Source organism: Sapajus apella, unplaced genomic scaffold, assembly GCF_009761245.1.
Source record: "Sapajus apella isolate SASKATOON/1434 unplaced genomic scaffold, GSC_monkey_1.0 scaffold38, whole genome shotgun sequence".
NCBI classification, from domain to species: domain Eukaryota; kingdom Metazoa; phylum Chordata; class Mammalia; order Primates; family Cebidae; genus Sapajus; species Sapajus apella.
The window spans coordinates 18,330,134-18,402,222 of NW_022436978.1; the positions used below are offsets into that span (position 1 = coordinate 18,330,134).

The following is a 72,089-nucleotide window of genomic DNA, read 5'->3' on the forward strand; positions in this document are numbered from 1 at the left end:
ATTCTATCATAAAGACACACGCACACATATGTTTATTGCAGCACTATTCACAACTGCAAAGACACAGAATCAACTTAAATGCCCATCAATGGTAGACTGGATAAAGAAAACATGGAATACTATGCAGCCATTAAAAAGAATGAGATCATGTCCTTTGCAGGAACATGGTTGGAGCTGGAGGCCATTATCCTTAGCAAACTAACACAAGAACAGAAAACCAAATATCTCATGTTCGTTCTTATAAGTGGGAGCTAAATTATAAGAACACATGGACACATAAAGGTGAACAACACACATTGGGGCCTATCAGAGAGTAGAGTCTAGGAGGAGGAGAGGATGAGGAAAAATAATAAATGGGTACTAGGCTTAGTACCTGGGTGAGGAAATGATCTGTACAACAAACCCCCATGGCTCACACCTCTAATCCCAGCACTTTGGGAGGCTGAGGCGGGCAGATCACCTGAAGTCGGGATTTCGAGACCAGCCTCGCCAACATGGTGAAACCTTGTCTCTACTAAAAATATGAAAATTAGCCGGGTGTAGGAGTGCACACCTGTAGTCCAAGCTACTCAGGAGGCTGAGGCAGGACAATTGCTTGAACCTGGGGAGTGGAGGTTGCAGTGAGCCGAGATTACACCATTGCACTCCAGCCTGGGCAACAGAGTGAGACTCCATCTCAAAACAACAACAACAACAAACCCGTGACACAGGTTTACCTGTATAACAAACCTATGCCCTTGAACTTAAAAGCTAAATTTTTAAAAATATAAATTAAAGCAGCAGGATATTGTTATTTTTACCTATTAGATTGGCAACAAGTAAAAGGGATTACAAAAACCTGGATTTGGCAAGATTTGTAGGAAATGTATATTCACACACTGATCATGAGAATATAAATTGGCATAACTTTTTTGAAGGTCAATTTGGTAAAACATTCATTTCTGTTAAAATACTCTTTAATTCAGACATTCCGCTCTGAGGGGTTTTTTTGTACGGATATACCTACACAGGCACTCCAGGATGTGTGGCTGAAAATATTCATTGTAGTATGGTTTGTAACAGAAATTTAAAAAATAAAATGAAAAAAGTAAAATAGGCTGGGCACGGTGGCTCACCCCTGTAATCCCAGCACTTTTGGAGGCCAAGGCGGGCAGATCATGATGTCAGGAGTTTGAGACCATCCTGGCCAACATAGTGAAACCCTATCTCTACTAAAAATACAAAAATTAGCTGGTCATGGGGTCGCGCAGCTGTAATCCCAGCTACTCAGGAGGCTGAGGTAGGATAATCACTTGAACCCAGGAGGCGGAGGTTGCAGTGAGCCGAGATCGCACCACTGCACTCCAGCCTGGTGACAGACAGAGTGAGACTCTGTCTCAAAAAAACATTAAAAGATAAAAATAAAATTGGATTTCTTGCCGGGCGCGGTGGCTCACGCCTGTAATCCCAGCACTTTGGGAGGCTGAGGCGGGCGGATCATCTGAGGTCAGAAGTTGGAGACCAGCCTGACCAATATGGTGAAACCCTGTCTTTAAAAAATGAAAAATAAAAATAAATAAAATTGGATTTCTTGTTTTACTACTGAGTTTAACATATTCTGGATGTAGGTACTTTATCAGGTATATAATTTGTAGTCTGTGGCTTGTTTTTTCATTCTTTGATCTCTTAAAGTACAAAATTTCCAATTTTGATAAAGTCCCATTTATCAATTTTTTTTCTTTCATGTATTGTGCTTTTGGGGTCATGTCTAGGAACTTTTGGACTCACTCAAGATCATAAATATTTCCTTCTATGTTTTTCCTAAAGTTTCATAGTTTTACCTCTTATAGTTTGGTCTCTGATTCATTTTTTAGTTAAATGTTTTGGTACGTGATACAGTTTTGATCTGTGTTCTTGCCCAAATCTCATGTCAACTTGTAATCCTCGATGTTGGAGGTCGGGGGCTAGCGGGTGGTGACTGAGTCATGTGGCGGGTTTTCCCCTTGGTGCTGATGATAGTAAGTTCTCGTGAGATCTGGTTGTTTAAAAGTGTGTGGCACCTCCCCACAGCACTTGGTTCTGCTGCTGTCATGTAGGACACCTGCTCCCACTTTGCCTTCAGCCATGAGGAAACGTTTCCTGAGGCCTCTTCAGAAGCAGAAGCCATCATGCTTCCGTACAGCCTGCAGACCCATGAGCCAATTAAACCTCTCTTCTTTATAAAGAAGAGAGATTTAGTGTCTTTACAGCAGTGTGACACTGGACTAAGACCGTATGGCACAAAGTCTAGATTTAGTCTTATTTAAATAAGATTATCTAGTTATTCCAGCAACGTTTGTTGAATAAACTGTCCTCCCCTCATTGAATTGCCTTGATACCTTTACTGAAAATCAATTGACCACAAATATAAAGGTTTATTTCTGGATTCCCAATTCTTTCCAATTAATCTACGTCTATCTTTATGCAAGGACTATAGGGTCTTACTGGAGCTTTACAGTAAGGTTTGAAATCAGCAGATGTAAGTCCTTGAATTTTGTTACCCTTTTCCAAAATTGTTTTGCTATTCCATGTAAATTTTAGGACAAAACTTCTCTTTTTACGCCAGATAGGACAATTGAGGCTCAAAGAAGACAGCTATGAGTTGTCCAGTCATACGGTGACAACCAAACTGGAAGACAGTTTCTTAGCCCATGACTCTTTCATGGAACCCACAGGCCTTTTCCAAAAGCTTCAAAGCTGATGTCACTCCTCAGTTTTTAAGTTATATAAAAAGAAAACAAACTGTAAAAAGAAAATATCAAGTGGCCTGAACTTCAAATAATGTAGAGATCACATGGGGGTGGAGGCGGAGTTGGTGACACTATGAAGTTGTCAATACTGTCCATTACTTCTTTTGAAAAATCATCCATCTGAAGGATTGGGATCAACTCGCAGATCCTTCTCAGGCACGAAATCAGCCAACCCAACAAAACACCTGGCTCAATGGTGGTGGACTAGGAACTTGGGCTCTGCGCCATAGACTTCACCCAAGGCATGTAGCTCTGTCACACTTGCACGGACTGAGCGAGGGATTCTCTTACACATTTCACAGCTATGCTGTTACTCTGTAGGACTGTATCCTATCGATCAAGAATGAAAATAATCCCTTCCTCCCTGCTCACCCCTCCTGCTGGCAGTTCTTTCCGGCTAGACCTGATCTACACTGTGCTGTCACCAAAACCTCCCCAGAGCTCACCCTGGCAGGCTTGACAAGGACCTTCCGCCTCCTTCCTCTCTCCTCAGCTCCCATCCCCCCGCATCGCCCTTCTGGGGCCAGGCTTTCCACAAAATTGTTTTGCTTCATTGTGCTGATCTGTGGCCACAGCATTTTCCTCTCTTTTATACCTTTGGTCAATTAAGAGCTGCTATGTTACATTTGATCCCTAAAGACCTTTGCCCAGTCATCTCCCCGCCCAAATATCTTGAAGGGGTCTCTCTGACCTCCCACAGTAGATTAACCTGTTTGGGCTGCACGTGTGTGTGTGTGTGTGTGTGGTGTGTTACCTTTAGATTCCTTCATTAATTTCTTTTGGTACATATGTTCTCAAAATGCTCATCTCACAATCTTAGCATTTTGTTTTTATTTTCCCCTTTCACAGTGCTCTAGGCCAGCCTGACCCTGATACGAACCTTTTCTGGTTTTATAATATTTGCACAAAACCCTTCCCATTCTCCACACTCTTCTCTTTTCATCCGTCCCAAATAATTTCTTTTAAAAGTGTGACATATCATGAAGGATATGGAGAAAGTGGCATTTTCTTATCTCCTGTGTAGCCCAGCAAAAAAAAACACCTCAGAACTCTAAAGTGCTTGTGAAATGTGTCTCTGTGTTTCCTACGTCTTATTTTGATTGAAAAATCCCTGTGCGGAAATCACATTGAACAGGATAACATGTTCAGGGTCGAGCAAATTACAGGTGCTTGAAAGATGTTATACATGTGTATGAGTGGCTTTCCTAGTTTGCTGTAGACACTGAAAACATTTATCCAAGAGATATTTATTTTCTAAGAATAATTATTATTGCCCTTTACCACATGCTTTTTTCCAGTTGAGCTATGTTAACTTTCCAAATACTAAATAGTTTCGTGCTTACTGTTGGTAATATGTAAATATTTCAGGTTTGTTTGGGTTTTCATGTGTTTCCTGAAGGTAAGAGTACTTATTACTCTCAACTGTTGAGCATCTATTCCAGCACAGCCACTGCTGAGGCACATGCTGGTCAGTACGGCAGCCACTACCACTATTCAACTGAACACTTGAAATATGGCTATAGGCCAAATTAAGATGTACGTTAGGTGTAAAATACACATCACATTTCAAAGACATACTTGGAAAAAAGAATGTAATTGATATTTTACATTGACTACATGTTGAAATGCTGATATTCTGAATATCTTGGGTTAAATAAGTTGTTAGAAACAGGCCAGGCATGGTGGCTCAGCCCTGTAATTCCAGCACTTTGAGAGGCTGAGGCAGGTGGATCACTTGAGGTCAGGAGTTTGAGGCCAGCCTGACCGACATGGTGAAACCCTGTCTCTACTGAGAATACAAAAATTAGCCAGGCGGTGGCATGCGCCTGTAATTCCAGCTACTCAGGAGGTTGAGGCAGGAGAATCTCTTGAACCCGGGAGGCGGAGGTTGCAGTGAGCCGAGATCGCACCACTGCACTCCAGCCTGGGCAACAGAGCAAGACTCTGTCTCAAAAAAAAAAAAAAAAAAATGCCAGAAATAAAACAGGTGAGGCCTGTTGTTTCTTTTTTACATCGATTTTACATTTGCTAGTTTATTTATTTTTGGGGGCTGGAGTTTCACTCTTTTGCCCAGGCTGGAGTGCAGTGGCACCATCTTGACTCACCGCAACCTCTGCCCTCTGGATTCAAGTGATTCTCCTGCCTCAGCCTCCTGAGTAGCTGGGATTACAGGTACCCACCACCACGCCCAGCTCATTTTTGTATTTTTAGTAGAGACAGGGTTTCACCATGTTGGCCAGGCTAGTCTCGAACTCCTGACCTCGGGTGATCCGCCCGCCTCAGCCTCCCAAAGTGCTGGGATTACAAGCATGAGCCACTGCGCCCAGCCCATTTGCTAGTTTATCTAAAGGATATAATAAAGGATACAGAAGACAATTCAGATGAAGAGAGGCACAGGGCAAGGCCCTGTGGAAGAGGCGCAGCTTCCATGCCCTCCCTGGGGTGGCGCTCTGCAGGCACCCACATGTGTTCAGCGGTTAGGATGCTCCTTACTTTGTAAAATGTCACTGCAAGGAAAGGTAAACGTTCTCCTTTGCCCTGCATTTGTGGCTTGCATCGTATTGTCAGACAGTGCTGGTCTCAGCACTTCATGTATTCAGAGTGAATGAATGAGTGAAAAAATGCAATTGTCTATACTTTTCTGATCTTTGAGGGCAGCTCACAATAGCCTACCAGGAAGGAATCGAACAAACTTACGGTTTCGTGGAAACTTATTGTAATTCAACTCAATCTCAGTTTGTAATAGAGAATGCTGAGGCCCAGAGACATGTTCAGGCCTAATATACTATCCACAAACTAGACAGGAAGCAGGGGTGATTGCATCCCCAGGTCCCTCCGTCATCATCAGGGGAAAATGTCTCAGTGAGGATTACCAAAAGTATCCAGGGACAAACATCCAGGACACGAGAGGACCATCTACCTTGCCACCTGGGGAACGGTTTCACACATTATGGTTTCAATGAATTCATTCTCTGCCACTGATCAGAGCTATCAAAGACAAACACCCCAGGCTGGGCCTTGGTCTCAACTAGGAGTGGCTAAGCTGGGGTGGGCAGAGAGGTGCAGGGTAGACACTCGGGGACAGTGGGACATTGTGACATCATCAGTGATGGTCTTGGACAGTTTCTCATTCTTGGTCTCCAGTCCTAGCTGTTACTGCAAGTCCATTCCTCTACCATGAGTGTGGAGCAGCTAAAACCAACAGATCCACATGTACCTTGAGGCGACAGACTGGCTCTGGTGAATATTCCTTTTCCTGTTTAGAAGGTGACCCACGGGAATATTGCTTTTGTTGGCTCTTCTGTATGAAAGGAATAATGGTGCCCAATTTCCTACGGACCGTTCTGAGGTGCACCCCTTGTCCTGATTAAGAATCCCTCTTAGAATGGTTCTTACTGTGGAGGAAAGAGGCCAGGCAGTCATTCCTTTGGCCTCACTGGTAACACCGGAGGGTGGGGGGTGGTGAGCCAAAAGGCTCTTCTGCTTCCAGCCTCCACTCTGGCAAGTTCTGTGGGAGTTCTGGAACTGCGGCTGTCACGTTAGACTCCCTGCGGCTACACCGAGCCCACTCTGACTGAGGCCTGCCTAATCCTGTCTGCTTTACCCTTTAAAAAATGGTCATTATTCTGAATTCATAAGCTATAACTCCATGTTTTACTGAAAACAAAATACGTTCCCTCTGTCAGTCGCATTTACCTTTATACATTTATAAATCAGCAAGCTTGAATCCATAGGACATCAGTGTAAATGCTGGGCAAAATTGTGAGCACCCAAGTGAAGTGTGGGAGGGTGGTGGCTGTGGATCTCAGACGAGTGGCTTTGAACTGTGTCTGTGTGTAGCCACCCTGCAGGCTTAATTTTAGCTAGATGAACTACCAGAAATGTTAGCAGTCTGTCTTTTCAGATTACTTCTGCTCTTTCTGCTAAAGACAGATCCTTGAAGTATGAAATTCTTACTTTTACATGTTTCTTTGAGCAGAACTGCAACTATTTTATCAGTGAATATTGTGTCTTAATATGAATTTTTAAGCTTTTGTGGCAACAATTATTTCCAAATATTTGGATGTTTTATCTGGAAATATTACATATTTATGAGTACTATGTTAATTTTTTCATCTTATAGGTATACAATGAGAGGGAGTGTGTGTGTGTGTGTTGGGGGCAGGAGGGGAGGGGGGTAGAGACAGGAGGAGAGCTAGAGAGAGACAAGATAGTCAATTTCAGCTAGATGTTTCCATCTTCTTATTATTGTACTGAGATTATTACTATGGAAAATAGTTGTTAGAACTCCTGTGCTTGAAAAAACTCAAAGCCTTAACTTAAATATTTGAAACAAGATAAAAAAGTATTATGAGCATCTTAGTTAATGTTATTTTGTTAATCAAGTAATTTATGCTTTATTTTCAGGATTCTTTTCCATTTTAAAAATAATCAGGACAATTTTAACAAATATGTTTGTCTCACCCAGTCATGATGATTGAGTGGTAATTCTCCATTTCACATTTGGTACTGTAGCCAGGAAGTACAGTAATAAATACAGTTGCTACTACATCTGACCATACAGTATAACATACACCTGCCAAGGAGGACAAGCATTCCTTTACAATAACAAACAATATAGCCGCTGTCTTAAGACCGACATCAGTTAGGTAGCTCTTTCCTCTTTTCATTATTTATCCCACTCCATGTAGCACATATATGTCAGGCACTCACTTTGACACTGAAAACTCAAAGATGTGTGCAACCAGGTCTCTGACCTTAAGCAGTGCAGTCTGGCAGGGGAGATGGTCATGTAGGCAAATGTTTATCGTATGACATCATAAGCGTAAGAGAAGTATATAGAAGGTGTCAGAGTAATGCAGGGAGAGAAAGTTGCCTAACTGCTGGAATCCAGGGATCAGGGTGGGGACAATCATAGAGAAGATGGTCTTTGAGTTGAGTACTCAGATCTTGGTGGGAAATATGTGTTACTCAAAGACTGTAGCCCGACTATCTGGTTTCAAATCCCAACTCTACTACTTGCTGGCTAAAGAATCTTAGGCATATTATTTAATCTCTCTGTGCTTCAGTTTTGCCCTTTGTAGGATGGGTGTAATAACTGGGCATACTCAGAGGGTAGACGTGAGGATTATATGAGTTAGTATGGGTCGAAGTGAGGATTACATAAATTCGTACGTGTTACGGGCTTTCCATGTATCAGACACATGGAAAGCCTGCAGTCAGTATTAGCTAGGAGGCCAGGGATAGGAGAATCAGAGAAATCAAGGAAACATGCAGGAGCATGGCGGTCTTGGTCTGTGAAAACAGAAATATGAGGTGCATTTGTGTGGAGGGTGGTGGGAAATGGCAATGGGAGTGGATAGATGAGAGAACTTAAATGCCATGCCAAAGAGGCTCATGCTTATGCAGCCCTTGGAGAATTTCAAGGACAAATTCAAATTTGCATTATTGAAAGACACTATGGAGCAGTGGAGAAGGAGTAGAGGCTGGAAGATTTGGTCAGAAGTTACTGATAAGATGAGATGAGATGATAAAGAATTGGCTAAGAAATAGAAGGTAAGGTGCAGATTTAAAAGTCGTTTAGGAGGGAAAATAGATGAGATGTGGATTCAGGGGATGAAGCAGGAAGAGTGGTGGATGATTTGATGGTAAGCCAAGTGGGCTTGCGGATAAGGTTTCAGATTTGTTGAGCTTGATGGACCTGTGGGATGAGCTGAATGAGCGTTCAGGCCTGCCACTTGGGGACTGGAAGTCAAGATTTGGGTTTCCTCGGGATACCGGCAGTAGTTGACATCGTGGGAATGTGAGTGACAACGTGACACAGGTGACACAGAAGGAGGTTCAGGAATGGTTCTGGAAAGCCCCAGAGAGTACAGGCAGCAAAGAAGAGTGGTCACAGCGCAGACGAGATGCAGGAGAAGGTGGGGCAATGGAAATGAACAGGAAATTCAAGGAGGAAGTGTTCAAATGCAGGCGAGAGGTCAATTAGAGTAACTAAGGCCTGTTCCTTGGTAGAGCTTAGGAAAACCCACAAACGATTATTTCAATGAAGTAGAATAGAGTGGAGCAAGACATACAGTGAATCCTCTTCATGAACACCCTAGGTGTTCACACTTTAGGTAAAAATATAGGATGAATTCCTGGAGACCATCCATGGATGCAGTCCAGTTTCAGGCTTGCTGCATGGGGCAGATCTGGCTTGTCCTTGCAGGACTATTTCCCAGAGCCCAGCAAGGAGCCTGGCACATTCACATGCACCCATTAAATACTGGAGGAAAGAATGGATGAATGGTTTGTGGTGGCCAGAAACCTGCCTTGGTACAGCGCTGGGGGAGTACATGGCTAGCTCCAGGAAGTTAGGAGGCTTATAAGAGTTACCAAGGAAGTTGTGTGTGCTTTTTTTTTTTTTTTTTCTTTTTTTTCTTTTTTTTTTTTTTTTTTTGAGACGGAGCCTTGCTCTGTCACCCAGGCTGGAGTGCAATGGCGTAATCTCGACTCATTGCAACCTCCGCCTCCCTGGTTCAAGCCATTCTCCTGCCTCAGCCTCCCAAGTAGCTGGGATTACAGGCTCCCACCACCACGCCTGACTTTTTTTTTTCTTTTTTTGTATTTTTAGTAGAGACAGGGTTTCACTATGATGGCCAGGCTGGTCTGGAACTCCTGACTTCGTGATCCGCGTTAGTTATTGGGTTGATCTGGTCGTTCAATGCCTGTGCTGGGGATGCTGGTGCCAGCGGGTCTACTCAGGTGGCTCTTGTTCTGAAACGTGGGTAAGCGCTTGGTCCAGTTCCAGGTGTGATTTTCGGAGTGGGTTTGCTTTCTTAGCTGTTTTCTTTCTTGTGTGCAGGCGTCTTATCTCTTCAATTGGATACCACATTTCGGAGGGGCAGGGGCCACTCACTCCACGGGAGTCTTTTGTCCTTGCAGCACGAACCTGTCCACCTGAGCCTCAGCTGCCTTAGCGCCCAGGGCACGTCACACCTGGACTGTCCGCCCCGCCTGGCTCGACCCTCAGCGAGGAAACGTTGTGTAGCTGCGTCCCGAGAGTGACCGTGGGGAGGCCGGACTGGGGGGACGACGACACCGAGAGCCGGCAGTGGGCAGGCAGCGCGGCTCCGCTACCCCACGGACACAGGCGCGGGGAGAGCCGGGGCCTGCCGAGGGAGCGGAGCCGCGCGGGGCTGGGCGCACGCGAGGGAGCGGTGCGGGTCTGACGGCGGGGCTGGGGCTCCCACCGCCTGCGCTCCGCGGCGCTGACGGGCGTTCTGGGACCGACGCGGCTCCTCCGCCCGCCCCGTCCCGGCCCCGCCGCCCGCCCTCCCCGCTCTCCCCGCTCGCAGCCCGGCAGCGCCGGCCGCCGCCGTCCGGAAGGAACCGCGGGGGAAGCGGAGGCGGGGTGTCCCCGGCGCCCCCAGCAGGGGCCGCCCGGCGCGGCGGGACGATGGCGGCGCGCGAGCTCCCGCGTCCCCGCCCCCGCCGCGCCGCCCGCCCCCGCCCCCGCCCCCGCGCGGGGACCCCCGCGCCCGGGGAAGCCCTGCCCGCGCCCTCCGCCGCCGCGCCCTCCGCCTCCCGGGCCCGGGGCTGCCTCCTCGGGCCGCGCCGGGCCGCCCCGCACTGCGCATGAGCGGGAGCCCGGCGAGCCCGTGAGAGGAGCCGCCGCCGCCGCCGCCGTCCATTCGCTGCGGAGCCAGAGGAGGAGGGGAGAGGCCTGGAGGACACCAACATGGTGAGGCTCCGCGGCCGCCGCCGCCCGGGACCGCCCGCCGCCGCCGCGCACCCCCCGGCCGCCCCCGGCCCGCGGCGCCCCCGAGCCCCGGCCCGCGGCCTCCGTCCGGCTCCCGGGCGCGGCTCCCTGCCGGCCTCTCCCTTCCTCCCTCGCCCCTTCCCGCCCGGGCGCCGCCGCTACGCGAGAGCCGAGGAGGCGGAGCGGCGCCGGGCCTAGTCGGGAGCCCCGGGGAGTTTGGGGCGCGGGGAGCGGCCCCGGGGCCCCCGGGCGCGGGGGGTTGGCGTTGGGGCGCGGGAGGGGAGGGGTGGGGGAAACGGCCCGGGCCCGGCCCGTCCGCCGGCTCCATTGTGTCTGGCCGGGCCGGGGGTCCGGGGTTCCGGGTGAGCCGCCTCCCCCCGCCCCGAAGCCGGGGCTTCGCTCTGCGCCCGGCCCGGGAGCAGGAAAGACTTTGCCGGCGCGCCTCTGCCTCCGCCGCTCCCGGCCCCGACACCCCGCAAGTCTCCCGGGCAGTTGTGCTTGGGGCGGGGTGCCAGCCCGTCCCTTTCTCCATCACCTCCCCGGGCGTCCCGTGCTCTGAAGAGGAGAAGGAGAGTTTCCCCGACCGGTTGGAGGAGGTTATATTTACCCCTCTCCTGAAACGTGGGAGACCGCCGAGCTGGGGGAGGGGGTGCGGAAGTGCAACCTGTTCTCGGTTCAGAAAATTAGGGAACACAGACTCGCCGGCGACCTTTCCAGCACCTAGTTTATTTGCTTGGGGGTGGGAGGGGTAATTGCTTTATTATAGTAGTTAAGGGCCATTTGTGATTTGAAAAAAAAAAAAAAAAAAAAAAAAAAAAAAACAGTTTGTCAAGTTACTCTCCTTTTTTCTTTGGGGGAAAAAAAGTCCTCCAGGTTTGCAGACCCTTGTGGTCGAGTTGTTTACTTTGGTAATTAAGTACCTGACTCTGTTGGACGCTCTTCCCGTTTCAGAAGCGCCGTTTGCCCTTGTACAGCCGGAGCGTGAGTGGAATTCCATGCAGGTTACTGTATGAATAGTAAAAATGATATTGTCCTTTTGCTCGTGGGGAACATAAAGGCCTCTTTCAGGAGGGTGTGTGTGCGTGCCTGTGTTAAGGGAATGTTCTAGTGTCTTTGTTTTTAGTTGGTGTTATTTTTGCTGAATGACACTTCTACTCCCAGCCTTCAGCTTGGCAGTATTTTGGTGTCATGTATGCATATGTGGTTTACTCTGCCACATACTCAACATTGATGTTCTGTGACAAGTTGTGTAGGAACTGACGGTTTGAATTTGTAAGAAAACTTTCCTGTAAAGTGCAGGTTAATGTATGGATTAGTATTACAGTGCTCAAAGATCCACCAGGCAGTCTAAACAGTTTCTAGTATCTTAAGTATTTAGATGGTCATAGGCATTACTCCTGAAGTTTCCAGACTCTAAGCATTGAGATGAGTATAGTCAGCTCGAAGTAATGACATTAATTTCCTGGGAAACACTCAGCCAGATCATGAAATATGTGCTCTTCAGGATGAGCTCCAGGCCCACATCATCCCCTAGAATCCCGGGTCCCGGAAATGCTCATCACCTGTTCAGGTGTTCAGGATTCAAGTGGTCCCTAGGAGAGTTCAGCTTGTAAGCCTCTATCCTTTTGGTTAATATTAAAATTAGCCCGTTTTGAAACTTAGCCATAAGTCATGTAATTCTACCAGTGGTGACAAGATACTAATTTAAAACACATCCTGTGACTGAACTCCGTTTATGTCATGAGAGTTGTCGTCATATTCTCTGGTTAGTTTAGAAACCCACAATGGGGGCTGAGCATGGTGGCTCGCACTTGAAATCCCAGCACTTTGGGTCACCGAAGCAGGAGGGTTGCTTGAGAGCCCAGGAGTTTGAGACCAGCCAGGGCAATATAGTGAGACCCCCAACTCGAGAAAAAAAAAGCATACCAGTGTTAAGCTAACTAGTGTGGTTGCAGCGACTCCAGAAGCTGAGGTGGGAGATCGCTTGAGCGGGGAGGTTGCGGCGGCTGTGAGCCCTGCCTCTGCTCCACTCCACCCTTGTCTCTCAGAAAAGGAGGCGGCAGCTCAGCATGGGTCCTGATAGAAGTTAGGCAGTAAGAATTGTATAGTTAAGAAGTTGTTTGGTTATAAACTTATCTTACATATAATTGTTGCTTTATACAGTTTTGGGGCTGTGAATTTTTTGGTGTCCGTAGCTGCAGTCCATTTTCATAGCACATGTTATTGTCAGTTCTAGAGCAAACTTAAATGATGGGATATTTGAAATATTTTGTATAAGTGAAAAAGTTGTTCTGTTAACCTCCTCCCTCCACCCCCAGACTAAAAATGACTCCAGAACTAGATAATATTCTGTTACGTTGGAACGTGTGTGTGTGTGTGTGTTTGAAACAGAGCTTTTGCTCTGTCGCCCAGGCTGGAGTGTAATGGCGTGATCTCGGCTCACTGAAACCTCCGCCTCCTGGGTTCAAGCGATTCTCCAGCCTCAGCCTTCTGAGTAGCTGTGATTACAGGCACCCACCAACATATCCAGTTAATTTCTGTATTTTTAGTAGTGACAAGATTTCACCGTGGTGATTTGACTAGGGTGGCCTTGAACATCTGACCTCAGGTGATCCACCTGCCTCAGCCTTCCAAACTGCTAGGATTGCAGATGTGAGCCACTGTGCCTGGTCTGGAAGATATTTTTTAGAAGTGTTCAAAACGTTTGGATTGTTTTATTTATAAGATGACAGGACTGGATTTGATGATTTCTAAAGTTTCATCCAGCATAGACATTTTATGACCCTAACGATTTTCTAGACTCATAATATCATAGAATTTTTAGACCTGAAATAGACTCAGAGATCATCTAATTTACTCCTCCCCATTTTTGCATAAGAATAAATTGGAGATCAAGGAGATTTTTGAGTTCAAGTCTGCAAGCTTGTTGGTTGTAGAAATGAAACTATTTTCTTCTGGTCTACCATGAAACACCAGTATTTGTGGTACATATGAATCTGTTAACTCATATGAAATCCAGAAAATTGCATTTGAAATTAAATCATATCAGCCGCCTAAGCCAGAGGAAACCTCTTGTTATTAATGAATATGTTAAGTAACAAAATTCATATTAAGGGGTGATTAATGATGTTAATGCCTATGTTTTTAGTGGCTTTAAAATATATGAACTTTAAAATTTAAGATTAGGTTGTCAACAAATACTAGAATTTGTAAATTCAAATGGATGTAGGTCCGTTGGAGGTTGTCTTTTCATAACGTGTGGCATGTTCTCTGCATATCTACCATTAAAGGAGCATATCAGTACTTCTCAATGATTGTTATACGTCTGCTATGTGCCAGACACAGTATTGGGCACTGAAGGGATGTTTATATCTCAGAAGAGACAAAAATCCTCACTCTGGTGAGGGTTACCTTTTAGTAGGGAGACATAAATAATAAAGATAGTATATAATTTTCTCCTTTACTATGTTAGAAGGTGTTAAGTGCTATGGGAGAAAGCAGTGTTGGGGAGGGGGATTGGGGGTGCTAGGGCTTTGGTGGAAGTAGGGTTGCTAAATACTACCACCGATCATTTTGAACCAACTGAGAGATGAGGGAGTAAGCAGTGCAGAAATATGATAGAGAGAAATCTGGAGGAACAGTGAGACCAGTGTGGCTGGAGCAGTGTGTGTGTGTACACGTGCATATACAGGGGGCCACTGGAGCACATGAAGTCTTCATGGCAAGGAGTGGGGTAGGCATGGGTGGGCATTGTAAAGATATTGGGTTTTTGCCCCCGAAAAATGGAAAACCGTTGAAGGATTTTGAGTGGTATGAGATGCCTTGTTTCTTTTGTTCCATAGTGTCCTATGACAGTATATTACAGATAATTTACTTTTAAAAGCAATTTTTTAAAAAAGACCCTTATTACAGTTTTCTTTACCATGCAACTTCTGTGTACAGAGTTTTGAATTCTGTTTAAAATGACTGTCTAATGTTCAGTAAAAGCTAATGGATCGTCAAATATACCTAGCCACATTAGGGCTCATAAAAACAACAAAACCTGTTTGCTAGATTGTTGAACACGTTCTAGTGGTTTGTATGTAGTTCAGTGATACATGCAGAAAACTGGGCCTTTGGGGACAAAGAAAGGAAATTAACATTTATTGAGAAGATCTGCTCTGCCAGTCAGACAATTTACAACTGTCATTTAATCTCCACTCTCACTTCTGAATAGGCATTATTACTACCTTTTTTTTGTGTTTGTTTTTAGCATATTTGGGAATGAAGGCTTAGCGCTTCTAAATTATTTGATGCTGGTATGTGGCAGAGCAGGGCTTAGAACCCTGGTCTCTGGTTCCACACTTTGTCTCCCCCTGACCCTCACCCACTCCCACTTTTCTTTTCTTTTCTTTTCTTTTTCTTTCTTTCTTTTTTTTTTTAAAGCCAGCAAGCATTCCTTCAGGGTAGATGTGGAATCTTTGTTTGGTTTTACTTACTCTGGTTTCTTCCTTGTCATGCAGAATAATAGTGATTTAGTTATTTCCATATCAAATCAAATGATCTATTGTAAACATTAAGTAATTGAAAAATTAAAACTTTTAGTGCATATAGTGAGAAAGTTGGAAGTACAATCTGTGTTAATCTTTTTTAAAAAGTTTTAAAAGAACGGGTCATTTGAGTCAAGTGGCTGCTTTGATTATGCTCTTACAGATTGGGTCAAAGCATAAGGAAAATCTGGGAGAATACTCCTTTTAAATTTCAGTATTATGTTGTTCAAGTTATGGTAGTGTTTGCCATGACATTTGATGAAGAGAAATAGTTCCAAATAGGATTCAGTTGCTTTGTGGACAGAAACAAGCTCTTGACTAATTTATGTAGCCACTTTAGGTGTGTACCCACCCCCACAAGAAAAAGCAAAACAAAAGGAAAAAAAAGTCACTAAAATAGTCTTTTATCACTTTGTTGAATTTGTTTTATATAATTAGTACCTAGTCACTGAGAGTGATTAGGCTGCTTGTCTGCATTGTAGAGTTTTAAGAGATGTAGTGGTTTTTTTGTTAAAGTCTATTATTCGTTTGAATCACTCAACACAGAGATGAGTTGAAGTACACAGGCCGTTCCCTTATTAGAGTAGGGTATGTTCATTTTAATAAACATTTAGAGTGCTTATTCAGAGGATTCTAATACTTCCTGATTTAAGATTTCAGAAAGTATCAAACATTAGAAGATTTTATTTCTCTATGAAACAAATATACTGTGTTATAACTTAACTATGGAATTTTTAAAATCCCATTTAATTTTTAATTTTGTGGGGTTTTTTTTTTGCCTCAGTAATCTTTTGTTAATTTGAGATTACTTTAGAAAACAATGTTAATGGAGAGAGGAAAGCAAATTTAAATTAGCTACTTTGATTTCTTGTTAGAAGTTCAAACAATAAGTTTGAGAGAATCAAATGAGATATGGCTAATGCAAATATTTTAAGGTGGTTATTATTTATCATAGATAATCAGAAATTAGTGAAAATAACTTTTTTCTTTTTTTAGACAGGGTCTCACTCTGTTTCGCCGAGGCTGGAGTGCAGTGGCACAATGTCGGCTCACTGCAACCTCTGCCTCCTGGGTTTGGATAATTCTCCTGCCCCAGCCTCCTGAGTAGCTGGGATTACAGATATGTGCCACCACGCCTGTCTAATTTTTGTATTTTTAGTAGAGAGGGGGGTTTTTCCATGTTGGTCAGGTTGGTCTCGAACTCCCAACCTCAGGTGATCTGCCTCCCCACCCCCAGCCTCCCAGAGTGCTGGGTTTACAGGCATGAGCCACTGCACCCGGCCTAAAATAACTATTTTTAATAGTCAAGGTGGGATGTGGTGGCTCATGCCTGTAATCGTTACACTTGGGAGGCTGAGGCGGGCGAATCATTTGAGGTCTGGAGTTCCAGACGAACCTGGCCATCATAGAGAAACCCCGTCTCTACTAAAAGTACAAAAATTAGCCAGGTGTGGTGGTGGGTGCCTGGAATCCCAGCTACTCTGGAGGCTGAGGCAGGAGAATTGCTTGAGCCTGGGAGGTGGAGGTTGCAGTGAGCCGAGATTGGGCCACTGCGCTCCAGTCTGGGCGACAGAGTGAGACTCTGTCTCAAAAAAAAAAAAAAAAAAAAAAAAAAAGTCAATCCATAAACCAACATGAAGACATTTATTCCAATTTACAGTGGTAGGCATATTTTGACTGGTAATTCTGAGGAGTGGCAAGAAAATCTTTTAAGTTTTCATTAGTTGCCTACTTTTTAAAAACCTGTGAAGTGTACAAAAGTTGACAAAATCCATTTGAATCTTACAGATATACTTCTGAATTTCCGTACTACATCATTGTGCACAGTAATTACGTAGCATGTATGTCACTCCTGTTGGACTTGGTAGTACAGCACTACCCTCTTGTCTGTGCTTTCGCTTTCCTTGATTTTAGTTACCTGTGATCAACTGGCAATCTGAAAATATTAATGACAAATTCCAGAAATAATTCCTAGGTTTTACCTGGTGTGCTGCTCTCAGTAGCATGATGCCGTCTTACTGTCGCAGCCGTTGGTCGTCCCTTTGTCCGTCTTACTCACGCTGCATTTACTGCCCGCTGCTGGCCGCTTAGCCATCTGAGTTATCAGGTCAAAAAAACATAGTGTATATATACGCTTCTATACTATCTACGTTTTCAGGCATCCACTGAAGATCTTGAGATGTTCCTCCCGCCCCCATGTGGATAAGAGGGGACTAATGTAATACAGAGCCTCTTTTTTATGAAACGGAGTTTTGCTCTTGTTGCCCAGGCTGGAGTGCAATGGCACGATAATGGCGCGATCTCTGCTTACCACAGCCTCCACCTCCTGGGTTCAAGCGATTCTCCTGCCTCAGCCTCCTGAGTAGCTGGCATTACAGGCATATGGCACCATACCTGGCTAATTTTGTAGTTTTAGTAGAAATGGGGTTTGTCTATGTTGGTCAGGCTGGTCTTGAACTCCCAACCTCAGGTGATCCACCCGCTTCGGCCTCCCCAAGTGTTGGGACTACAGGCGTGAGCCACTGTGCCCAGCCCCTTTTTTTTTTTTTGAGACTGGGTGTTGCCATGTTGTTAAGGCTAGAATTGGTGATGCCATCATGGCTCACTGCAACCTCAAACTTCTGGGCTCAAGTGACCCTCCTACCTCAATCTCCTGAGTAGCTGGAACTACAGGTATGCACCACCAGGTCTTGCTTTGTTGCCCAGGCTCGTCTTGAACTCTAGGCTCAAGCAATCCTTGCACCTTCACCTCCCAAAGTGCCGGGATTATAGGTGTGAGCCATCTTGCTCAACTTCAGCACCTCTTAAAGAGGGGTTAATTTCAAGAGTTATTCAAAGTGCAGGAAATTTAAGAACGAATGAATAAGTAATTGTCATCCACATGTAATTATTTTAAATTGCAGATTACAAGAGTACTGTGAGGGTTTTGTTTTGCTTACTATTTAAAATGGTACACATTTCCATGTTTTCTGGCCATAACCTGTATAAGTATTTGTACTTTATCTGGGTTTCAAGCCTTCTCTTTGGCAAAGGAAACCCGGACTTAGAGTGCCCTGTACATTTAAAGCTATAGATTATAGCCATCTGTTTTTAAAATAGTCTGTGGCAAGACCATAAACACATTTTTCTTCCTGTTGTATTGCTTGTCTTGAACATGGCTTATCCCCTTTCTCCCCCGTACCCCCAACCAAAAAAAACACACCCCAAATAGAAGTTCCATCCTCAAATTATCTTTTTAGTTAGGTTGTGAGGGAAGGCTTAATGGGGAATTTTTAGTTGGCATGCACATTGTTCACATTTGACTAAACTTTTCCATTAAAATAGGTGAAGAAATACTGCTCACAGTTTTCCTCCCTTCAACTTCAGTAGCTGCACTTTTACCCTTTTTGTTTTTCTTTCACTTGAGGACAGTATATAATAAATGGCAAGACTGCATGCCGTGAAACCAGGCACCAGGGTTTATTCCTGGCTCTGCTTCTTGTTGGATAAGTAGATACATGATGCTTGAAGTTTGATTCCTCATGGGTAAAATAGAATCGTCTTGCATCTAGCACAGTGCCTGGCACATAGTAGGAGCTCAGATGTTAGCTGCTAGTTTTAGTATAGTTTATTGTATACTATTAAAATTTTTTTCTAGAGTTATTTATTTATTTTTGGACAGGGTCACATGCCTTGTCTTGTCCAGGCTGGAGTGCAGTGGCGCTGTCATAGCTCACTGCAGCCTCTCTGTCCTGGGCTCAAGTGATCCTCCCAAGTAGCTGGCACTACAGGAATGCACCACCATGCCTGGCCCCTTTTTTGTTGTTGTTAATTTTAATACAGACGAGGTCTTGCTATGCTACCCAGGCTGGTCTTGAACTCCTGAGCTCAAGCAGTCCTCTTGCCCTGGCCTCCCAAAGTGCTGGGATTACAAGTGTGAGCCACCACACCTGTCTGTCTTTCTTCGTTTATGGACTTCTGAGGAGTCCTTACCACGTGCTAGTTGTGGTTCTGAGAGTTTAACCTGAATTGATTAATGTAACATCAGCACTCTGTTTATAGATGAAGAAGTTGAAGCACAGAAAAACTAATTTCCCCAAAGTCATACAGCAGTTAAGTGGTACAGGTGGAGTTAAACTCCTGACAGTCTGGTTTGAAAGTCTGTACTCTTCAGTAACTAATCATATTATATTGCCTCTCTGTGCAGGTAGAAGGAAAAGGAGAGAGCTACAGCTAGTGCTCGACTTACGACCATGATTGGTTCCGACACACCGGTCGTAACACGATTTGGTTGTAAGTTGAGTAGGCTATATGCACGCGGAGATGGTAGTGCTGCCGGAAGCTGGTCCGCACTGTCGTATGCCCAGCTGGGCAACGTTTGCGCTGCCAGACGCGGAGCAGTCATGGCTAGCGATTGTGGTCGTAAAGTCGAATGGTCGTAAGTTGCATAGGTTGTAGGTCGATCAATACCTGTACTCCTGCTTAGATTCCTTTTCTGACTTCGCTGCAGTAGAACTGTTTCTAGGTGAAAGTCTGCTGGAGGAGTTGTGGGTAGGCTCATTAGTTGAATTGGTTTTTCCTGCACTTTTGACTTCAGACCTCTAGTCTCTGTTGGAAGGCTTTTTGTAAGTTAGTGGTTTTGGATATTGGTAACGTTTTGCTTTATCTGCTGAATACCATGTATTATATATGGAAAGTATGATCTTGTAAAGTTAAAACTAGCTCTTCTAAATTTCAGATGAAGTAAAACTGTCAATATGATAATTACATAACAACTTACGGAGCTTTTAGTGAGAATTATGGGTCATCATAAAAGTGCTTCAGTCTGGAAAGCATTGACTTTTGTGAGCCATATTCATCAAATCCTGAGATAACTAGAATTGAGTTAGAAAATCAATTCCTTTAAAAATATAAAGGCCTAAGTGTCTGTTTCTGGAGTTCAGACTGAAATATAAACTTAAGGATGGGAAGGTAAAAATTCAAATTAATAGAAATAAAATGGATCTTAATTTTTAGCTTTTAAAAATATCACTTATGGCTGAGCGCCGTGGCTCACGCCTGTAATCCCAGCACTTTGGGAGGCCAAGGCAGGCGGATCACGAGGTCAAGAGATGGAGACCATCCTGAAACTCTGTCTCTACTAAAAATACAAAAATTAGCTGGGCGTGGTGGTGCCCACCTGTAGTCCCAGCTACTTGGGAGGCTGAGACAGGAGAATTGCTTGAACCCAGGAGGTAGAGGTTGCAGTGAGCCGAGATCATGCCACTGCAGCCTGGCACCTGGCAACAGAGTGAGACTCTGTCTCAAAGAAAAAAAAAATCACTTATTAAAATTATTTCTATTTTGAAATGGTTAGAACTTAGTTGACTAGAAAGTCATTTTCCATGTTTATTGTTTTTCCTTGGGGAAGTAACTTTTAATAGGAAGACTTTTAAAACTCATTACTTTTTCTTCGGATAAACTATTATTTTAAATGTGATTCTTAAATTTCTTTCTCTTTTTTTTTTTTGAGGTGAGATTTCACTCTGCCACCCAAGCTGTAGTGCAGTGATGCTGTCATAGCGCGCTGCAGCTTTGAACTCTTGGGCTCTGGGGATCCTCATCCTCCCACCTCAGCCTCACAACTACTAGGACTATAGGCATGCACTACAGCACCCAGCTAATTAATTTTTTTTTTTTTTTTTTTTTAGTAGAGACAGGGTCTCATTGTGTTGCCCAGGCCAGGCTGGGTCTTGAACTCCTGGCCTCAGACAGTCCTACTGCCTTGGCCTCCCAAAGTGCTGGATTATAGGTGTGAGTTACTGCACCTGGCTGACTCTAATTCTTGAATTTCCTGAGTAAAAAAAATGCAAATATGCTAGATTTAAGAATAAAACAATATGTATTGATAACTTGGCATGTTATATTTTGGAAAGATGAGCAAATAAGTTCATTTTACTGTTCAGATTATGACAGTATTTCTGACTTTGGTAATCTTTGATACAACTGTAATTAGCTTTCTGTTACAAGAGATAGTGTTTCTTCTCCCCCCCACCCTCATTTTTTTTTGCTGGAATTAAAAAGCAAACTATATTCTGGTTTTTTGCATTTTACATCTTTACTACTGTTGCATTTCTTTGGTGCTATCTCCGTAGTTTTAACGTTTGAATACTGAAGATTGTATTGCCTGATCTTATTTAATGATCACGCTAGTTTATTCCCTTTAAATAAGTATTTAAGTCAATGGCATCTATTACATTTGAGTGCTGAATCATTGTAGCTGTCACATGTCTTTGCTCTTGGGAAGTTCCCCACTGGGTTTGTAGTAGAAACAGAAAAAATCCATCTGCTTTTTCTTTCACCTCAGTTTTCTGTCCACCCTCTCATCCCCTATAAAATAATTCTTCCTGGTTAGTCACCTTTTTCTCTTCTGTAGGTTGATAGAGATGTAAACTTTTGGTGCCGCACTGTCAAAATCGGAACACTGCCTGGTGCATCTGTGTGGCTTAGGAAAAGGGGCTGGGAGTGTTACAGCTCCCCTAAATTGGTCAGGTATACTCCAGCTGTATTCTAGGATAGCCTTTGAGACTACAGAATGGAATCCCCTTAGTAGGGAATCAAGTGTTAAAATGTATTCTGGGGACAGAGAGCTGGCAGAGAAGTAGTCAGAGTGCATTATAAGAAGTGGAGGAGGCCGGTGGCTCACGCCTGTAATCCCAGCTCTTTGGGAGTCTGAGGCGGGTGGATCACAAGGTCAAGAGATTGAGACCATCCTGGCCAACATGGTGAAACCCCGTCTCTACTAAAAATACAAAAATTAGCTGAGCGTGGTGGTGTGCACCTGTAGTCCCAGCTACTCAGGAGGCTGAGGCAGGAGAATTGCTTGAACTCGGGAGGCGGAGGTTGCAGTGAGCTGAGATTGCGTCACTGCACTCCAGCCTGCCACCTGGTGACAGAGTGAGACTCTGTCTCAAAAACAAAAAACAAAAAAGAAGTGGAGGGTGTTTATCAGACTTTACAGGAATGAGATTGTCAGTGTCCACTTAGCTTAGCTGGAGTCCATATTGTCAGTTCTTGGCTTCATGTAACTGAATGGCCTTTATGGTGTTGGAAATGGGTAGGTGCACGCCGTTTCTTCAGATATATTGATGTTGCCCTAGAATGGTGGAAATTTATACCAAACCAGTTAAATCAGTTTACATTTGGCTGGGCACAGTGGCTCATGTCTGTAATCTCAGAACTTTGGGAGGCCTTTTTAAACTTACTACTTTTTAAGGATCCAACCTCAGGCGGGTGGATCACCTGAGATCAGGAGGTCTAGACCAGCCTGACCAACATGGCAAAACCCTGTCTCTACTAAAAATATAAAAATTAGCTGGGCATGGTGGCACATGCCTGTAATCCCAGCTACTTAGGAGGCTGAGGCAGGAGGATCACTTGAGCCCGGGAGGCAGAGGTTTCAGTGAGCCGAGATTGCGCCATTGCACTCCAGCCTGGGTGACAGAGTGAGACTCTGTCTCAGAAAAAAAAGGTTTACATTTACGTGTATTATTTATTACGTAAACTGTTTTCAAATAAGATATGACATGGAATTCATTTTGTATAATTTTGTTTTTAATTTTTGTAGGTAAGACAGTTTTTTACATTTGTTTGCCCAGTCTTCTGTTATCTTGCTTTTTGATAGAAAGTCATGAATAGAATGAACAGCTCTTTTTGGCTTGTAGAAGTGACTGGAGCTGTTTTTTTCCTTCCTCCCTTCAACAAAGGCAGTTGACCCTGCAGGGAACTGAGCACTGGATTTAAAGCTGTGTGATGAAACCCCAGATAGACCTGATTGTTTCGCCACCTCCAACTTCTAGGAGAATGGGGGAAAAGTTATGCCAGTAAGTTACATCAGGTTTAATTAAAAAGTAATTTCCAGGCTGGGTACAGTGGCTCACTCCTGTAGTCCCAGGATTTTGGGAGACCGAGGCAGAGGATTGCTTGGGCCCAGGCATTCAAGACCAGACTGGGCAGCATAGCAAGACCCCGTCTTTAAAATTTAAAAAAACCCTGTAATTCCCAGGATGTGGTCTGTGGTTGGTGTACTTCCAGGTCGATCTCCAGCACTCCCTGTATCTTTGTACAGTGGTCAGTGGCGATCACAGTGATCCTTTGGTACTTCTTGTTCCTCAGAGGAATACGGAACGTGCGAGTGCACTCCGTTGCTCAAGGAAGAAAGGTATACTAAGTTTTAAAATAATTTTCAGTAACAAAAGTTGGAATCAAAGCAGTTCCTTGTTAACTTTCATTGAAGCAAAATCAAATGGACAGTGACCTTCCTTGGCATTTGATTTCATTGTGAATTCGTTGTCATTGAACAGTCAATCTCAAGGAGGAGATAGTTTTCAAAAGGGAAGAATCCTGGACACCTGGACACTTGAGGGTTGTGTTGTATAATGGGATATGACTACATCCAGATGTTGTGGAGTTATTAGTGAAGTAGCAGAAGAGTCGTGAATTTATATGAATTCAGTTTCTCAATTTTAGTGGAGTACGGAGGTTGAGATTTTAATTTGTAATCCTTTTTTGTTGTTGTCGAGATGGAGTCTCGAGTCTTACTCTGTCGCCCGGGCTGGAGTGCAGTGGTGCGGTCTCAGCTCCCTGCAACCTCCACCTCCTGGGTTCAAGTGATCTTCCTGCCTCAGCCTCCTGAGTAGCTGGGATTACAGGTGCGTGCCACTATGCCTAGCTAATTTTTGTATTTTTTTGTGGAGATGGGGTTTCACCATGTTGACCAGGCTGGTCTTGAACTCCTGACCTTGTGATCCGCCTGCCTCGACCTCCCAAAGTGCTGAGATTACAGGAGTGAGCCACTGCACCTGGCCTTAATTTATAATCTTAACAGTAACATATTTACAAAGAGAGGGGTGTGGCTGGCAGACTCTAGAGCATAGACATTTTTCATATTGCAAGTAATAGGGTTAGTTTTCATACTTGATTTGCATAGTCTTGTTTTTACTGTGATCGGTGTAAATATGTTGTAAATCTCAAAAACTTGGTAAATATGTACAGCAAGCAGTGTGATTTATGGAAAGATTACTCAGATTCATGAGACCTCTTTGTTTTTGTCTCATTTCTACTAATAACAACCTGAGTGATTTTTCTGAACAAATGCCGGAAGGTTAAGGTTCCCTGATCTGTCTAATCTGGAAATTGATGTTTATGATCTGTTTGGGCTAGATGGGAGAATCTGGGGTTCTCAAATGTGTTGCCTAAACCACAGAATATTGTATCTATTCATGAGTACCCTGCTCAAGTTTCCCCTCTTCATTTGTGGTAGTAGCCCAGGAAAAACCCAAGTATTTTGCTGGGAGATGGTATTGGAGTTTGGGAGGAGGAAGAGTCACAGTGGTGAGGCTGCAGTTGCTAGGAGGCCAGCTTGGGAGGGAAGGGAGAACATGTCCTTGATCCTGACAGTGTCCTGCCTTATTTTGCTGTGGGTTTAGGTCAGATGAGAAATGAATCCTTGACAGTGTCCAGCAAGTGAGAAGAGGCGAATATCTCTTCATCTCTTCCCCTGTCTGAGAAGAGGTAGCAGGGCTGTTTCGAGAGAGCAAGGGCCTCTGCTGGGCTCTGGCGAAGGCAATGAGGTGATCCCTTTAGGGGAAAAAGAAAACATTGATTTCAGTGGGAAGGATGCATCTTCTGATTTGAGTGAAAATATGAGGAAATTTTGTTAATAATTTTCTTGGTTTCTGGATACAGCTAGGGAAACGTCGAATACTCATCTTATTGCTTTCTCCAATTTGGTAAAAAGAGCAAGAAAACAAGGCGGGTGGTGTTGGGGAGGATCCCCCTCCTCCCGCCCCATATCCTTTTAGAGTGGGTGTTAGGACTGCAGTAAACACCTGTTAATCTCCTGGTTCCCTGGGGCATTTGCTGACCGGTCAAATCATTTCACCTTTTCCCTGTGTCTCCTCGGGCATCCATCTCAGAACGTGGTGCTTGGTGGGGTTTGGAGAGGCGGCCCTTCCTTCTGCAGCCTTTATGGACGCTCGCAGGACCCACTGTAGGAGGAACGCTGGCTGGTTAGCTCCCTTCACTTCTGTCCTAGTTACTCTTCCAAAACTCTACCAAATTTTGTGTTTCAGATTTTTTTAAAAGTTAATCTTTCTGATTAATAATAGATCAAAAATAAATCTTAAGCTAAAATGTTTTACTGTTTTATAAGAAAAAATATTACTAAGAACGTTTAGTCAGCCATATAGAAATATTTAGTCTTATGTGATTTTCTGTAAAGTTTCAGTTTATTCTCTGGTTTTAATAGAACAAGTTGAAATCATCGCAGAAGGATAAAGTTCGTCAGTTTATGATCTTCACACAATCTAGTGAAAAAACAGCAGTAAGTTGTCTATCCCAAAATGACTGGAAGTTAGATGTCGCAACAGATAATTTTTTCCAAAATCCTGAACTTTACACACGAGAGAGTGTAAAAGGATCATCGGACAGGAAGAAGTTAGAACAACTGTACAGTAGATACAAAGGTGAGTGCTTGCTTAGGACTTTAAATAAACTTTGGACCAGATTTTTCCAAATTATCGGCTTGTAAGATGTCAAATACTATATGTAACATAAATTGGGTGTCTGTATCCAATAGAGGTCTGTAGATCTTAGAGTTATTTCAGGAGGTCTGAGGAGAAATTATTTTCTTTTCACTGAGATTTCTCCTTGGCCTTTGTATTTTCCTCCCCTCCTTTTTTTTCTCCCCCATTGTCCAAGTTGAGAATGGGGATGGGCAACTGTTTTTACTCCCCTCATATGTATAAAACTCCGCTGAACCAGCCTTTAAGAAAACCTGCATACTAAATCTTTAAAGAATTACAAAGTCATGCATACTGTTTAAAAAGTTCAACTGCATAATAGGTGAATAAGAAAAGGTTAATAGTTTCTCTGTCTTTTCCTTATTAATTCTCCTAAGTAACCAATAATAGCCTGGTATGGATTCTTCCATATCTTTTATGTTTATGCAGAAATATGTTTACAGGGTCTCTTTCAAAGTTTTTCTGAAAATGGGATATTTTATGCATAACTTGTGCTCCAAAGTCAAATAATGTGCATGTTTTTATTGCTGGAGATATTGCCAGATTACCTTTAGAAAGATGTTAGCAAATCAGATTTGATAGGAGTGCACAAGTGCTTCTTTCTGTTTGTTTCTGTTATTTAAATTTTTTGCCTGTCTGATAAGTAAATATTGATTTTTTTTCTTTAAACAACAGATATTTACATTGTTGAGATTAGGATTGAATTGCATAGTTTATAATTTTTCTGATACTCTTAAGTGGTTGTTGTGGTAAAATGAACTTTGTTCCAAGAAAAAAAGAATTTCTGTTCCGAACACCTACTTAAGCAAAATGTGGATATATTAGAATCCCATGTGTCTATATGCGAATGTCTGATTTTCTGAATGTGTGTAAGTATGGGACATACTTCATACACGTGAATAAGTGAGACTTTAAAAATCATGTATCCATCTGCACATTATCTTTTGTACACTTTAAGAATGCTGTTAGAGAGGAAAGCGGCTTTAAATAACGGGCAAGGATATGTTGGAGTAATACTGTTTCATGTCTTCCGTATATTGTGGTCATTTGAAAAATGGAATATAAAGCATTACCTTTTTCAGTTTTGGTAATGTAGCATAATATAACACTACTTTAATACTGAGCTGTTGTTTTTCAAGATCCTCAAGATGAGAATAAAATTGGAATAGATGGCATACAGCAGTTCTGTGATGACCTGGCACTCGATCCAGCCAGTATTAGTGTGTTGATTATTGCATGGAAGTTCAGAGCAGCCACACAGTGTGAGTTCTCCAAACAGGAGTTCATGGATGGCATGACAGAATTAGGGTGAGTATGTAGTTACAATAGGAAAGTAGATATGTGACTGTGGAACTGAATTATGATTTTTTATAAAAATGTTTCATAAAATGTAAATTTAAAGATTTACAGGCCAACAAACATTGGTATACATCGAAGTGGGTTAACTTGCTAGTTTCCATGTTACACGGTTTTCTGGGCTTGTCAAGGTGTTTGTATAGTTAGCACAGCCTATTCTTTTGGATATATTCTTCTCATTTACTTCTAAGGCAGGTTCATTAGTATTAAAATTATGCATAATATCTAACATGGAAAAGTGAAATGACCAAGTTAACAAGTTATTTCCGGCCTGGCACCGTGGCTTATGCCTGTAATCCCAGCACTTTGGGAGGCGAGGAGGGTGGATCATGAGATGAAGAGATCGAGACCATCTTGGCCAACATGGTGAAACCCTGTCTCTACTAAAAATAAAATTAGCCGGGCATGGTGGTATGTGCCTGTAATCCCAGCTACTCGGGAGGCTGAGGCAGGGGAATTGCTTGAAACCAGAAAATGGAAGTTGCAGTGAGCCAGGATTGCGCCACTGCACTCCAGCCTGGCGATAGAGCGAGATTCTGTCTCAAAAAAAAAAAATAAATAAATAAATAATAAAGTTATTTCCTAATGTGAGACTGCGAACCCTGCATTTATAAAATCCTAGAATTTAAAAACTGGAAGATACTTTAGAAGTTCCTGCATGTTTCACTTACACTTTGACAGCCGGTTAGCTGAATGTCTTTGGAGAAATTGATTGAAAAGTCATGGATAGAGGTTTCACTGTGACCTCTAGTTGTTCATATTTAATGAGGCCGCAGACAGAAGTAATCAGTCTGTTGGTAGGTAGCTGCCCTTTCTGTTTTTAGTGGCCACTATTGAGTAATAACAGCTAACGTTTATTGAACACTATGTTTTTCAGTTAACTGTGCCAGCTGCTTCACCTGCCTCTTCACAGCAGCTTTTTGAGAGTAGTCTTTCTATGCCCCTTTTAGAGATGAAGAAACTGAGGTACAGAGAAAATACAGAATTAATTAGGTAGTGTTAGAGTCATCATTTGAACCTGAGAGACATTGCAGTCAATCAGAGTCCAGCCAAGATACGAAAACCACACCAATAATTTTAACAGGGAAAACTTAAAGAATTGCTTTACTCTGTCAGAGGGATGAAAGGAAACTCCCCGACGTAACAGGTATCAGTTGCAGCAAGCTGCTACCACCTCTGGGAAGTGAGGGAAGTGAACAGACAAGGAAGAAATTGAGAAGCTTAGGAGATCCCCACAAGGCTGAGATTCAGACCTGGGGGCTGGAGGAGAGGGTTGGCCACCTGTGATGCTGGTGAAAAAACTGCCTAGAGGCCACTTGCTGTGTGCTGTGAGATTGCTACCACTGGTGGATACTGCTGGGATCTTCCCACACATTTTCTAAAACCCTGGCCCTCTGCAGACAGCAAACTGGGATGAGAAAAGTTCCTTCTTCCTCTTCCAGCCTAACACCGAGCCAGCTGGCAAGAAAAATGAAGTCTCACAGTTTGTAGTCCAATATCACAAAGTAGGGCAAAGAAGGGCAGGTTTAAAGCTAAGAGGCAGTAAATTAACTGCCCTGGACACTGTGTCCTTCAGCCAAAGCCAGGCCCATCCTGAACTTCCTGGGATTCTCTGCGCTAGGACAGGTTTCACCGGAACTTACGGAAGCAATGGTTTTAAAAATTTGAAACTGAATTCACATAATGTGTGATGAATTTTCAAATCAGAATTTTAATTTACAAACTAATGGTCTGAAAGGTATTACAAAGAATGTAGAAGGAAAATAAAAACAAAATGATTAGAAGGAAAAAAATTGGTTTGTTTGTGGAATCTATAAGAAATAGGGTGTTTCTACCATAAGGCTATGTTTGGAAAGTAAGGCTTGGTACGTAGAGATTTTCAGACTCATTGAAAGTGGAATGTTTTGCACTTATAGAAAAAGCTTAATATTAATCTGAGATAATTCAGTTGGAGGTGGTAGGAGGTTCACCCATTTAGTACTCTACTTTGTACATAACAAGAAGCAAGTTTTCAAAAGGAATGTTTCTTCATAAGCAAGAGACCATGCTTTAGTTAATTTAGATAGTAGACATGATTAATACCATGTCAGTAGTGTCTAAAACAGTTTAAAATGATTGTTCTGCTGATTACTATGCATTCTTATTTATTCTCTGAAGCTGACTTCTACTAGTGAAAGTGTTGATAGTCTAGTGAATTATGTAGTTGAAACGGATAGCTGGTTTCCTTTCAGTCGTTATTTAGAACATTTAATCCCTCCAGATCTATTCTTTCGGCAGGTAACGCCCATGCTTGTTTATATTTATGTAATATAGAAAGATTGAATTCCAATTATTTGGTTTTTAAGAAAGAAGTTCTAGGAAATAAATGTAAGCCTTCGTGGGAATAAACAAGTTATTAATTTATAGTGGAAAAGTTAATCTTTTATAAACTTAATTTTATAATGTAGATGTGACAGCATAGAAAAACTAAAGGCCCAGATACCCAAGATGGAACAAGAACTGAAAGAACCAGCACGATTTAAGGATTTTTACCAGTTTACTTTTAATTTTGCAAAGAATCCAGGACAAAAAGGATTAGGTAAGAATTTTTTAAGATTATATTTGATGTTTCAGATATATTCAAATACATTGACAGTGTCATTTTTGTAATAGAAGGTTATGTGTTTTGAGCATAAAGTCATGAAAATACCAATTATTGAAAAAATAAGAAAAAGGGAACTTTTAATCAGAAAATACCATGTACATTGAATAATAAGTGTACCCTTGGTACCGTATGTGAACCACAGATTTTTGTTTTATAAAAACTACAGTCAGTATAGAAGATAGTTGTTAAAATTCCACTGACATTTATTTATGCATTCATTCATTCATTCATTCATGATCCCAAAGATATTTTAGGATCTTAGCATTTATAGAAATAGCATTATAAGACTTCTAAGTCATAGAATACCAGATAAATTTATTCTTTTTTGTTATGATTTATTTGAAAACTGTAAGGATGAAAAAGGAAATGCTTATCATTTATAATCTTATTATCCAGAAATAACTGCTGTAACAGTTTAGATCAATCCATTTATATTTGTACGTTTGCTTTTGGGGATAGTTAAGAGATATGAGAGTAGAAGATATGGTGTAATTTAGATACAGTGTAATTTGCAAATTACCTGAAAAGATTAGACAGTGCTAGTAGATAATTACAAAATAATAAAACCATGTAGGGGTTTTAGAGAAAAGGAGAAATGAGTCAAAGCAGGAGTGGTTGGGAAATGCTTCCTGGGCAAGGTGGGACATGAGCTAAAGGATTTGGTATTTGGCTGGACAAGGGAAGATAAAAGATATTCCAGTGAGAAGATAGTTGTGAATGAACGTCTAAAACTTAAGCAATAAGCTTGGCTTTGTGCAAGAGAGAAGTCGTTGGTTTGGTTTTGATTTTAGTGGGAATGCTTGTTTGGAGATTATAAATTGGCGAGACACAAGAAGGCTTAATAACCACAGACTTCCTTTGAAATCAGAAATGGTTTTGTTTTGTTTTTGGAGACTGAAAGGTTTAACCTGGAGTTTGTGGGGAATGGGGATCCAGTGAAGATTCTGATGATGGTGATGACTTTCATTTAATGTGAGCTTTTGGTGTGCCTGGCCCCGTGCCAACTACTGTACTGTACATATACTGCTTGTCTTGTCTGTATGTAAGTCCATTTCATGTTGCTATAACAGAATACCTGAGACTGGGTAACGTATAAAGAGATTTGTTTAGCTCATGGTTCTGCAGGCTAGGAAGTTTAAGGGCATGGCCCTGGCTTCTGCGGAATGCTTTTATGCTGCATCATAACATGGCAGAGAATGACAAAGGGAGGTCTGTGAAGAGAGAGACCAAACAGCAGGAGAAGCCTCACTTCACAGTAACACACTCCAGGAACTAATCTGCTCCCTCTGGCAAGAACTCACAGTTGCAAAAGGAGACTAGCACCAAGCCATTTTTGAGGAGTCCACCCCAACGATTGAAACCTGGCCCACCAGGCCCCACCTTACGGCACCACCACAGGGGATGGAATTTCGGTATGAGTGTTGGTGGGACAAACCAGCCATATCCAGACCATAGCACTGCCTCATGGGAGTTTTACTGATTTTTTTGAATTATTCATTCTTTCATTCAGTAATTTACCACCTGCTGTGTGCTGTGCCAAATACACAGTCATACAGTGCTAGCTGTTTATCATCCTTAATTCGAAGATGAGGAAACTTAGGCCCAGGAAGTTTAAGTAACTTGCCCAGTAAAAGGCCAGTGAGGTTTTTTTGGGGTTTTTGAAGCTAGAGTAGTTGAAAAAGCTCACTAGGGGCCTTTTGCACTAATTCCTCTTTATTTTTTAAATTAGAGGGGGGAAAGTGTTGAGAAACAGGTTATGTGAATAGGGATTAGACCGAGGAAGTCATGGAAAGCTGGAGAGGAAGGGATAAATGTATAACATTTCTAACGCAGTGTGGCCCCACGAGTTACTAAACACGACTGAATTGATTAAAGTCATAAAATGTTTGTAAAGCAGAGTTCTCAATAATAAAGCCTCCTTGTCAGCTTGATTGTTCGATATCAATTGGATTTTATTCTTAAAGGAAAAATCCTTGTTTTGCAAGCAAAATAAGCTGGGATACCTACAATTAGTTTCTCTGTCTGGGGCCACCAGTTAACTGGGATGTTTTTTCTATTTTTCTCTTTCCTTTCCCCAAATAATCTGTTAAAGTCTTTGAGTTTACATGTATGTATTAAAATAATTATTTTGTCATATTTAGAAATGTACAATATTTTAATATGATCAAATATAATGTGAATGTCAAATGTTGATTGAGAGGGACTTAACCTGTTTCTTAGTTGAATCTCCACCCTTTATTGGAGCATAAAATAAATGCTGTTTTGGGTAAACATGTGGGTACTGAATCTTAGTTTTTATTATATGTGGTAAAAATTGAGCAAAATTAAATTTTTATAGCTGTTGGGTATATTAATATGGTAACTTGGAATTTTAGATTACAGGAAAAATTGAGAAATGTGGAAGCATTATATTTAAAAATTATGCTTATTGTTATCTAGTAAGTTTTGATCTTAAGAAAAAATGTAATATTTAATGGATGTAGAGTTTTTGTTTTGCGAGATGAGCATTCTGAAGATCGATTGTACAACAATGTGGATATACTTCACAGTGCTGAACTGCACACTTCAAAAAGGTCAAGATGATAAACTTTGTCATGTGTATTTAACTACAATGAAAATATTATTTAAGACCCCCTGCCACTACCATACAGTGTATAATACAAAGAATAAACTCTAATGTGGAATATGGACTTTAGTCAATAATAATGTGTTCATATTGTTTCATCAATTTTAAAAACTCTACCACACTAAAGCAAGATGTTAAAAATAGCAGGAACTGACTGGGGAAGAGAGAGGGGATATGGAAATCTCTGCTTTCTGCCCACCTTTTTCATAAACCTAAAACCAAAAAAGTCTATTAATTAAAAAAAGAAAGTTTAGTAAGAGACAAATCACACTTTTTGTTTTGTTTTGCTTTGGTGTTAGGTATCAGGAAATGTAATGACTTGCTTATTTGTAGAGTTTAATTAAAAAGAAAACAGTTTTTTAATAGCCTTTCTAAGAGTTCACAGGGCTCTTAAATTACAAGACTTGGCAGAGAGGAATTAGAAGATCATAGGAGAAGAGGTAAGACGCCCAAAACAAATTGGCAGAGAATGACAGCAACAGCACTGTGGTTTGTTTATAAATAGCTGTGCTAATTAAAATGAGAACTGGTGTTTTCCATGTTTTTTGTTTTTCTGTTTTGTTTTGGTTTGTTTTCTGATGCCGGTCTTGCTCTGTTGCTCAGGCTGGAACGCAGTGGTGCGACTGCAGGCTTGACCTCCTGGGCTCAAGTGATCCTCCTGCCTCAGCCTCCCTAGTAGCTGAAACTATGTAGACAAGCCCCATCATGCCAGGCTAATTATTTTAATTTCTTGTGGAGATGGGGACTTGCTATATTGCCCAGGCTGGTATTTTTTCACTTTCTATAACCTTATTTCTTAGAGGGTGCCTCCTCTATTGCCATCTGCTTTAGTAATCTGACTTAATTTTTAAAAGAAATTGTTTTAGATGTAGGATCTGGCTCTCTTGCTTAGGCTGGAGTGTAGTGGTATGATCATTGCTCACTGCAGCCTCAGACTCCTAGACTCGAGTGATCCTCCTGCCTTTGCCTCTGGAGTAGCCAGGACTACAGGCATGTGCCACCATGCCTGGCTAATTTTTAATTTTTTTGTAGAGATAAGGACTCACTGTGTCGTCCAGGCTGGCCTCAAACTCCTGGCCTCAAGTGATCCCCCCGCCTTGGCCTCCCAAAGTCTTGGGATTACAGGCACGAGCCACCACACCCAGCCTCTCATTTCAGATAATTGCCTGAATCTTAAATTTGGAAGGGATTTTGCAAGTCCTCTATAAAATTTAACCTACCCAAAGTAGCATCCTGACCTGATGCTCATTCAGCTTCTCCCTTTGCGCGTGCAGGGGCTGGACATACATTGTTGTGGGAAGTTGCCCATTCCTGTCACAGAGCAGCCTTACTTGTTACGCCACAGTGCCTCCTTACTAAGCTAACACTTTTGTCTTTAGTACTTCCACCGTTACTCTTACGTGTCTTCCAGTGCAACACAGACAAAGGCTAAAATGAAAGATCCACCCTTGTTTTCTTCCAGGCCAGCATCCCGGTTATTTGAACTATTCTTTTTACAGGAGACATTTCTTATTCCTGCCACTCTCCCCCCAATCACATTTCCAATTTCTTTCAAGATAGAGCCCATAAAGTTGAACATTGTATTTCAAAAGGAGGCTATTTAATGTAGAATACCGTGGATCTGTTATTTTTTGTGAGACTATTCATTCTGTTAATTTGATCAAATATTATTTATGTTCTTTAGCAGCCATACCATTTTTAGGGCCATACTGAATTTTTTTTTTTTTTTTTGAGGTGCAGTTTTGCTCTTGTTGCTGAGGCTGGAGTGCAATAGCGCGATGTCGGCTCACCCCAACCTCTGCCTCCCAGGTTCAAGTGATTCCCCTGCCTCAGCCTCCGAGTAGCTGGGACCACAGGCCTGTACCACCATGCCTGGTTAATTTTGTATTTTTAGTAGAGATGGAGTGTCTCCATTGTTGGTCAGGCTGGTCTCGAACTCCTGACCTCAGGTGATCTGCATGTCTTGGCCTCCCAAAGTGCTGGGATTACAGGCATGAGCCAATATTGAACATTAGACTAAAGTCTATGGCTCATTTTTTTGTGGGCTGTGGTTCAGCTGGAATCTTACACCCCTACAATTGATTTGAACATAATTTGTTAAACATTTAGTCTAATATTTAGGAATAATTTTATAGTGTTTTGAGTATGATCATCTATATGATCTCATTTGGTTCTCATAACAACCCCTTTGGGCTAAGTAAAACCATGTTACCCTCTCCATCATACAGAAGAGGAAACTCATAGCCAGAGAGACTAATTTGTTAATAAAGTCACCTAACTGGAGGGCTGTTGGACTGGAACTGAGGCTACATCTCAGGCCTTATGCCTCCACATTCTGTGTGGTGCTGTTATGTTGTGCTGCCTGTAGCTGTCTCTAAGTAAAAGTAAGACATTGTGGCTTTTGCCTGCTCCTGGTGAGTGGTGATTGTGGTTTTGGCGAAGAGCTCCCAGAAAGGCAACGTGCCTCATTCCAGGCCTTAGAAGCACCAGAATACATTTAGCTTCAAAAATGACAAGTTTACCTGGTACTCACACCTGTAATCCCAGCACTTTGGAGGCCAAGGCAGGTGGATCACTTGAGGTCAGGAGTTCGAGACCAGCCTGACCAACATGGTGAAACCCTGTCTCTACTAAAAATAGAAAAATTAGCTGGGTGTGATGGCGGGCACCTGTAATCCCAGATACTTGGGGGTTGGAGGTTGCGGGGGTGCTGAGGCAGGAGAATGGCTTGAACCTGGGAGTCAGAGGTTGCAGTGAGCTGAGATTGTGCCACTGCGCACCAGCCTGGGCCATAGAGCAAGACTGTCTCAAAAAAAACAACACACACACACACACACACACACACACAAACTTCATGATGGATTATGTCAGCACTATAAAGAAGTTCTTGAGTGGTGTGTAAAATATAGCAAATACAGAACCTTAAAAATGTGTTGTTTACAAAAGACATTGGAGGATTCATATCACATAACGTGTAGACCACGTGCCTATGAACTTGAAGTTTGTGCAAAATGTGGAAAGAAGACATTGCTATTCTGTTCAGTAAAGAACCAGGCAACACAGAAAATATTGAAAATAATCTAAGTTCCAGCCATAGAAGAAGCTGCAGAAGAAATGAAGAAAGTGATGATGATTTAGATTTAGAAGACACAGGAGGAGACCATCAAATGAATTAATATCACTGTATTAAAAATCAATTTAAATTAGCAAGGTGTGGTGGCATACTCCTGTAATCCCAGCTGCTCAGGAGACTGAGACCAGAGAATTGCTTGAACCCAGGAGGCAGAGGTTGCAGTGAGTCAAGATCACACTCCAGCCTGGGCAACAAGTGAGACTCTGTCTCAAAAAAAAAAAAAAAAGAAGACAAGAATGTGAAATTCTGACCAATTTCTGACAATTTCACAAAAGATGCTATGAAATCCTAATGAGGAAATCCAAAAAAGCTATGGAAAAATAGACAAATTTTAGACGTGAACAATAGAAGTTATGTATGATGTATTACCAGATACCACACTAAACCAGATTCAGAATTGATGGTTATATAAGAAAAGAACTAAGTCATGTAAAAATAAGATGACATTATTACATTGCTAGCCTCAAAAATTGGTCCTCAGTAAGTGCCTTTTGGTAAATGATCTCAAGTAAATGGCTCATAGCAAAAGTCGCATTTTCAAATAATGTCTAACAAGTGTATATTTTTATTTGTATCTTTATACACCTCATCACATTGTTTTTAACCTTTTTTCTTGTGAAATGTGCATACAGAAAAAAATGCACAGACTTTGTATAGAGAATGTAATGAATATGAAGGAAAGTCCATGCATTGAGACAGCCAGGTGAAGGGACCACCAGCATCAGAAGACGCCAGTGAGGCCTCGCTCAGCAGAACTCCATCTTTCTTCCCGGAGTTGGAATGATTCAGAACTTTGATAATCACATTCTTATTTTTTTACTAATGGTGTTTGTGTTTCTAAACAGTATAAATTAGATTTGTCTGGGTTTTTAACTTTTTATTTTGAAAAATATCAAACCTACAAAAAGGTTGCAAAATAGTTCTCAGAGCTTTTGCATTTTCTTCCCTTGCATTCCCAGTTGTTAGCATTTACCATGTTTTTTTTGTATCTCAATAGACGGATGGACACACATACTCGATTTGCTGAACAGTTTGAAAGTGTGTGAGCACTGGTTTTGAACCCTGTATGAACAGACTTCTATATATGTTATTGTGTATATTTTTCATTGTTATAAAATGTGTTGAGATTGAGTTAAAAAAAAAAAAAGACATTGTGAATAGGATTTTTTTTAAACTGTCCTCTATGAGAAGGAATTTGGTTCAAGTGAATAGGATTTTTAATCACCCTTCCATCCTCCCTAGTGAGCTGGCAACATTTTGTTTCTCTTAGTGACTAGGATTAGATCTGGCTCAGTTCATGTCCTGTTCATCCTGCATCCACCTGGTGATGTGTTGTGAAATCCCATGTTATTCTCGTCGATTCACGTTGAAAGAATAACATGGGGAGTATCTCTGTTTGCATTTCACATTTTACTGTGAGGACTTAAAGATTTCTTTTCCCAGAATCTCAATTTTTTGCAATACTGTTTGTTACTAGGACTTGCTTATCTCTTTTTCTCTGTATTTTCCTTCCACTTATTTTAACTGGTGTTGCTTCTTGAAACCTTATCACTGATTTTATTGTCTTTTCCAATACTGCTTCAGCATCTAAAATAACACTTCTAAATGATTTAAAATAATGATAATAGTAAAGACTGATAACGTCGTTTGCCAGGTAGTATTATAAATGCTTTGTATGTATTAACTCATTTCGTCCTTAGAAGAACTGTGTAAGGGTAAGTACTATTGTTATCTTCATTTTAAACTGAATCAAAGAGAAATCAGCCCAGTTGCCCAAGGTCACTGAATGGGTGGTAGAGTAGGGGTTTAAGAGACTAAAACTCATACTCTAAACTGCTGTGTTAAACCACCTCTCTCTAGCTAAGCTGTTCTCTTCGTCGCTTAGAAATTTATTTCTAAAGGGCATCTCTTCCTATACCTGTGACAATTGACTTTTTATCCTTGTTCAGTCTTGATGTATTTCAACTCTTATTTATAAATTATTAATCTTTCTGAGTTAAACTCTTTCCTTTTTATTCAAAAACACTTGACTACTTGCTCTGAGAGCATGAATCAAGAGCATCTTTGGTCTGTCTGGGGTAGTTTGCAATCCCTTCAAAAATGTTATAGTTTTTGAGCCTTGAAGAATGAATGCACATTTTCAAGACCAAAGGAACAGAGAAGTCATTTTAGGTTGAGGGCTTAGCATGCTCACTTGCTGGGAGGTGAAGGAACATTCCACCTTTGAGGAATTGCAAGTGAGTTCATTTGACTAGAAGTGCAAATTTTATCAAAAAGTAATTGGAAATGATGGAAGAATTTTAACATGGAGGTGACATCAGATTCATGCTTGAAAGGCCCATCTCAAAGCGCCGTGGTCTTTTGACAGGAGTGAAAGGTGGGCCAGAAGAGAGATTGGTTACGGAGCTGTCCCAGTGATTTAGTTAGAAATGAAGAATATCCTAATATAGGCCTTCCCAGTGGGGATGGAGAAGAGACAGATTTAAAAAGTCCTTAGGGGCTGGGCGCTGTGGCTCAGGCCTGTAATCCCAGCACTTTGGGAGGCCAAGGTGGGCGGATCACGATGTCAGGAGTTCAAGACCAGCCTGGCCAATATGGTGAAACCTGTCTCTACTAAAAATACAAAAAATTAGCCAGGCGTGGTGACACACACCTGTAATCCCAGCTACTCAGGAGGCTGAGACAGGAGAATCGCTTGAACCCGGGAGGCGGGGGTTGCAGTGAGCAGCGATCACGCCACTGTGCTCCAGCCTGGGCGACAGAGTGAGACTCCATCTCAAAAAGACCCAGCACGACCACCACCAACAAAAAACTTGCTTTGGTTGATTGCATCTGATGAGGAAGGAAGGAGTCTTTCAGGACACATTTGGGAATTGGTGGGTTTTTGTCATAATGACCTAAGGTTTCTACTGGCCATGGGAAGGGGGAGCAGGGGTTTGGAGGTAGAGGTGGTGCTGATGAGAAGTTGTGTTTCATTGAGAAACACTGTAGAGGGTGGTGACACTGAGAAGGAAGAGCAGGTCTATAAGGTAAGATAGGGCTCAGTTTGAGCCTTGCGGAGTTTAAGTCGTTTGTGGATACCAAGTTGAAGATGTCTTCAGGCAGTTAGATAAATGGTCTAGAATACAGAGATCGCTTTCAGATTTAGGGGCTGTTGGGGTGGTTGAATGTGTAACATGAACAATGGCATAGGTTTGAAAATCTGAGGGAAATTAGAAAAGTGTGACACACATTGTTAGAACACACCAACATTTAATGAATGAATGGAGGAAGAGGAGCACCAAGAAAAGAACATGAGAAGCCTTGATTGAACAGAGGGAAATCAGAGTGCTTAGCACCAAAGCTGAAGGAAGTGACAGTTCTATCAGGAAGTATGCTCAGTTCTCTCAGATTCTGCAGAGGAGACATCAGAGTATTCATTTAGTAACCAGAGGGTCTGATGACCCTTCAGAGTTTAATTTCATTGGGATGACAGGTAGACATTGGTTAACAGGATTAGCATGTGTAGGAAATGAGGAGACAGGACAATGAATGTAGACTCTAAGAAATTCACTTCTTTTTGAACTTTTTTTCGTGTGTGTGTGTGGGGGGGGGTTTCTTTGGGAGACAGTCTTGCTCTGTCACCCAGGCTGGAGTGCAGTGGCACAATCATGACTCACTGCAGCTTCGACCTCCTTGGCGCTATCGATCTTCCTGCCTCAGCCACTTGAGTAGCTAGGACTACAGGCATGTCCCACCATACTCAGCTAAGTCTTTTGCTTTTTAGTAGAGACGAGGTCTCACTGTGTTGTTCAGGATTACAGCCTGAACTTTCAAACACCATGTGCATACACGCTTGCTTTTTTCAGATTCTTACTTGGTATATCAGCTGACAAATGGGCATTTATAGGTGTCATGTGGTTTGTATTTGAATATTTCATTATCCTTATTTTATACAAATTAGTTGAAAAGGAAAAACATACCCTAGCAATATGTTTAATTCTCATAAATTTAATGCATTTAAAGTGAAGTGAATTAAGCACACTAATAACAGCAAATATTTAGTCTCAACTGAACATTTATGGCACTTAAACCAGACAATTATATGTTGAGTTGGTAAAGAAAAGAACAAAATTAACATGGAAGGAATATTGGGTATGGGGCTTTACAGACTGCATAGATTAAAAGGGAAGTGCCATTAGAAATTGGTGTTAACATTTTTTTTTTTTTTTGAGACGGAGTTTTGCTCTTGTCGCCCAGGCTGGAGTGCAGTGGCGCGATCTTTGCTCACTGCAACCTCCGCCTCCCGGATTCAGGTGATTTTCCTGTCTCAACCTTCCAAGTAGTTGGGATTACAGGCACCCACCCACCACGCCTGGCTAATTTTTTTGTATTTTTAGTAGAGATGGGGTCTCACCACGTTGGCCAGGCTGGTCTCGAACTCCTGACCTCAGGTGATCCATCCACCTTGGTCTTCCAGAGTGCTGGGATTACAGGTGTGAGCCCACATGCCCAGCTGGTGTTACGTGTTTTTTAGTTCTCTTAAAACATGGGCATCTAAATTTGATCTTCAGACAAATTATGTATAAAAGTGGAGGATTCTCAGTGCTATTTCAAGATTATCCGTGAAGGGAAGGAGAAAGAGGGTAGAGCCAGTGAAGGTGGTAAGAGATCCAAGAAAGATTTTTAAGAGATAAGTGATAACTTCAGCATGTTTCTTTCTGGAGTTGGAAATGCCAGAGAACAAGGTCAAGTTGGGGATATAGAGAGAGGAAAGTGAATCAATAGACAAGATTCCTTAAAGAGGCAGGATGGTACTGGATTTAGAAGAGAGGCATAAGGGGCTTATCCTTGGATAGAAGAAAGAGTTTTTTCACTTCTTTTGAGTTTGAAGGAAGATAGTGACGATGGATTTGAAGGTAAGTACATTTGTATGTGAAACCATAGGAAGTTTGTCCACTTAGCAGTTTCTGAATGCCTACTGTGTATTTCAGTCTGCTGGCTGAGGAGTATGTAGTCTCCATCGCTGAAGAAAGTTAAGGTTCAGTCTTGCAGATTTCCAGCTACCGTGTGTGTGTCCGTGGATGCCAGGGGTAGGGGTGGTTAGGTGTTGCTTTTTTCATGTTGTTGTGTTGTTTGTTTGTAAGAGATCTCACTCTGTCACCCAGGCTGGAGTGCAGTGGCATGATCATAGCTTACTGTAGCCTTGATCTCCTGGGCTCAAAAGATCCTCCTGCTTCAGCTTCCTGGAGTAGCTGGGAATACAGGCATGCACCACCATGAGCGGCTAATTTTTAATTTTTTTGTAGAGATGGGGGTCTTGCTATGTTGCCCAGGCTGGTCTTGAACCCCTGACCTCAAGCAGTCTTCCTGCCTCAGCTTCCCAAAGTGCTGGGATTACAGGCATGAGCCACTACATGCAGTCTGTAATTGATTTCTTACAAATCATCCATTTTTGACAGTGAATTAGCATCAGATTTACTCCCCCCTCTTTTTTTTTTTTTGAGACGGAGTCTTGTTCTGTCCCCCTGGCTGAAGTGCCGTGACATGATCTCTGCTCACTGCAACCTCCACCTCCTGGGTTCAAGAAATTCTCCTGCCTCAGCCTCCCAAGTATTTGGAATTACAGGTGCCCACTACCACACCCGGTGAATTTTTTTTTGTGTTTTTAGTAGAGACAGAGTTTCACCATGTTCACCAGGCTGATTTCGAACTCCTGACCTCAAGTGATCCGCCTGCCTTGGCCTCCCAATGTGCTGGGATTACAGATGTGAATCACCACACCTGGCCTACTCTTTGTTGCTTTTTTTTTTTTTTTTTTTTTTTTGAGACGGAGTTATGCTTTTGTTGCCCAGGCTGGAGTGCAGTGGCACGATCTCTACTCGCTGCAACCTCTGCCTTCCGGTCAAGCAATTCTCCTACCTCAGCCTCCTGAGTAGTTGGGATTGCAGGTGCACACCACCACGCCCAGGTAATTTTTGTATTTTTAGTAGAGATGGGGTTTCACTGTGTTGGCCAGGCTGGTCTCGAACTCCTGACCTCGTGATCCGCCCACCTTGGCCTTCCAAAGTGCTGGGATTACAGGTGTAAGCCACCGCACCCAGCTCTTTATTCCTTTTAAAAATTGGAGCAGCACTTGCCCCAGTTTTTGTCTTTCCTAGTCTCTCATGATTTCTCAGATTATGAAGAATGGTTTTGAGATGTCACCTCTTAATAAAAAGACTTTTAAGTTACTTAGGATGTAAGTTTTCTTGTGCTGGAGAGGTAAATTCACCCATAAAAACTAGATACTTTCTTAATTACTTTAGTTCCCTGAAAGAGATCGTAGTTCTCTGTCAGGTGATGAGTGTAGCTCTTTGCCACACAGCATTATTGCCTTCTCTACCCTTCTCTGTTCCATGCCCAATTAAAAAGTCATTTATATTGTCTTTGACAAACTAAAAAATTCTTAGTTTCTTAGGAATTTTAAGTTTTAGATGCATATTCTTAGTGGTCTCTTTGTGGTCAGGATCAGTCAGTAAACAGAGCATAAAGATGACTTAGGATTGAGTCGCAGTCTTTCACTTTCCAACCAGTGGACGAAAAAGGTGGACGTCCGGGATTCTCAGCTGGGGCCAGGTTTGCCCCTCAGGGGATCTTTGGCAGTCTATGGAGACATTTTTGATTGTTACCAGTGGGGGTTGAGTGCAGCTGCTACTGGCATGTAGTGGGTAGAGGTCAGAGACATTGCCACATTTCCTATAGCACACAGGGCAGCCCCTACAACAAAGAGTCATCTGGCCTAAAATGTCGGAAGTGCCCAGGTTGAGAAACCCTGGTTACAGTAACCAGTATTTGAACACTTGTGAGCCAGTATGCTTAACTGCATTACCTAATTTAAAACACAGAATTCCCCTGTGAGGTAAGTGGTATCATTTTTGCCCTAAAGGCCCTGGTCACTTTTGAAGGAGGAGGATACAAACTTTGGACTCATTTGTATAGGAAATTTTTAATACATACGTATTCCGGATACAAGCTTTCTATTTTTGGGCTTTCTTTTGTTTTTGTGTGTATTTTTGTTTTTATTTTTGGAGGGACAGATACTCATAGCATTTAAGTATATAATTTATTTTTAATATTTCAGATCTAGAAATGGCCATTGCCTACTGGAACTTAGTGCTTAATGGAAGATTTAAATTCTTAGACTTATGGAATAAATTTTTGTTGGTAAGTTCAAATGTTCTGCAGTTCGCTGTTTTCTCTAAGATTCTGCCGTTTCAAGATAAATTAACATAATGTATTGGATATGGAGTGAGAAGCTTGATTCCCAGCATTTTGTTACACAGCTACTCTGCATTCTTGTATTTAGAATTGTCCAAACTTTTCCAGCTCTTTTTAGTGGTACAAATGTATTTTGTTTTCATTTTTTTAAATAGGAACATCATAAGCGATCAATACCAAAAGACACCTGGAACCTTCTTTTAGACTTCAGTACAATGATTGCAGATGACATGTCTAATTACGATGAAGAAGGTAATGAAAATTTTTGCCACACCAACTTTTTTTTAACCTGCTGTTTTATCTCTTTTTATCACACACCCCTGAACTTCTTATGTGCTTTTGTTTTCTTCAGAGTTGGATTTCCCTCTTCTGAGCATTTTTTTCTTTTTGAGACAGTCCCACTCTGTTGCCCAGGCCTGAGTGCACTGGTTTGAGCATGGCTTGTTGCAAGTCTTCAGTCTCCTGGACTCAGTGATCCTCCTGCCTCAGCATCCCAAGTAGCTAGGACTGCAGGATGGACCCCGATGCCTGGCCAATTTCCTCATGTTTTGTAGAAGTAGGGTCTTACTCCCTTGTACACCTGGCCTCAAGCAGTCCTCCTGCCTTGGCCTCCCAAAGTGTTGGGATTATAGGCATGAGCCACTGTGCCCAGCTCCAAGTTTTTTTTAATGCTCTTCTGAATGTATGAAATACCTTCATACATTTACCAATCTATATTCTTCTGCCTCCTTCAATTCCAGCTCAGTGTTCATGTCTTCCAGAAAGGCATGAGTAATTTTTATCCATGTTTTAGGTTTTCAGTTTAGCAACCTTTTTACTTCTTGATGTGTTTTTATAATTATTCGTTTTTTTTTTTCATTATCTGTTAGTCTTCTGTGTAAGCTTGTTTGTAAACTCCTTAAGTTCAGTGACTTTTCTTTTTTTTTTTTTTTTTTTTAAGAGACGGAGTCTTGCTCTGTTGCCTAGGCTGGACTGCAGTGGCTCGATCTTGGCTCACTGCAGCCCCCTCCTCCTGGGTTCAAGCGATTCTCCTGCCTCAGCCTCCTGAGTAACTGGGATTACAGTTACCTGCTATCATACTTGGCTAATTTTTTGTATTTTTAATACAGACAGGGTTTCACCATGTTGGCCAGGCTGGTCTTGAACTCCTGACCTCATGATCTGCCCGCCTGGGCCTCCGAAAGCGCTGGGATTATAGCTGTGAGCCATGGTGCCTGGTCTTTTTTTTTTTTTTTTTTTTTTTGAAACTTCAGCTGCCTAGTATAATACTACTGGCATTCAGTAAATAGTCACTGGTTGAATACTTTTCTCCTGTTTCTTCATATATGTGTAAAGGTGGCACTACCATCCACTACCAGGATGTGGACTTTTATTTTTCTGCATGTGGCACTGATTTCTTAATACACGTTTCCCTAGCCCCACTTGAGAACCAGCGGGATACCTGATGGAGCTATTTTTTTGAAAACCCCCCTGTGATCTTGGTGTTTTTAGAAGTGTCCTGGAATCATTAAGGCTACTCAGGGATGATGTTATTTCTTCATTTTCATTGTCATTTAGAATCCTCCTTAAAAAGTGAACTGTTTAATCCTGCATATGTCTAATAATGGTGCCTTCTGTTAGGTTTTACATAAAAATGAAGAGCTTTCTGACTTGGGGATGTGAATGTGTAGAGGCATACATATATGCAATTTACACTTTTTAGTTATGTATTAGCATGAAATAGGATGGAATTCCACACTCCCTGTTAATTTCCTTTGTGAGATTGCCACAGAATGCTGGAAAATGTGTTTTCCTCTCATGCCTTCAGCCCTGGCAGCATGCTCTCATGTCATGCCCGCCCTTTGGCTGCCAGTTTTGACCAAATTACCTCCATTGCCTGACTGCAGTGGCCTTCAGAAAATCATATTATTGATTGGTTGCCAGACAAGTTACTTCTTATCACTCCAGGAACAACCAAATGTTGGAGTAATGAATCACAAGAAATATAAGGAATATTTGGGGTAAAAACTCCAAAAAGTTTGAGTTTTGAAAGACTTAATCATTGGTAATAGATAAGAATGATGTACTTTAATGCTTATGTGAGGAAGTCTTAAAGAAAAGGGTTCTACTAAAATGTTAGCCTTATTTCTCTTTTCTTTTCCCTGCTCTTTCTTTCATATTTTTTCTTTTTTCCAGGAGCATGGCCTGTTCTTATTGATGACTTTGTGGAATTTGCACGCCCTCAAATTGCTGGGACAAAAAGTACAACAGTGTAGCACTAAAGGAACCTTCTAGAATGTACATAGTCTGTACAATAAATACAACAGAAAATTGCACAGTCAATTTCTGCTGGCTGGACTGAACTGAAGATCAATCCTCACAATTCAGACAGAGGGTTGAGACAAAACTTTAAGGATACATCTTGGACCATATCGTACTTCATTCTTCTAATGGTGGCTTGGGCTTGTCTGCTAGTCTGGCCGCTCTAAACATTTATAATTCCAACATTGGGGATTTCATCTTCTATCTGTGGACCATCCTAGTTTATTCTCCCATAAGTCTTAGAAGCTTTATGGTGATTATTTTGAGGTTTTCATTCTCGCGTAAAGCACAATGCTGTCTTCATCAGAAAACAGTTGGCATAAGAATTAAACATATGAACATCACAAAACAATTTATAAAAACTTCTTAAATATACGCTTTGGGCTAGTTGCAAAGACTGCTAATAGCACTTCCAATGAGAGTGATATATTTAAGTGTACTGGATCTGGAATGGTGTTTTGGTTTGGGGGGAGTTTTTTTTTTCCTGGCAAATCACATGTGTTGTTGATGTGACTAGAGTATCTGATGAAAAACAATGTCAGAATAACCAACATGAAAATTTTTTAGGATAACTTGGTGCCTACCTGAAAAATGTATTGTGTTTCAGACTCTTGATTTCAGAAGGTTCCACAGAACTAGTCTGTGCTTACCGTACCCACGTTTATATTTCGTTGCCCTGCAGGGAGGTTTTATTTAGCAAATGTCTGCATAATGTTAGATTCTTCTCCTGTCTACGTTATGCACTACATAATTGGACTTCATTATGCTTTTGAAATGCTCATCTGCCTGTCACATAAGTTCAGCTATTTAATTTGTTTTGAATGTTTTGGATTGCCACACAATACAATATTCTAAATTTAGGCATGAGGGTTTATTTTTTGTTTTGTTTTCCTTTTTTTTTTGTCATCGCACTATGGAACACAAGTGACATTCTCGTTAATTTATAAGATAGTAGAAGTAAAATTTTGAAAATGGTTGGATGAGCCATGAAGTTCAATCTTGATGATACAGGTACTGCTCTTTCAGACAAGTAGTCCATTTTCGATGACTTCTTATTTTGTTGAAATTGCTTTAACTGCTAATCACTGTGGTTGCCAAATATTTACTTTAGGAGCAAAGATTTTCAAACAGGCGTCCATGATGCAAAATACCGATCTGGCTTCTAGTCTCTGCTGTTTTGTTTCACTCAGATTAGCTCAGTTTTCTCATCAAAGCAAATGCTGTCTTGTATGTATTTTTTTCATTACAAGACCCATGAGCTGCTTTTATGCTGAAATGGTCATTTCTCTGTTCACTTACTGACACGTGAAGAAGGGTTTTTTGCATTCTTGAACATTTCCGTAAGGCAGGCTAGAAATGTAGTACTTCAAATGGTAGGTGATTATGGTCTTTCGATAGGAATAGATTGTGCTTGGTATCTCCAGGTACTCTCTCTAAGGCCTAGGGTTGATATTAACAAAGGAATGTACTTCAGAGTAGCAGTACATTTTATGCAAACATGGAAATTATTTTAAGAAACAATGACATGTTAAAACTGCTTTTTATTTACATGGTTTTGAAATAGACTAGAAAGCTTTCCCTATGGACATATTAATATTGCAATCATAACTTTAATTAATGAATGCAGTTTTACCAAAAGAAACATTTGAAAATTTCTCTTCAGGCTACTGCAATTGGTTATTAAAACAAAAGGAAAAAGAGTGATCCTGCTGCTTTCAGTGTTTCCCGATTTCATTTTTGTAAATACAAAGAGGAACTTCAATTATGAGAAATTTTTAAAAGATATATATATATCTATATATGTACTGTTTCCTGTCTTGAAGATTTTGAGTTATGGTTATTGTTTTCAGATTGATTAATTCTCATATGCTGTGTTTTGAAATGAGATCCCATTAGCTTTTTTTTTTTCAATATAAAGTGTTTTCTTTAAAAGTCTGATATTGGTTCGTGGCCTAGTGCCTTGGATTTTACATATTTTTCTTTTTAAATGCAAAACCTTTTCAACAAAATAGTGTTTGTCATCAGGTTGGTACTAAACATTTATAATTACTGTGTAATTATAAACAAAAATACATAAAGCTTTGAATATAATTATGTAGCATAAAAGTTAAGGTTGTTCACTATGATGGCATCTTAGAATTAAACAACTTTTACTAGGGCTGAAAAGAGAAGACTGATTTAATGTGGTATGATTATTCTGAAGGTAAATGTCTGGTTGCAGGGAATATTTTGTACTAAAAAATGGTTACACATATGGCTGTGTGTGTTTGAGTCTGTGTCTGCGAGAGAGCCAGGGAGAGTGAGAGGGATTGACAGAAAGGGAGAGACACACACCCCCTTTGAATTGCTTTAATTCTTAAGTGTTTTAGTCCTCATTTCGGTCAGCTCCCCATGCTGATTCTTTGTTTTCAACTGAACCATAGGTACAGTTTCCTTTTTGCCAAATGTCAAAACAGGTACACATTTTAAAATGTAATGCTTTTTAAATAGTAAAATGTATAAAATTAGAAGTGCCCACATATTAAAAATACTTGAGATGAAGATTATCTTTAGTGAATATCATCTGCATATCTCTGTAAGTTCAACTGTGTTTCTTACAGTCCCTGTCATATTACCAACAGAGGCAATAAAAGCTTCAGTGAAATTGCCATGACTAAATCTTTTCACATATTTCAGTGTATTTTTTTATAGATTTAAAATATACCTGTAGACTCTTCCCGGAGGAATAACTGTTCATGGAAAGAGCATTGTAATGGCATGTTTTAGGGACGAAAGACATGCCAGATCTTGTTTACTACGTATAAAATGTTTACAACTCTATGGGGCTGCTTTAGTAACAATTCTGTACTTCTGTAATATGGCATTGTAAGTACCTATCCTTCCTAGACTTTTAAAAAGTTTTAATGAGAGAAAGTAAATTTACTCAACAAAATAACATGAGAAACCTTTTACATAGTGTCTTTACTGGGGAATTCTTATTTAAGCAAGGTACACTATTTTTTCCTCAGAAAGACTTAAGTGTTCATGTATTTTTTATTTGATGATAAGATAGTAGTAGCTAACTTAATGTACACTTTGCTTAGGTTTTGAAACATGTTACTATTAAGACTGCGTATTGTAAAACTTCTGTAATTTTCACATACGAATGACAGGAGAAAGTTAAACTTAACTGAAGGAGCTTTGGAATAAAAAGGAAGTGATGCTGGGGAAATTTACCATGGTTCACAAAGTATGCCTTTGTAAAACGGAATCAACTTCTAGCAAGAATTAATTTATGCAGTTCTAAATGTTAAATTGTGTATATTTAATAGAAAATACTTATCTGGCACCTCAGCAGTTTTCTTTAAATGTTACCTTATACTTTTAACAGTATGATTTATATTGAATACTTAGATGTTTTCATAAGATTTTATCAAATTTGATAATGTAATGATAAAATGTTTTTAAAATGTGAACTATTTGACATATAAATGAGGACACAAAACCTGAATTGTGATTTCTACATAATGTGATAATTAGGGTTCAAATTATCAGTCATGATTTAATTGATTATAAATGAGTGTATTTCTGAACTCTTTACTGCCTCCATTTTCACAGTCGTAATATAGCAATAATTTCTATTTTTATTTCATAGAACTGTGGTGAAGTTATCATGACACCTTTGTCTTTGACTTCTGAGGGAAAGGGGTGTATATTTTGTAGTTAAGATAAATTTTAAAATTCCTAATAGTACAGATGCCCTTTTCCAGGTTTATCTTTCCTATTTGTTGCCATTTTTCTTAAATATTTGCTTTATTTGTACCTGATTTCTGGAGGCAAATAGTGCTATTTTTTCAAACTCGTAATACAGTTACATAAATGATTTTACCAGAGCATTCTTGCTATCTTATTTTCTTTCCTACCTGTTGAGTAAGTAGCATTTCTTGCTCACCAACTCATTTATTTGACAACGTTTCACTAGGTTCAATGTTTCCTATTAATGTGATTTTTAATTTTCCTTTGGTTGATTTTTAAAAATCTGTCACAGGAAAGTTGTGATAAAAGATGTGCAGCCTTTGTAGTAAGTGGAATCCCGATCAGCAATGTCTTTATGGAGTTGTAAAGGGAAATTATTTAAAGGGAATCATGTTATAGTTGTCCATTTCTTAAATGGAGATTTTAAGCGTGTTTTAAAGTGTATCCCAAGTTTCTGTTTACTCACAAGTGCTGCATGATTGTTTAAGTTTTGTAGTTGGCGCTGTGCAGAAATCAGGTATGTAGCTTGTCATCATTTAGAGCCTTGGTCTTCAAGCTGTAACTTGGGGCTGCTGTCTTTCATGAGGCGGGGCCGTCGCGGGCAGGCCCTTTCCACCTCCTTGTATCTGTTGTAGGCTATTAGCATTTCAGACTAGATTTGGTTTTGGGGAATATAGTTTAAAAAAAACTTTAGAGGGACTTTTACCTCTTTGGTAGATCTGTCAGTGGAATGGAAAGAAATGGAGCTAACTGAAATTAATGTCAGCCTAAGCACTGAAGGCAGCACTGCTTTGAAAAGAAGAATTTTGAACCCACAGTAAAAACAAAGCCCGATTTGAAACAGTGACGTGTTTGAAACTTACAGGCAGCATGTGGGTGGCTTAGTGAGCAAACAAACATATTCATTTTATATTTAAAAGTATGTATTGAAATGCGTGTTCATATGAATATTAGAATTTTATTTCAGGTCATGAAATATTCTGAGAAAACCTTGTATCTAATGGAAAACGTGGGCAATACCAAGCAAGAGATTTTTACAAAAGAAATGCTACAGGGCATAAGGTTGGGGGAAGACCAATTAATGAAATGGCTAAGGGACAATGCTAAAAAAACAGTTGACAGTGATTTTGTCACATAATTACATGACGTAGCTGAAAGAGCAGTATTTAGTAAGATTTAGACATGGGTGTACTTGGAACCCTTTGAAAGTGGCATGTTTAGCTCTCAAGCAACTGCTGATACTCTTAATCCTAGTAGTACATTAGACTTCATTGTGCTGACTGAATATATCAAATGAATGGGCCATGAGCCAGAGCTTTAAAATAGTCATTTCTGCCGGGCGGGGTGGCTCACGCCTGTAATCCCAGCACTTTGGGAGGCCGAGGCGGGTGGATCACGAGATCAAGAGATCGAGACCATCCTGGTCAACACGGTGAAACCCCATCTCTACTAAAACTACAAAAAATTAGCTGGGCATGGTGGCGCGTGCCTGTAATCCCAGCTACTCAGGAGGCTGAGGCAGGAGAATTGCCTGAACCCGGGAGGCGGAGGTTGCCGTGAGCGGAGATCGCGCCATTGCACTCCAGCCTGGGTAACAAGAGCGAAACTCCGTCTCAAAAATAAATAAATAAATAAAAGTAAAAATAAAAATCATTTCTAAAACTTTGTTGTAATAGCACTTAAAAAATTGCTTCGTGTAATTTACACCCCGTAAAATTCATCCATTGTAAATGCACAATCAATTGGTTTTAGTGCATTTAGAGTTGTGCAGTCCAGTTTCAGAACCTTTCCATCAGCCTCCAAAATTACTCATGCTGCTCTGCAGTGAATCCGCTCCTGCCTGCAGCCCCAGGCAGCCACACTGATCTGCTTTCTGTACAGATTTAGCCTTTGTAGAAATTTCACAGAAGTAGAATCATGTAGTTAGTCTTGTATGTCTGGCATCTTCCACTTAGCATGTTGTTGAGGTTCATCCGTGCTGCAGCACACACCTGTTGTGCGTCGTCCTTAGCTGCTGATTTCGTGTTCAGTTTGGATATGCTGCATTTTGCTTATCCATTCACCAGTTGATAGACAATTGACTGGCCTACAATTAGTTTTTTAAAATTATGAATAATAATACCATGAACGTTCATAAGTACATCTGTGTGGACGTTTTCATCTCAGATTCCTGGCTGTGGAATTGTCAGTTTGTGTGGTAAATTTATATTTAACATTTAGAAAAGTGCTAAACTTTTTCCAAAGTGGCTGTACTTTTAGAAATACTCCTGCCGGCTGGGTGTGGTGGCTCATGCCTGTAACCCCAACACTTTGGGAGGCCAAGGCGGGTGGATCACAAGGTCAAGAGATTGAGACCATCCTGGCCAACATGGTGAAGCCCTGTCTCTACTAAAAATACAATAATTAGCCGGGCGTGGTGGCGTGTACCTGTAGTCCCAGCTACTTGGGAGGCTGAGGCAAGTGAATTACTTGAACCTGGGAGGTGGAGGTTGTAGTGAGCTGCATTTGCGCCGTTGCATTCTAGCCTGGGCAACAGAGTGAGACTCTGTCTCCAAAAACGGGAAAAAAAAAAAAGAAATATTCCTGCCACAGTACATGCAGGCCGTGGTGTCTCCACATCCTTGCCAATACTTGTCTTTTTGATTACAGCCGTTCTGCTGGGTATATGTTTTATGTGTGTAAGTTATGCCTAGGCATCCTGACTCATGTATCTATTGGATGTGCAATTTGAGTGAGTGTCAGATGGCCTGAGGGATGGTTGTAAAATTAGTTACTGTAGACACACACTCTTGGAGGTGGTATTTTCTGTAGCCAGTGAGGTTAATCATTATACTTCCGATGGAGGTTCCAGTCCCTCGCTGATGTTTGGTGAGAATAAATGTGTCAGCAAAGGGGTGCTGATGGCTGGTGCCTTGGCTCCGTTTGTGCCGTGGTTGATAGGGCTGCCCGAAGAGCCTGTGACTGGTGGTGGTAATCCAACTTTGTACAGACTACTGTGCGCAGGTAGTTAGGTCTTCATGTGAAGTTTCCCAGAGATTTTCCTTTCAAGATAACTGACAATTAATGACTCTTTGAATTTATAAAAATGTAGTTGATACCGTTTAGTTGCTGCCAGCTGCCTGTGCTCTTCTACACAGGAGACACTGGAGTGAGTGCTTTTTAAAAATTTTTAATGGGATATGTCAGACATACGTCAAAGGAGACTAGCATAATGAACTCATTTTAACATGATTGGTTCATGGCCAGTCTTGATTTATCTATGTGCCATTCATCTTTAAACCCTTATTTCAGAGCAAATCCCAGATGGCAAATCATTTCATTTGTAAATATTTCAATGTGTATTTCTAAAAGACAAGGACTGTTAAATAAAACCACAAGTCTGTTATTACACTTAACTGCTAACGATTTGTTAGTGTTAATAACTATCCAGGATTATTCAAGTCGTGTCTTTTTTTTTTCCCCAATTCAAGTCAGGATTCAATAAGATCTGCTCATATCTCAAATCTTCTAACCAATGGATCCCCACACTCATCATCTTTGGCTTCAAATTCATTTATTTGAAAAAGCAACGATTGCTTTAACACTTTAAATTTCTATGCAATTTCAAATTTAAGGTGAAATTTTGATGCACTTAGTAAAACTATATTCTCACTGGAATGTATTTTTAAAGTTAATGTAGTATATCAACAGATTTTCCCTTGACTTAAAAATACAATGTGATTTGTATCCAGAAGTCTTAAAACTTAATGAAAAAACAAGCCAATTTATAATTGAGCAAAGGATTTTAATGGACATTTCTCCAAAGAAGATATACAAATGGCCACTAAGGGCGTGACAAGATGCTCAGTGTCATTGGTCATTAGGGAAATGCAAATAAAAACCACAATGAGATATCACTTCATGCCCACTATTGCTTTAATTAGAAAGATAAACAATAACAAGTGTTGCTGAGGACGCTGGAAAATTTTAAGTTGCTGATAGTACTGCAAACTGGTGCAGCTGCTTTGGGAAACAGGTTGGCCGTTCCTCATTTAATAGTGAAACGTAGGAGTTAGGATATGACCGGTAAATCTCCTAGGTATATACTCAAGAGGATTGGGAACAAATGTTCATACAAAAATCTGTGTGTATTTACAGCATTATTCATATTTGCTAAAAATTGTAAACAATCCAAATGTCCATTGACTCATGACTGGATAAATGCAGTCATACAGCCATTCAGTGGAACAACACTTGGCAGTAAAAAGGACAGCAGGGGGTACTGGTACGTGCTGCAACGGGCATGAGTCTTGAAAACATGCTCGAAGAAGCCAGTGACACACGGGCATGTGTTCTTCAATTCCATTTATGTGACATGTCCAGAATAGGTAAATGTACAGAGAAAAAGATGGGTGGCTGTCAGGGGCTAGGGTTGGAGGTAGAGAACATGAATTCAGTGAGAACTAGCAGATACAAGTTTGTTTTTGGAATGATGAAAATGTTCTGTAATTAGATAATGGTGATGATTGCACTGCTTTGTGAATATACTAAAAATTTTAGGCTTTTAGACCGTTTTATATGAATTATATATCCATAGTGATTTTAAAAAGTAAATGTAGGCATGCATATCTAAAGACAGTACAACGGCTCTTCATAATACATTCTTTGGAAACATCAGGAAAATACATAGTTTTCCATTTTATCTGATTTTGGAGAGAGAACTGATTACACATAGGATTGTTGCATTTCTATTTCATGCACATGTAGCTATAAATTTTCCCTCTTCAAAATTTCCCCCTTTAAAAACAGGAAGCACTGCACCTTCTAATTTTTGATGAATGGAACTTGGCAAATAACTGAAATAGAAAATCCAGCTGATAACACTGAGGATACTTCTGTCATATCTGGAAGGAGTGTGGGGGGAATATGTTTTCAGTGGTTTTTGAAGGCAGCTTAAGGCCAAGCAGACTAACTTTGCAATGTTTTCTTACTAGCAGGAGTGTGTGAAGGGGCTGCTCTGCATAGCATTCATGTCTGCGAGATGTACTGCCCAGCCCACGTTCAGCTGGATACAGGCACTTTTGGGGCCTCCTTGCACCTCTACTAACCAGCAAGGGAGAGGAGGTTGGTAGTTTCTGTGTACTACTCTTACAGGGAAAATAGTGACGTGAAGTATTAATACCCTACCTAGTTTACAGGAGAATTTGGAAAGTCTGAATTCAGATGGAATAGAATTGTTTCCTTTGATTTTTCACCTTGAACACGACCTAGCCTACTTTCTTCCATTAACTTTTAATAGTGCTATGATTTATCAAAGGGAGGATGTGTTCTTTAGACCAACCGTGTCGTAGCTGGAATAAATCTGTAGAACTCTCTTCCCCTGGGTTTAGGTAGCTGGATCAGGCTTCCTAGCTGGAGCCAGTTCTTTTTAACTAACTTGCTTGAGCTGATGAACTGTGGCTTTTTCTAGAGGGAAGTAACCCTTGATATTTACATCTGTGAAAACTCAATAAATTTGAAATGCTGTTAAATGATCTAATTGGCTTTTGCTTGCAATTTATGAATTGGGCAGCATCTTATCTAAAAATCACTGAGCATGGAAGAACAGTCAGGTTTTGTTTGTTTGTTTTTGAAATAGTTTCACTCTTGTTACCCAGGCTAGAGTGCAATGGCGAGATCTCAGCTTACCACAACCTCCGCCTCCCGGGTTCAAGTGATTCTCCCAAGTAGCTGGGATTACAGGCATGCGCCACCACACCCGGCTAATTTTGTATTTTTAGTAGAAATGGGATTCTTCAGGCCGGGCGCGGTGGCTCAAGCCTGTAATCCCAGCACTTTGGGAGGCCGAGGCGGGTGGATCACGAGATCAAGAGATCGAGACCATCCTGGTCAACATGGTGAAACCCCGTCTCTACTAAAAATACAAAAAATTAGCTGGGCATGGTGGCGCATGCCTGTAATCCCAGCTACTCAGGAGGCTGAGGCAGGAGAATTGCCTGAACCCGGGAGGCGGAGGCTGCGGTGAGCCGAGATTGCGCCATTGCACTCCAGCCTGGGTAACAAGAGCGAAACTCCGTCTCAAACAAAAAAAAAAAAAAAAAAAGAAATGGGATTCTTCCATGTTGGTCAGGCCTGTCTTGAACTCCTCACCTCAGGTGATCTGCCCACCTCGGCCTCCCAAAGTGCTGGGATGACAGGTGTGAGCCATTGCGTTAGTCAGTTTTTGTAAGGTATCTTGAGCAGGAACCAGAAAACAGCATCATACAAAATGCAGCTTGTTAACATCAGGTTACTTGAGGTTATTTTCCTTGCAAGGGTAAAATAGAGGGGTTTTTCTCGCCATGCAGGCTAAAACTGGCCTGTTTGGAGATGTGGCTATGATCCATCTCTCCTTATTGATCAGAAGCTCAGATGAACAACTTAGTTTTGGTTTGGTGGCCGGGAACTTTATCATGAGTGACGCCATCTCGGTTTGGTCTGCTGGGTATAGTGCAGGAGCCCCATCTAAATCCATGCCTCCCGTAAGTTTCATTTAACGTTTACAGAACTTGAAGGGTGTTCAATTCTATAAGTGAAAGTTAACATTTACATTTCAGAAAAGATTCTACATTTATCTCTAGAGGGAGGGTGATTGAGGAAGTGGTTACTTTAAAATGTTTCCTAAAAGCTAATTTATGCATCATTGCCAGCTTCTTTTAGAGGGCCTGTTTGATTCGTGCATTTATTTCAGGGTGAGAGATCCCGGTATATTTATGTAACTGCTTTGGAAAGTGTCTTCCTCTTGAACCAGGCCGAGGAAGAGTCTGTGCATTGGTCTGAAGACACCAGTGCCAGGATGTGCCTTTGCAGGCAAGTTCCCAAAGTTACATGGGAAGGCATTCAAGTTCTAAATCCAGACAGTCAGTTTAGCTTTGAAAACTCTGATAAGCAGGAACTTCTCTGATGACTGTTTCATCGTTTCTGGTGGAGCCTCATCTCTTCAGAGATCGCAGCCTATTTCCCGCCGCCAGTGGCGTGTTGAAGTAGTGCCTGGTTCAGCATTTTGACGAGCACTCTGGGTCTGTTCAGTTTGAAGAAGACATCCATAAAATGACAATCCACCAAAAAGATGGATCCCTTTGGAAACTTAGCCTGTGATGAGGACAGGCTGGCTTCTAAGCCTGTTAGCTGTGGGTCGCAGAATCCCATCTTTCTGTTACCTGCCAACCTTCCTCCTGACTAGGAGGCAGGACGTGTCAGGGCTTTATGGGTAACTTTATTAAAAGTATTATGAGGTAGAAGAGGACCTTATCTGTTTGCTTCAGTTGCTGTTAGTAAAAAACACCCATCTTTATTTATATTGAGAGATCCTTGAGGATATTAATGCAAGTCTGCCTTAGAATGTGTCTTTTTACTGGGTTATAAAAGATTTAAAAAATATATTCTGATCAAATCTTAGATATATATTTTGTATTTACTTTTTCCTGGTTGGTAGCTTGTCTTTTCATTTTCTTAATGGTGTTTTTTTTTTGAGACAGGGTCTTGCTCTGTCTCTCAGGCGGGAGTGCAGTGGTGCAGTCACGGCTCACTGCAGCCTCGACCTCCTAGGCGCAAGTGATTTTCCCATCTCAGCCTCCTGAGTAGGTGGGACCACAGGTATGTGCCGCCACGCCTGGGTAATCTGTAAAGTGTTTGTAGAGAGGGTCTCATTATGTTGGCCTTACTGGTCTTGAACTGATAGTCTGAAGACATCCTCTTGCCTTGGTCCCCCAAAGTGCTGGGAGTACAGGTGTGAGCCACCGAGCCCAGCCTTATTTTCTCTATGAGTTTTATATATGTAGGTCTTCAATTTAGGTTCCTGATTCAATTTGAGTTAATTTATACATGTATGGTATGTGAAGTAAGGGTCTAAGTTTTTCTTAATTTTTTTTTTATAAAAAGATATCCAAATTTTCCAATACCATCGATTAAAAGGACTAACCTTTCCCCACTGAATTATCTTGGTACCTTTATCAAAATCAATTGCCCATGTGTATGTGGGTTTATTTCTGGGTTCTCTTATATTGGCTTATGGATCAAATCTTACACCTATAGCACACTGCCTTGGCTACTGTAGCTTTATGTTTTGACATCAGTGCTTTAAGTTCTTCAAATTGGTGGTTTTATGAAATTTTTGATCACTTTAGGTCCTTGGTATTCGCATATGTTTCTTTTTTTTTTTTTTTTGAGACAAAATCTCACTCCATCACCCAGGCTGGAGTGCAGTAGCGTGATCTGAGCTCACTGCAACCTCCACCTCCTGGGTTCAAGTGATTCTCCCACCTCAGCCTCCTGAGTAGCTGGGACTACAGGTGTCCATCACCACACCTCGCCAATTTTTGTGTTTTTAGTAGAGATGGGGTTTTTTCATGTTAGCCAGGCTGGTCTTGAACTCTGGGTCTCAAGTGATCTGCCTGCCTTGGCCTCCCAAAGTGCTGGGATTACAGGTGTGAGCCACCATGCCCAGCCTCTACATACGAATTTTAGTATCAGTTTTTCCTTAAAAAAACAAAACAAAACAAAACAAACAAACAAAAAAACTTAAAAAAAAGTCCTGCTGGGAATTTGGTGAAGATTGTAACCACTGTTGAGTGGTTCTCAACCAGGGGCAAATTTGCCCTGAAGGGACATTTGGCAATTTTTTTTTACAACTAGAGTAGGGTGGTGCTACTGGCATCCAGTGGGGCCGAGAATGTTGCAAACATCCTGGAATGCACAGGATGGCTCCACGTAACAAAGACTTGTCCCAAGTGACGGTAATGCCAGGGTTTAGAAACTTGACATTAAATCTGTAGATTGATTTGAGGGGAATTGCCATTTTAAGAATATCAAGTCCTCCAATCCAGAAACACAGGATGTCATTTATTTAGATGTCTAATTTTCCTAAGCAGTTTTATGATTTTGTTTACAGGTATTGGACTTTAGTTTTCTAAGTATTTTTTATGCTGTTGCAAGTTTGTTTTTTCAATTTTATTTTGTTGCTAGTATATGTAACTAAAATAGATTTTCATATATTGATCTTGGATCCTGTGACTGTGGTAAACACCTTTTTTGGTTCTAATAGTTGTTTGATTTCTTAAGATTTACCATGTACAAGATTATATCATCTATGAATAGACAGTTTAATTCTTCAGTGTGCCTTTATTTTTTATTGTCTTATTGCATTGGCTAATACAATGTTGAATAGAAGTGGTGAAGATGTCATTTTTGCCTTCTTTCCAGTGTTGGGGAAAAACATTACATGTTTTCATTGTTAAGTATGATATTAGCTGTACATTCTCTTTTAAGCCTTTGTTGAGGATTTTTATCATGAATAGGTGTTGAATTTTTGTCACATGCTATTTTTTTAATCACATGCTATTTGTGTATTGAGATAATCATGTGGCTTTTGTTCTTTATTAATGTGTTATATCACTTTGATTTTTGGATGTTAAACCAACTCTGCATTCCTGGGGCAAACAGCACTTGGTCATGGTATGTGATCCTTTTTATATGCTGCTGAATTGCATTTGCTAATATTTTTAATTTTAATTCACATAATATAAAATTCACCCTTTTTGGTGTACAGTTCAATGGTTTTTAGTATTTTCACAAGATTGTACAATGGTCAGTACTATCTAATTCCAGAACATTTTTGTCACCCCAAAAACTCTGTACCCATTAGCTGTCCCTCCTCATTATCCCTGTAGTCCCTGACAACCACTAAAATACTTTGTCTCTATATATTTGCCTCTCCTGGATATTTCACATAAATGGAATCATTCAATATGTGGCCTCTTGTAACTGGCTTCTTTCACTTAGCATAATGTTTTCAAGGTTTATGGGTATTGCAGGATATATCAGTATTTATTCCTTTTTATGACTAAATAATGTTATTGTATGTATATATATTTTGTTTATATATTCAGTTGATGGACACTTGGGTTTCTTTTTTTTTTTTTTTTTTTTTTTGAGACGGAGTTTTGCTCTTGTTGCTCAGGTTGGAGTGCAGTGGCACCATCTATGCTCATTGCAACCTCCATTTCCCAGGTTCAAGCGATTCTCTTGCCTCAGCCTCCAGAGAAGCTGGGATTAAGGCTGCAGGTGTGCGCCACCACACCCAGCTAATTTTTTTTTTTTAATTTTTAGTAGAGACAGGGTTTTACCATTTTGATCAGACTGGTCTTGACCTCCTGGCCTCAAGTGATCCTGCCTCATCTCTTATGTTTTCTTATATGAATTTTATAGTTTTGGGTCTTATTTTTAGGTCTTTGGTGCATTTTGAGTTAATTTTTGTGTATGGTATAAAGGAACTAACTTTATCTTTTCTTTTGGGTTTTCCGTTTTCCTGACACTGATTTGTTGAAAAACGTATCCTTTCCCTTTTCAGTGCTTTTGGCAGCCTTGTCAAAGACCATTTGAACAGATGCATGCGAGTTTATTTCTGGGCTTTTTCTAGTCCATTGGTCTATATGTTTATCTTCATGTCAGTACCACACTGCTTTGACTAATATGACTTTGTTGTAGTATGCTTTGAAATCAGAAACTGTGATTCTTCCACATTATTTATTTATTTATTTATTTAGATGGAGTCTCACTCTTGCCTGGGCTGGAGTGCAGTGGTGTGATCTCAACTCACTGCAACCTCTGCCCCCTGGGTTTCAGTGATTCTCCTGCCTCAGCCTCCTGAGTAGCTGGGATTACAGGTGTGTGCCACGATGCCTGGCTTGTGTGTGTGTGTGTGTGTGTGTGTGTGTGTATTTTTAGTAGAGATGGGGATTCACCATGTTGCCCAGGCTGGTCTTGAACTCCTGACCTCAGGTGATCCACCAACCTTGGCCTCCCAAAGTGCTGGGATTACAGGTGTAAGCCACTGCACCCAGCCCATTCTTCTTTTTTTAAATTGTTTTGGCTATTCAAGATCCTTTGATATTCCTTATGAATTTTAGGATGGATTTTTCTATTCTTAAAATAAATGCTATTGGAGTTTTCGTGGAGATTGCATTGAATCTATAGATTGTTTTGGGTAGTACTGACATCTTAACAATACAAAGTCTTCCAGTTTATGAACACAGAATGTCTTTTTTTTTTTTTTTTTGGGATGGAGTTTCGCTCTTGTTACCCAGGCTGGAGTGCAATGGTGCGATCTCGGCTCACCGCAACCTCGGCCTCCTGGGTTCAGGCAATTCTCCTGCCTCAGCCTCCTGAGTAGCTGGGATTACAGGCATGCGCCACCATGCCCAGCTAATTTTTTGTATTTTTAGTAGAGACGGGGTTTCACTGTGTTGACCAGGATGGTCTCGATCTCTTGACCTTGTGATCCACCCACCTCGGCCTCCCAAAGTGCTGGGATTACAGGCTTGAGCCACCGCGCCCGGCCTAGAATATCTTCTTTAACTCCTTTTAGCAATTTCTTTTCCTTGGTTAGGCTTATTCCTAGGGTATTTGTTGTTTATTGATGTTATTGTAAAACTGCCTTCTTTTTCTTTTTGGGTTGTTCATTGTTAGTGTATACAAATGCAACTAATTTTGATGTGTGGATTTTATATCCTGTAACTCTGTTGAACTTAATAGTTCAGTTTGTGTATGTGCACGGACTGCTTAGGGTTTTCTAACATAAGATCACGTCATCTGCGAACAGAGATAATTTTATTTCTTCCTTTCCAATTTGAATGCCTTTATCTTGTTTTCTTGCCTAATCCTCTGATTAGGACTTCAGTACTGTGTTGAATAGAAGGGGTGAAAACTGGTATCCTTGTCTTGTTTCTGATCTTAGAGGAAAAGCTTTTTGTCTTTGACCATTGAGTATGATGTCAGTGATGGGTTTGTCATAGAGGACCTTTATCATGTTGATGTGCTTTCCCTCTAAGCTTGTTGAGTGCTTTAATCATGAAAGGGTGAATTGTGTCAAATGTTTTTTCTCCATCAGTTGAGGTGATCATATGGTTTTTGTCTTTCATTCTGTTAATGTGGTATATTTTAATGATTGAGTTTTCTGTGTTGAACCATCCTTTCATTCCAGGAATAACTTTTACTTGGTCATGATACATAATTTGCTACTACTTGATTGAGAATTTTTGCCCCAATATTCATCAGGGATATTGGCCTGTAGTTGTGTCTTATAGCCTCTTTGGCTTTGGTATTAGAGTAATGCTGTCTTCACCGAATGAGTTTGGAAGTGTTCCTTTTTCTTCAACTTTTTTTCAAAGAGTTTTAAGATGATTGGTGTTAATTCTTAAATGTTTGTATAGACTTCTCCAGTGAAGTCATCTTGTTCCTGGGCTTTTCTTTGTTGGGAGGTTTTATGTCCAATTTTTTTTTTTTTTTTTTTTTTGAGACAGGATCTCACTCCCATCACTCAGGCAAGTGTGCACTGGCATGATACGGCTCATTGTGGCCTTGACCTCCTAGGATCAAGTGGTCCTCTTGCCTCACTTTTTGTAGAGACAGTGTCTCACTGTGTTGCCCAGGCTGATCTGAGACTCCTGGGCTCAAGTGATCCTCTCACCTCAGCCTCCCAAACTGCTGGGATTATAGGTGTGAGCCACAGTGCCTGGCCTAATTTGGTTATCTTTTATTGTTGACTTTTAAGAGTTCTTTATATATTCTAGATATCAGACCTTTATCAGGTATGTGACCTACTAATACTTTCTACTATTCTGTGGATTGTCTTTTCACTTTCTTGATAGTGTCTTATGGCACAAAAGTTTAATTTTTATTAAGTTCAATTTTTTTTTCCTCCTGTTGCTTGCACTTCAGTTATTACACCATTGCCTCATCCAGTGTCAGGAGATTTTTACTTATGAGTCTAAGAGTTTTAATAGTTTCAGATTATCTTTTGGTATCTGCTTTGTTTAGGTTAATTTCTGTATAATGCCTGAGGTAGGAGTCCAGATTAATTCTGCACTATAGGTCAACAAGATGGTTCTCTCCCCACTGAGTGTCTTGGCACCCTTGCTAAAAATCTGTTGCCTATAAATGTATGAATTTATTTTTGGATCCTTAATTCTATTAATTACATACGTCCTTCCTTATGCCAGAACCACACAGTCTTATTATAACTTTGTAGTAAAATTTTAGAATCAAGAAGTGTGTCTTCCAACTTTGTTCTTTTTTCAAGATTGTTTTGGTTTCCAAGTCTCTTGCACTTCCATATAAAAAGATCAGCATGTCAATTTCTGCAAAAAAGCCATCTGTTTTTGATAGGGTTTGTGTTGAATTTGTCGATCAGTTTGGAACCACTCATACATTTTGCCTAGTTCATGTGTCCATATAATGTTCTTGATTCCTAGTGCCACTGCCTTCATTTGAATTCCCATCACGTGTTGCCTTGATGTTTGCAGTGGCTTCTTATATATTCTCTATGGCTTTTGTCTGCTTCTCTTCCAACTACTTGTTTTCACTGCTGTCAGGATGATTTATCTAAAAGGCTTAAGATCCTGTGGTAACTCCCCATGGCTTTTGAACTGATTCACTAATTTATTTAAATAAATGTCTTGAAGTCCTTAATGTGCCAGGCATTGTTCTGGGAATACAGCAGTGAACGAAACAGGTAATCATAATTGCCCTCATGGAGCTTACATTCTACTGTGGGGTATGTAATAAAATCCATAAAGTATGTAGTGTGATACATGGTGGGAAGTGCTGTAGAGGGAAAATGAAGCTTGGAAGGAGTAAGGAGAATATGCATTTTTAACAGGGTTGTCAGGTAGGGCCTCACTGAGATATTTGAATAAATACCTAAAAAAATGAGCTACTAAGCCATGCATGTCTGGAAAGTTTTGTAGCAGAGAAAATAGAAACAGTAAGGGCTCTGAGTTGGCAACAAGCTTGGCGTGTCTGAGGAATATCAAGGCAGCTAGCAGGCTGGGGAGGAGCAGGTAATCTATGAGGTCAGAGATAACAGGTGGCAAATTGTGTATGGCCTTGTAGGCTATTATTAGTGCTGTGGCTTTTACTCACTGTAAGAAGTCATTGGAGGGTTTTAAGGAGTAACAAGTCCTCACTAAAGTTTTAACAAAAATCTTTTAGCTGATATGTTGAGAAAAATCTCGTATCGGGGTTAGAGTGTGGAGCTAAGATGCAAGTTGGGGATCAGCTGTGGTAGGCAGCCTCTAAAATGTCCCCAGTGGTCCCTGCCTTCTGGGATTCTCTCTCTTTTGCAGTTTTCCCCTTGAGTATGGTCGGACTTAGTGTCTTGTTTCTAATGAGTAGAACATGGCAAAAGTGATGAGGTATCACGTCTGAGAGTAGGTTATAATCTTGCATGCCCTTTCTTGCCCACTCGGTTGGAAGCCAGCTGCCATGTTGTAAGCTGCCTTTCTGAGATGTCCGTGAGGGGAGGAACTGAGAGTAGTCTCTGGCCAACAGCCAGTAAGAAACTGAAGGTCCTTATCTAAATAATACAATCCCATTAATGAGCTCAGCTGCAGGTTTAATCTCAGTTGAGCCTTCAGGTGAGACTGCAGCTCTGACTGCTTGGCTGCAGCCTACCCAGATAATCTGCACCCATATCCTGGATTCACAGAAACTGGGATTAAGTCTATTGTTTTAAGGTAGGAAATTTTGGGGTAATTTTTTATGCAGCAATATGTTACTCTTAGGTCAGTTAAAGAGTGAATGCAATTATCATGAGATGATGGTGACTTAGACCAAGGTGAAACAGTAGAGTTGACAAAAACTAAATATTCATGTATTTGAACTCTGGATACATTTTAAGGGTAGATCTATTATCTGAGGAAGTAGATATAAATGGAGAGAGGGGTGGTGGTGGTCATAGTGTAGTAAACAGCACAACCAAGTGGGATTTATTTCAGGGATGCAAAGTTGGTTTAACATGAAAATCAACCAGGGTAGACTGGGTGTGGTGGCTCAGGCCTGCAATCCCAGCACTCTAGGAGGCTGAAATAGGTGGCTTGCTGAGGGCCAGGAGCTGGAGATCAGCCTAGGCAACATAGTGATACTCTGGGTCTCTACAAAAAAATTTAAAGATTAGCTGGGTGTGGTGGTATGTGCCTGTAATCCTAGCGGTGTGGGAGGCTGAAGTGAGAGGATGCTTGAGCCCATGAGTTCAAGGCTGCAGTGGGCCATAAGTGTGTCACTACACTCCAGCCTTGGCAACAGAGGGTGACTCTGTCACTTAAAACAACCAAAATCAGGCAAGGTAATTCACTGTATTATCAAACTAAAAAATTAAAACACATGATCTCAATAAATGGAGAAAAAGCATTTTTCAAAATTCAGTATCTATTGATGGTTTTCACCATGGCTTTATAACACTGTACAAAAAGTTCTAGCCAGTGTGCAGGGCAATAACAAGTAATTAAAGGCATAAATATGTCCCAGATGACATGATTGTGTATTGTGTATGTATGAAAACCCAAAGAATTCTATAAAAAAGGGGAAAAAAACTTACTGGAACATATGAGTGAATGTAGAAAGGTTATAGGTTACAAAGTTAAACCTGATTGATTGATCCAGGATCCTATCCTTATTTTCTATTTTATTTCTGTGTTCTAGTAAGGGTAATTGGAAAATTTGAGAATGATTCCCCTTACCACAGCATAAAAAAAATGAGGACTTTAACAAAGTATTTGCCAGATATCTACACTAAAGACTACCAAACATTGCTGAGAGAAATTAAAGACCTAAATAAATGGATATACAATGTTCATGGATTGCAGGACTCAATATTGTTAAGATGCCCATTCTTTCCAAATTGATCTATAGATTCAGAGCAATACAAGTGAAAGCCACATCAGGTTTTTTGTTTTTTAAGAAATTTATCAGCTGACTTCAAAATTTATAAGGAAACACAAAGAAACTATGATATCCTAAACAATCTTGACAATAGTATAGGAGGACCTATACTGCCTTTACTAACTACAAAGGCATAGTAATCAAGGCAGTGAGCTATTAGTGCAAGGATAAATGAACAGGACAAAACAGAGTCCAGAAATAAACCCACTCTTATACAGTCAATTCATTTTAAACAGAGGCACCACACTAATTCAATGGAGGAGGAGAATATTTTCAAGAAATGCAGTTAAACCAAATAGATAACCTTATGGGGTGGGGGGGGGTTTGCAGGGAAGGAAGATCCTCATTCCTTGCTGCCTTGCATCATACTATTAAGTGAATTTATCTTTGACCTAAACATAAAAGTTAAGACTAATGCTTTCAGAACAAAACATGGGAAAATTTATTCATGACCTTGAAGTTGACAAGGAGTTTTTAGAAACCATCAAGAGCACCTATCAAATGAAAAATTTGGATTTCATCAAAATAAAACACTTCTGCTCCCCAGAGTGACAACTGAGAAAATAAACAGGCAAGCCACAACCTAGGGGGAAAATGCTAGCAATACATACATAAGACAAAGGACTTATATCCTTAAGGATTCCTACCATTCAGTAACAAGAAAGGTAGCCTATGAAAAAAATGACCGGACTGGAATAGATGTTTTTTAAAAAAATCATAAATATCAATGAAATATGAAAAGGGTTAAACATCATCGGAAGAGGATCTAAGATGGCCAAAGAGGAACAGCTCTGGATTGCAGTTCCCAGCGAAAACGCAGAGGGTGAGTGATCCCCACATTTCCCAACGAATTTTTACTACCCACAGACCAGGGGATTCCAGGGTGGAAAAGCACCATGAGTCTCCAGCGCAGCTGATTCAGCAGGCATAGCGAATCTCCACACAAAAACTCACACAAATCTGGGTGTTTCAACTGGCAACCAGAACGCCTGAGACAGTCACCTGTTTAACTGAAAAAAAGGGGGCTGAAACAAGGAGCCAGGTGATCTGGCTTGGCTGGTCACACCCCCACAAAGACCAGCAATCTGAAATGCTCTGGATTGAGAGTTTCACAGCAAGCACAGCTAGACCTGGGACAGTCCAGCTCTGTGGGGGGAAGGGCATCCACGATTACCGAGGCAGTCCACCACTACTGAGGCAGTCCGGCACTACTGAGGCAGTTCACTATCACTGAGGCAGTCCGCCACTACTGAAGCAGTCTGCCATTACTGAGGCAGTTCTAACTACACCCCTATAAACAAAACTGCAAGGAAGTTCACACAGCAGCTGGGCAGAGCCCATGGCAGCTCAGCAACGCCTCTGCTGGCAGACTGTGACTAGGCTACCTCCTCACTGGGTAGGGTATCTCGGAAAAAAACGCAGAATGACAGGAACTTATAAAGCCCCACCTTCCCGGGACAGAGCACCCGGGAAAAAAAGGCGGTTATGAATTCTGCTGCAGCAGACTTAAATGTACCTGCCCAGCAGCTCTGAACAGAACACAGCTCACAGCTCAGCACCTGAACTCCTATAAGGGACAGACTGTCTCATCAAGCAGCTCCATGACCTCCGTATAACCAAAGAGACATCTCATAAAGGAGAGCTCAGACTGACAACTGGCGGGTATCCTGGGACAAAGATAACAGAAGAAGAAACTGGCAGCAACCCTTACTGCTCTGCAGCTGCTGCAGGTGATCACCAGGCAAGCAGGGTCTGGAGTGAACCTCCAGCAGTCCTACAGCAGGGGGCCCGTTTGTTAGAAGGAAAACTAAGAAACAGAAATAACTTCATCAGCAACAAAAAGAATGTCCACTCACAGACCCCATATGAAAGTCACCAACCACAAAGACCACAGGTAGATAAATCCACAAAGATGGGAAGAAAGCAGTGCAAAAAGGATGAAAATACCCAAAACCAGAATGCCTCTCCTCCTACAAGGGATCACAACTCCTCACCAGCAAGGAAACAAGGCTGGATGGAGAATGAGTCTGATGAATTGACAGAAACAGGCTTCAGATTGTTGGTAACAGCAAACTTCTCTGAGCTAGAAGATCATGTTCCAAGAACCTTGATCAAAGGTTTGACTAAGAAACTAAGAACCTTGATAAAAGGTTTGATGAAATGCTAAGGAAAATAAACAACTTAGAGAGGAATATAAATGAATTGATGCAGCTGAAAAACACAACACTAGAACTTCATGAAGCACACACAAGTTTCAATAGCCAAACTGACCAAACAGAAGAAGGGATATCAGAGGTCGAAGATCAACTCAATGAAATAAAACAAGAAGGCATGATTAGAGAAAAAGTAAAAAATGAACAAAGCCTTCAAGAAATATGGGATTATGTGAAAAGACCCGACGTAGGTTTGATAGGTGTACCTGAATGTGACGGAGAGAATGAATCCAAGGTGGAAAACACTCTTCAGGATATTATCCAGGAAAACTTCCCCAACCTAGCAAGGCAGGCCAACATTCAAGTCCAGGAAATACAGAGAACACCACAAAGATATTCCTCAAGAAGAGCAATCCCAAGGCACATAACTGTCAGATTCACCAGAATTGAAATGAAGGAAAAAATGCTAAGGGCAGCCAGAGAGAAAGGTCGGGTTTACCCACAAAGGGAAGCCCATCAGGCTCACAGTGGACCTCTCAGCAGAAACCCTACATGCCAGAAGAGAGCGGGGTCAATATTCAACATCCTTAAGGAAAAGAACTTTCAACCTAGGATTTCATATGCAGCCAAACTAAGTTTCATAAGCAAAGGAGAAATAAAATCCTTTATGGACAAGCAATTGCTCAGAGATTTCATCACCACCAGGCCTGCCTTACAAGAGCTCCTGAAAGAAGTACTAAACATAGAAAGGAACAACCAGTACCAGCCACTCCAAAAATGTACCAAAATAGTAAAGAGCATTGACACAATGAAGAAACTACGTCAGCTAATGGGCAAAACAGCCAGCTAGCATCAAAATGGCAGTGTTAAATTCACACATAACAACATTAACCTTAAGTGTAAATGGGCTAAATGAGCCAATCAAAAGACACAGACTGGCAAATTGGATAAAAAGTAAAAACCCATCGGTGTGCTGTATCCAGGAAACCCATCTCACATGCAGGGATACACATAGGCTTAAAATAAAGAGATGGAGGAAGATCTACCAAGCAAATGGAGAGCAAAAAAAAAAGCAAGAGTTGCAATCCTAGTCTCTGATAAACTAGACTTTAAACCAACAAAGATCAAAAGAGACAAAGAAGGGCATTACATAATGGTAAAAGGATCAATGCAACAAGAAGAGCTAACAATCCTAAATATATATGCACCCAATACAGGAGCACCCAGATACATAAGGCAAGTTCTTAATGACCTACAAAGAGACTTAGACTCCCACACAATAACAGTGGGAGACTTTAACACTCCACTGTCAATACTAGACAGATCAACAAGACAGAAAATTAACAAGGATATCCAGGACTTGAACTCAGACCTGGACCAAGTAAACCTAATAGACATTTCCAGAACTCTCCACCCCAAATCCACAGAATATACATTCTTTATACATTCTTCTCAGCACCACATCACACCTACTCTAAAACTGACCACATAATTGGAAGTAAATCATTCCTCAGCAAATGCAGAAGAACAGAAATCGTAACAGTCTCTCAGACCACAGTGCAATCAAATTAGAACTCAGAATTCAGAAACTAACTCAGAACCATACAACTTCATGGAAACTGAACAACTGGCTATTGAATGTTGACTGGATAAACAATGAAATGAAGGCAGAAATAAAGATGTTCTTTGAAACCAGCAAGAACGAAGACACAACGTGCCAGAATCTCTGGGACACATTTAAAGCAGTGTCTAGAGGAAAATTTATAGCAATAAATGTCCACATGAGAAGCAAGGAAAGATCTAAAATTGACACCCTATCGTCAAAATTGAAAGAGCTAGAGGAGCAAGATAAAAAAAAAAACAAAAAACCTCAAAACCTAGCAGAAGACAAAGATATACAAAAAATCCTTCAAAAAATCAATAAATCCAGGAGCTGATTTTCTGAAAAGATCAATAAAATAGACCACTAGCCAGAATAATCAAACAGATGCAATAAAAAATGATAAAGGGGATATCACCACCAATTGCACAGAAATAAAAACCACCATCAGAGATTACTACAAACAATGTATCTATGCACATAAACCAGGAAACCTGGAAGAAATGGATAAATTCCTGGACACTTACACCCTCCCAAGCCTAAACCAGGAAGAAGCCAAAACCCTGAATAGAACAAGGGCTGAAGTTCAGGCAGCAATTAATAGCTTACCAATCAAAAAAAGCCCAGGTCCAGATGGGTTCACAGCCGAATTCTACCAGACGTACAAAGAGGAGCTGGAACCCCTCCTTCTGAATCTATTCCAAACAATCCAAAAAGAAGGAATCTTTCCCAAATCATTTTATGAGACCAACATAATCCTGATACCAAAACCCAGCAGAGACTCAACAAGAAAAGAAAACTTCAGGCCAATATCCGTGACGAACACAGATGCAAAAATCTTCAACAAAATACTGGCAAACCGATTCCAACAGCACATCAAAAAGCTTATCCATCACAGTCAAGTAGGCTTCATCCTGGGGATGCAAGGATGGTTCAACATAAGCAAGTCTATAAATGTAATTAACCACATAAACAGAACCAAAGACAAAAACCACGATTATCTCAATAGATGCAGAGAAGGCCTTCGACAAAATTCAACAGCCCTTTATGTTAAAAACTCTCAGTAAGTATCGACAGAACGTTCAAAATAATAAAAGCTATTTATGACAAACCCACAGCCAATATCATACTGAATGGGCAAAAACTGGAAGCATTCCCTTTGAAATCTGGCACTAGACAAGGATGCCCTCTCTCACCACTCCTATTCAATATATATTGGAAGTTCTAGCCAGAGCAATCAGGCAAGAAAAAAAAGGGTATTCAATTAGGAAAGGAGGAAGTCAAATTGTCTCTTATTTGCAGATGACATGATAGTATATTTAGAAGACCCTACTGTCTCAGCCCAAAATCTCCTGAAACTGATAAGCAACTTCAGCAAAGTCTCAGGATACAAAATCAATGTGCAAAAATCACATGCATTCCTATACACCAATAACAAGACTTAAAGAGCCAAATCAAGAACGAACTGCCATTAACAATTGCTACAAAGAGAATAAAATACCTAGGAATACAACTAACTAAGGATATAAAGGACCTCTTCAAGGAGAACTACAAACCACTGCTCAACGAAATAAGAGGGGACACAAACAGATGGAGAAACATTCCATGCTCATGGTTAGGAAGAATCAATATTGTGAAAATGGCCATACTGCCCAAAGTAATTTACAGATTCAACGCTATCCCCATCAAGCTACCAATGACCTTCTTCACAGAACTGGAAAAAAACATCTTAAATTTCATATGGAACCAAAAGAGCGCCCACATAGCCAAGTCAATTCTAAGAAAAAAGAACAAAGCTGGAGACATAATACTACTGGACTTCAAACTGTACTACAAGGCTACAGTAATCAAAACAGCATGGTACCGGTACCAAAACAGAGACACAGACCAATGGAACAGAACAGAGTCCTCGGAGGCAACGCCATAGATCTACAACCATCCCATCTTTGACAAACCTCATAAAAACAAGCAATGGGGATAGGATTCCCTGTATAATAAATGGTAGTGGGAAAACTGGCTAGCCATGTGCAGAAAGCAGAAACTGGACCCCTTCCTGACACCTTACACTAAAATTAACTCCAGATGGATTAAAGAATTAAACATAAGACCTAACACCATAAAAATCTTAGAAGAAAACTGAGGCAAAACCATTCAGGACATATGCACAGGCAAGGACTTCATGACCAAAACACCAAAAGCATTGGCAACAAAAGCCAAAATAGACAAATGGGACCTAATCAAACTCCACAGCTTCTGCACAGCAAAAGAAACAATCAGAGTGAACTGGCAACCAACAGAATGGGAAAAAATCTTTGCAATCTACCCATCTGACAAAGGACTTATACCCAAAATCTACTAAGAACTAAAACAGATTTACAAGGAAAAAACAAACCCATTCAAAAGTGGGCAAAGGATATAAACAGACACTTTTCAAAAGAAGACATATATGAGGCCAAGAAACATGAAAAAATGCTGATCATCACTGGTCATTAGAGAAATGCAACTCACTGAGATATCATCTCATGCATTAGAATGATGCTAGTTAGAATGGCGATCATTAAAAAATCGGGAGACAACAGATGCTGGAGAGGATGTGGAGAAATAGGAACACTTTTACACTGTTGGTGGGAGTGTAAATTAGTTCAGCCATTGTGGAAGACAGTGTGGTGATTCCTCAAGGACCTAGAAATAGAAATTCCATTTGACCCAGCAATCCCATTACTGGGTATATAACCAAAGGATTATAAATCGTTCTATTATAAGGACATATACACACATATGTTAACTGCAGCACTGTTTACAATAGCAAAGATTTGGAACCAACCCAAATGCCCATCGATGATAGACTGGCCAGGGAAAATATGGCACATATACACCATGGAATACTATGTAGCCATAAAAAACAATGAGTTCGTGTCCCTTGTGCAGACATGGATGAACCTGGAAACCATCATTCTTGGCAAAATGACACAGGAACAGAAAATCAAGCACCACATTTTCTCAGGCAGGTGTTGAACAGTGAGAGCACATGGACACAGGGAGGGGGGCATCACACACTGGGGACTGTTGGGGGGACAAGGGGAGGGACTGTTAGGGGTAGGTAGTTGGGAAGGGATAACATGGGGAGAAATGCCAGATATAGGTGATGGGGTTGGAGGCAGCAAACCACATTGTCATGTAGGTACCTATGCAACAATCCTGTATGTTCTTTCCATGTACCCCAGAACCTAAAATGCAACAAAATATATATATTTAAAACAAAAAGGTTAAACATCAGCATGCAAGTTAAAACCATAGTGAGATACTCTATTAGAATTGCTAAAATTAAAAGACACCACCAAATGTTGGCAAGGATATGAAACTGGAACTCTCATGAGGGTAAAACAGTACATATAGCCGCTGTGGAAAACTTTTTGATAAGTTTGTTATAAACCTACCCTAGGACTCTGCAATTCTACTTCTAGTTATTTCACAAAAGAAGTGAAAACATAAGTCCACAAAGAATGTTCATAATAACTTTAACAGTAGCCTCAAACTGTAAAAAATAAAAATAAAAACAAAAATGCCCATAAAGAGAAGAAAGGACAAAATGTGGTACGTTCATGCAATGAAACACTACTCAGTAGCAAAAGGCAACAAAACCACGGATCCTGGCACCACATGGATGAAATCTCACGGACATGCTGAGAAGAAAGCCACACACAAAAACGAACACACTATATTTCATTTACAATAAAATTCAAGAGTAGGCAAAACTAATCTATGTCAATAGAAATCAGAAAATGGTTGCTGGGACAGGACCAAGAAGGGAATAAATTCACTGCAAAAGGGCACACGGGAACTTTGACGGAAGAGTTCTTAACCTGGGGTAAGGATTACACAGGTGTACAGATTTATCAAAAGTGATTGAACTGTAATTCCAAAACCTATATATTTTACTGTATACAAGTTATATTTGAATACAAACAATTTTACCTTAAATTAG

At 40.9% G+C, this 72,089-nt stretch overlaps 1 protein-coding gene across 4 annotated transcripts; it reads left to right on the forward strand.

Annotated features, from left to right (window-relative positions):
• Nucleotides 1-10,294: 10,294 nt before the first annotated feature.
• DCUN1D1 (defective in cullin neddylation 1 domain containing 1) lies at nt 10,295-48,507 on the forward strand. Of its 4 annotated transcripts, none has more exons than XM_032298491.1 (7): nt 10,295-10,494; nt 25,309-25,525; nt 26,722-26,890; nt 29,386-29,516; nt 42,444-42,526; nt 42,736-42,832; nt 44,756-48,507. In XM_032298491.1, the coding sequence occupies exons 1-7, from the start codon at nt 10,492-10,494 to the stop codon at nt 44,833-44,835; spliced, it is 780 nt and encodes a 259-aa protein (XP_032154382.1). In that variant the 5' UTR covers nt 10,295-10,491; the 3' UTR covers nt 44,836-48,507. The 4 variants fall into 4 exon arrangements, with proteins under 4 accessions (XP_032154382.1, XP_032154383.1, XP_032154381.1 ...); XM_032298492.1 differs by lacking the exon at nt 10,295-10,494 and adding an exon at nt 11,087-11,108; XM_032298490.1 differs by lacking the exon at nt 10,295-10,494 and adding an exon at nt 22,578-22,882.
• The last annotated feature ends 23,582 nt before the right edge of the window (nt 48,508-72,089 follow it).

What these genes read in the sequence shown, in the direction of transcription:
- DCUN1D1 (XM_032298490.1), top strand. An exon ending in ACTGTACAGTAGATACAAAG is followed by an intron (nt 25,526 to 26,721) that starts GTGAGTGCTTGC and finishes TTGTTTTTCAAG; the next exon opens with ATCCTCAAGATGAGAATAAA. An exon ending in GATGGCATGACAGAATTAGG is followed by an intron (nt 26,891 to 29,385) that starts GTGAGTATGTAG and finishes TTTATAATGTAG; the next exon opens with ATGTGACAGCATAGAAAAAC.